The 72,089-nt window shown below is 36.4% G+C and overlaps 2 protein-coding genes across 2 annotated transcripts; both read left to right on the top strand.

The window, feature by feature from the left end:
- The first annotated feature begins 22,445 nt into the window (after positions 1-22,445).
- On the top strand, positions 22,446-31,058 carry LOC145130517 (uncharacterized). Its single transcript, XM_079065303.1, has 6 exons — positions 22,446-22,715; positions 22,947-24,170; positions 28,205-28,431; positions 28,777-29,011; positions 29,120-29,269; positions 30,966-31,058. Exons 1-6 carry the CDS (start codon positions 22,446-22,448, stop codon positions 31,056-31,058), a joined length of 2,199 nt encoding a protein of 732 aa, XP_078921429.1.
- A 22,209-nt stretch (positions 31,059-53,267) lies between these two features.
- Positions 53,268-55,512, top strand: LOC145133642 (putative inactive receptor kinase At1g48480). Its single transcript, XM_079068575.1, has 2 exons — positions 53,268-54,718; positions 54,845-55,512. The coding sequence occupies exons 1-2, from the start codon at positions 53,356-53,358 to the stop codon at positions 55,387-55,389; spliced, it is 1,908 nt and encodes a 635-aa protein (XP_078924701.1). The 5' UTR covers positions 53,268-53,355; the 3' UTR covers positions 55,390-55,512.
- The last annotated feature ends 16,577 nt before the right edge of the window (positions 55,513-72,089 follow it).

Below are 72,089 nucleotides of genomic sequence, written 5' to 3'. Positions count from 1 at the left end.
TTTAGAGACGATAAGCGTCAAAAATGACTTTTTAATAGAAGATTATTTAGAATGAATAATCTTAACCAAGTCATAGTATATGTTACAAGGGTTCCGTACATATAAAGAACGCCGAAATCCGATTTATAACGAATAAGTTATGGTTCGTCGAAGTTTTTCGGCAAAGCCGGCACGGCACCGGGAGACGTAAATAGTGAATTTATGATGGAGGACTTTTAAGCCTTAGAAATCTAAACAAAATTTATAGTATACGTTAAACCGAGAACGTACAAAAAAAGAACACCCAAATCTGACTTCGTGTGAGGAAGTTATGAATTTTCTAAGATTTGGCATAACAGTGCACGACCCGAAACTCGAATTTTAGATCGAGCAGTTTTTGGCCTACGCGGCCTAAATGAAAGTTGAAGATCTAATTAATAGGAACACAACGGTAAAAAGAAATACGAAAACGGAGTCCGTATGTAGAAGTTATGAATTTTACGCGGGCATTTAACAGTATTATCTCCTCGTACTGTTAAATTTAAGATCGGTCGAGAATTAGCCGACGAAGTCAAACTTAAAGTTGTAGATCTTATTTTTACCTACGCGTGGATATAAAGAACGTTGAAAACGGAGCTCGTATGCGAAAGTTACGGGGTTTAGAAGTCGGCAGGGTGCTGCTGCAAAAGGGGTGACGTGACACAATCTTGGCCATTGCTTTCTCCCCAAGGCTTGCCACTAGATGGTGACATGTGGCACTAATTTCAGCCATATTTCACCCTATAAATACAACCCCTTCCACTCTCATTTCTTCACACCTCCACCCTTCTCTCTCTACTCTCTCTCTCTAAACCTCCCAAAACTCCCCTAGCGCTAGAAGAAAGCCCCGGAGCGCTCGACGGCTCCAAGAAGAAGAGCTTTCAGCTTGGAAGTTCTGCCCCTCCAGAGCGCGGCTTCTAGCCAAACCCCCTCGTAGGTAAGATACGCCTACCTAATTTTTAATATAGCTTTTATTTAAATATAGTAACGTTATTAGGACCTTATAATAATTATTTGAGCTATTATTATGGGTTATATAAGTGTCGTTATAATATCTTTTTAACCACTCGCGGTACGGGGAATCCGGTTTGAAGGGCCGCCTGGGTTGTTGGATTTCAAAAGTGTTATATGCCAAAATGATCCTGCCCTCCGGTGTTTTATGTCTGGCCTCTGTCTATACATAGTGGTTGGAAAATATTGTTTAAACGCTTATATAATAATAATAATAATAAGACTAATAATTAGTCACGGTAAATATTAGACTAAAATCTAGTGGTAATAATACTAGGTTTCGTCGAAGGAAATTATTTTAAAGTAAACGAAGCGTCGTCCGAGTACCGAGTCACCACCTTATCAAGTGAGTGCATAGTCCCTTTCATCTTACACATAGATATGAAGTATTTAATATAAATTACGTGCTATGTGTGCATATTGTTTGTATACTTGCCGTTTGTGCTGGGTGAAAGATTTTTATATATGTTTTAAATGATTTAAACTGTATATGTATTTTATATCTACAAAATGTGTTGGGTAAAACATGGGTAGATGAAATAGTTGTTGTGTGACAAAAACAAAATGATGAGAGGTGATATAGACCATGAGATAAGGGTGAGAGGTAAACCATGAGAGAAGCCTTTTACTCATGTGTTGGCCCCATCATTCAGCAAAGTATGGATGACAACCACTGACTATTCTAGACAGTCCAGTGGACACTAGCAGGCTCGCAACCTGTAGGTGTTTTGAACTGTGTGCTCACCAGTTGTACTCTAAAAACCCATTGACATGTGTTGTGAGAGGAGTCTCGGAATCGATATTGTCAATAAAAGAGAATAACCCTGGCGACTATGAGACTTAGTGCCTATTGAGTAAACCATGGCATTGATGGACTTCGTGCCGATTCCTTAGGATAATCCTTAGGAATGAATGAACGATGAATAGCTGATTCTTAGGGTAGATCCTTAAGAGTAAATAAGATAATGGGGATGGGTAATTGGGTTGATTGATTGTTTGATGATTAAACATAATGATTATATTATTATGGGTTGAAAAGGACCCTATGTACTCATCAGGTTTCCTAACCTGACCCACTCATGCTTATTTGTATCACAGGTGTCGATATGAAGCTACTTTACACTGAGAGATTTAAAAGAGATGTAGATCACTAGTGTAAATGAATGTAAGTTCTGTTTATGCTTATGTTTCTGTATTGACGATGACATCCCAAGGTTTTGAAAATGAATAAAAATACATTTCTTCGGAAATGCTTTGATAATGTATTTATCATGTTTTTCTTGGAACAAATTCCGCAACATTTTTATTAAAAGAGGTACTCTGATTTTTATAAAGCATAAACAAAATCGGTCTTTTCTGACCGTGAAAATGGGGATGTCAAATTTGCCTTCAAATATTCATTTCTTGAAGTTGGAATATGTGGATTTCATTTATACGATAAAGATAACAATGTCATTGATAAGTTTGATTTAAAACAAGTTTAAGTCAAAAGTGCTTCATATAGAATTTAATTTTATTTATAAAATATTGATATTTACTTTGTAATTCTATTAAGAGATCTAGTCTCAGAAATATAAGTTAATCATTTCAGAATATGAGTATTATCGTTATGAAAAACGATCTAGTAAATAATCAAACATTTAAATAAATAATTGAGACATAAATATTAAGACATGCTAAATTTAAATCATACATTGTTCCAAAACAAACATTGATTAAATATAGAAGGTACAAAAACAACCGGTTGGAGTTGGCATCGTGAAGTTAGTGGAGGAAATTAGGTCACGCAATTAGAGGGGTTTGTCCGTCTTCTTGAGGATTTTAATTTGAATGAGCAGCGAGATAAATGGATTTATAACTTGGATTATACAAACGAGTTTACAGTAAATTCTATTAGAAAGTTTATTGATGATTATTTATTGGAGGTTGATAATGGTGCAACGAGGTGGAAGCGATTTGTATTCGAGGTATTTTATAATGGTGAGTGTTGTGGTGATTTCGGAATTCCACGGTAAGAATAACTAGGAAAAGGCCCTGTGCAACGCACGGGTCATTATTTTTAGAAAAAAAAATGGCAGAAGAATGTGGTAGACGAAAATGACAAAGCTTAAAAAAATGGGTTAAATTTAACAACGTTTTAGAAATATGTGGCGAAACTCTGAATGTTAAAAAGTTCGTGTTGATAATAGAAGATAAATAAAAAAAAGTATCAAAATAGAATAATGTTGGAAAATGAGAGACTAAACTGTAAATGCGTTGGAGCATTTTTGAGAAAATGTAAAAAACATGTGAGAAAAAACACAAATAAATCTTTTTAGAAAAAAAAATGTAGAAGAATATGACAGACGGAAATGACAAAGAATAAAGAAAATGGGTTGTAAAGAAATAAAAGTGAAAGTTTAGTAGCAAGAGTGTAAAGAAATAAAAATGAAGTGATAAAATTATAAAGTGGAAAAGTTACACCCTCTTATATATATATATATATATATATATATATATATATATATATATATATATATATATATATATATATATATATATATATCAAGGTTGTCAAGATCGGGATCCTATGTAGGATCGTTTTTGGGTTTGTAAGATCGGGATCGTAAGATCGAGATCGGGATCCCAAGATCCCACAAAATAAACTATAATTTTAACTTATAATTTTTAATCATTAAAAATATTTCAAACATTTAATTTTTCGTTCAAAAGTTATAAAAACTTCAAAATATTATTCATAAGTCACAACACAAAATGATAAATGGTAAATTGGTAAAAGTTTTTTATATAGATGTTTTTGTATATTTATGTATTTTAAATGTATAAACGTATTGTTTTACGTATTTCTATGTATTTTTTTAAGTATTTTACATATCTTTTGTGTGTTTTTATGTATTTTTTATGTATTATGTATTTATATATATTTTTGCATATTTATGTAATTTTTTAGTTTTCTTATATAGATGTTTAGGTATTTTTATGTATATTAAATGATTTTTACGTGATTAAACATTTAATATACATAATAATACCTAAACATCTATATATGAAAACTAAAAAAAATACATAACTACGTAAAAATACATATAAATACATAATACATAAAAAAAACACATAAAAACACACAAAAAAATATGTAAAATACTTAAAAAATACATATAAATACGTAAAACAATAAGTCTATACATTTAAAATACATAAATATAGAAAAACATCTATATAAAACACTTTAAAAAATACATAAATACGTAATACATAAAAAAAATATGTAAAAATACTTAAAAATAGATATAAATACGTAAAAAAATACGTTTATACATTTAAAATACATAAACATCTATATAAAAAGCTTTAAAAGGTACATAAATACGTAAAAATACATAGAATTACATATAAATACATAATACATAAAAATATACATACAAATACATAAAAAAAATATGTAAAACGGTTAAAAATACATATAAATAAGTAAAAAAAATACGTTTATATATTTAAAATACATAAAAATAAGTAAATATATACATATAAAAACATAAAAAATACACAAATACGTAAAAATAGATATAGATATGTAAAAAATATGTTTATACATTATATAAAATTTTTGACGAAATCTGCAAAAAAAGTCTCATTGTTTTCGAAAAATTAACAATTTGGTCTCATGACTTGTTGAACAGGACAAAAAAGGGCTAAAGTGAATAAATTAACCGGTTTCTTGGGTTTTTTTATTCAAAATGTGAAAATGCCAGGACTTTTTTATTCAAAAAATAAAATTTAAGACTTTATTAAAAATTTGCCAAAAATATTGGGACTTTTCTGGAGATATCTCATATATAGGAGTATATAATAAGGAACAACCAGTAGGGATGGCAAAAAAACTCGAACCCGACGGGAAACCCGAAACCCGATCATTTCGGGTCGGGTAACGGGTCGTTATCGGGTTCGGAGCAGGGAGTGGGTTATCCTCGCCCCAACCCACCCCGTCCCGATTATATATAGAAGATTATTCTTCTATATATAGAAGATTATTCTTCTAATTGGTGTGCCAATAAGAACCTTAAAGTTACATAAACTAACTATCTAGTATTCAAAACTCCGACCTTGTTATTTCGTTGAAAATTGTTTTTCCCGAGCAACTCCTTGATAGTATGGTCAATAAAAATCTAACCATTAAAAAAATCAATATAATTACTTGTTAAAAGCGTGTAACGTCAAATTTTATATAATTTGCTTAAAGTGTATATTTTGATGATTAGTATTTTTATTGAACTTACTGACTAACCAAAACATTTTTATTACTAAGAAGTAGAAAGAAAAAACTAATAAAAAGTTAGGCAAATTACGTTGGCCAAAAGAAAGAGGTTTAGGCAATATACCATTTAATGATATGTTGTAGAGTTCTGTTTGAAAATGCTTTGTAAGGTCATAATGCAATCACTCTTAAAGCAAAACTATCTTTGGCCTTCTAAAATCTCAAAGTCAAATACATGTTATACCACTGAGATCTATGTATTATATCAATGTTATACCACTAGTGAGATCTATGTATTATACGAGATTATTTTAAAAAATATTAAATATGAATGAATAAACATTTGAAAACTTGAATTTATAAGGAAAATGAGAAAATATTGAATTATTAAAATTGTTCTCTTTTAAATTTAAACAAATATTTTAGATAAATAAATAAAGGAAATAATTAGGCTTTAATTTAAAAAAAAATGAAATTAAAAGCAAAATTTGCATTAATTAAAATGATTTCCATTTTTATATAAATTTATTACAACTATTACATTTAAATATTATGTGAAATTTATTAGAGTATATGGTTTTTAAGATAAAAAAACATATTTGCCAAACTTCACACACACACACACACACACACACACACACATATATATATATATATATATATATATATATATATATATATATATATATAGAGAGAGAGAGAGAGATAGGTTCAAGTATTCTAACTAATTATTGTGCGGATGTGTAGACAATGTTATTCTATGAAAATTACTAAGAGAATAAGTTGTTTAGCAATGCGAATACGTTCAACCTTACTAAAATATCGTCATTTTCATACATTCTCGCTAATTATTATTTATTTTTGTTCTCACACATCGTTTTTCACTCATTTTCATTCTGACAGAATACGACTCAATAAACATTCTGACAACATTCTGACAGAAATGAAAATAATAATAATAAATGTATAATAACCTTATAGACGATTTAATTAGTGAGAATGTGTGTTAATGACAATAGTTATGTAAGATTGAACGTATTTATATTATCAAACAACATATTTTCTTTATCATTCTCAAAAAATAGCATTGTCCATACATCCGCACAATAATTATTTAGAAATAGAATAATCTAAGCCTATATATATATATATATATATATATATATATATATATATATATATATATATATATATATATATGTGTGTGTATGTGTGTGTGTGTGTGTGTGTGTGGAGGCAATATCCATAGAGAACTAAATTGAGGGGGAGAACCAACAAAATTATTATTTACAATGAATTTAAATACCAAATTCCACATGTGCATGTACATACGCATATCTAAAAGAATTGCAAAAAAATGAAGAAAAAAAAAATTATATGCATGTATATATGTACATGTTTTTTTTAAATGTCTATATATATATATATATATATATATATATATATATATATATATATATATATATATATATATATATATATATATATATATATGAATGTGCATAAAAAATACATTTTTTAAAAAATTATTTTTTAAAATATTAATTTCGAAATATAAGGTATATTTTCACTTATTTGAAAAAAAAATTATTGTTTTTTATTTTATAATTTTTATAATTTTTTTTTAAATCAACGAAAATATTTCTTACATTCCAAAATAAATATTTAAAAAATCATTTTTTAAAAAAATGCATTTTTAATGCATATTCATATTTTTTTGTGTATTTGCATATTTTAATAAAAAAAACATACGCATATGCAAATACATATATTTAAAAAATATTTTTAATGTCTCTATATGCACAAGATAAAGAATATATATATATATATATATATATATATATATATATATATATATATATATATATATATATATATATATATATATATATATATATGCATAAGAATAAGAAAGTATATGCATAAGGCAATTAAATACATATGATAATGCTTATGTATATGCATATGCATAAGAATAAGTATATGACATATATATATTCAGAAGTATATGCATATGCATATGAATAACTATATGCACATGTATATGAATAAGTATATGCATATGCATATACATATGCATAATAATAAGTATAAGAATATGAATAAGATATGCATAAGAATAAGTATATATGCATAAGCCATTTGAATACATATGATTATTATTATCTATATGCATTTGCATTTGCACAAAATAATATGAATATACATCAAAAATTAGTTTTTTTTGGAAAAGTTTTTTTTTAAATATTAATTTTAAAATATAAGGAATATTTTCACTGATTTGTAAAAACACTAATAAAAAAATAAAAAAAAAATAAAAAAACTAAAGTTAGCAAAAATACACCATATATTTCAAAATTAAAATTTTTTAAAAATGCATTTGTAATGCATAATCTTATTTTTTTGTGCATATGCACATTTACAACAACAATAAAAAAAACATGTCCATATATATATATATATATATATATATATATATATATATATATATATATATATATATACACATTCGCATGTGAAATTTGATACCTAAATTAATTTGTGAATAAATAGTTTGTTTGTTTCCTCACTCAAATATGGTTTTACATTGAACTTGGTTATGTATGTATGTATGTATGTATGTATGTGTGTTTGTGTGTGTATATATGTACACATACGCACGCACACACACACACATATATATATATATATATATATATATATATATATATATATATATATATATAAGGTTAATGTCATTATGAAGCAACCAACTATTCAAGTTTTGTATAGTAGACTTTGACCTATAATTTCTTTGTATGTGTTTTCCTTTATATATTGCTTTGTATTTATTTTCTTTTATATTTATGTCTACCTACTAGATAACAAAAGGGGAGATAAAATGAAGAGAATGACGTTAGATACCGAATGAAAAACTTCTATAGTTCAATTTTTGCTACATCAAAATAAGGAGATCGGAGAGTCTGAAGGCAGTCGGTGGGTTGTCGGTCATCGAAAAATGACAGATATTCAACGACTATGGTCGAAGATGGGTAGAACCGTCAGAACCATTGAAACAGTTGGCTACAACAAAGACACATATGAGATTGGCAGAGATGTGCAACGATCTAACCAAACAAAGATTACTTCTGAAAACAACATAGCAACAATGACGGAGAAAGAGTAAGGTCGACGACAGTTTTCGATGACCAAAAAACTTATTGTAAAACTTCGTTTTTTTGGGTATTTTCTATATTCACTTCCATTTATTTATTCGCATCTCAAGTATGTTTTCGATAACTGTCTCTTTAACCTCCTACATCGTCTCTATTAATTTATATATACATTCCAAAACTATTCGAAAATTTCAGTTTTATTTTGTAATTTTTTTTCTTCACCACGGGTATCGATTGCAAATTTGTCACGTATGTCCAATTAAAAATTACTATATACTTTATAAAAGGAATTCCAAAACTAAGGGTGTCCATAGACACCCTTAGTTAACACTTAGGATCACCTCTGGGATTCGGATCTGTTCTTGTGTTGTCAACATTTTTAGTATTCTCAATTTCACTTGCACACACACACGCACACACATACATATGTATATATATATATATATATATATAGAGAGAGAGAGAGAGAGAGAGAGGGAACCGGGTGTTGTCTTTCCTCTTTTATGTATAAGGTTCAAATTTTCAGATAGAATTAGAACTAATTTAAAATTTAATTAAAGAGAAAATTACAATTTTGGTCCTTGTGGTTTGGTCAGATTCACAGTTTTGGTCCAACTTATAAAAATTAAATAAGACGCAACCCTATGGTTTAAAGAAATTAGAAAGCTCGTTCCTTATCCATATAAAAAGGCTTTTTTACCCTTTATATTTGTTTTTTAATTTATTTTAATTGTTTTTTATTATTTCAATTAAAAATACAAAAAAGAAAAAACTCACCTACCACATGCTCCCCTCCTTAGTCACACCCACCCCACCTCCTACTAACTCTCCCACCCCACCTCCTACTAACTCTCCCACTCCACACTCACATTGCCATAAATCGTTCTCTCACTTTCCTGCTACCCTGACACCACCACTTGTCGGACCAATGTCGCCGACGTCGAACCACCACCATCTCTACGTCATTGGACCACGATTGTCGTCGGATCAACTTCTGTTTAGTCAAAAACCCTACTCCAGCCATATTTCTCTTCCTAGACTCAATATATCTCTATATCCCTATTTCTCTGTTGTTTCGACGGAAACCACCAACAACTTCGTCCTCATCCTCCGTTTTTTGTTTAGATCTAGCAAAATTGACAAAAGGTTTAAAATCTACAACGTAGGGGGTACATTTTCAAGGGCAATGCTAGGCTAGGGTTTTTGTGGTCGGATCCATTCTGCAAACCTTAGCTCCGACAGTAACTTTAACATATCACAAATATGATAAGTGATGAGGTGATAGTTCGCTAGTCGGCGACTACGGCAGATATTGAAGGGTCGAGGACATCTGCGCTTTTAGATTTGAGAGGGAGAGGCGTATGGTAGAAGGAGGTGGTTGGAGATGGATGTTGGATATTAAACGGTGGTGTGGTGGCTGGTGGGGAAGTTTTATTAGGTTAAGGAAGGAGATATGGGAGTAAGAGTAGGGGAGAATGAGGTGGTTGGCGGTAGATGGTGGTGGCGAACAGTGATGGTAGGCGAAGTTAAGTTGTGGATGTTCTTGAGAATGTGTAGGTGTTCTTGAGAGGGTGTTTGTATGTTCTTGATAGTGTATGTTTGTGTGTGGTTTGAAAAGAGATAAAAAGAAGAGGATTTGAGTGGTTGCAGGAATATATATATATATATATATATATATATATATATATATATATATATATATATATAAAGAGAGAGAGAGAGAGAGATAGATAGATAGATAGATAGAGAAAGAAAGAGTGTGTGTGTGTGTGATGAGGTTGTTAGGTGGGGTAGGGGTAGGGTGGTGGGTCATTAAGGTTTTATATTTATTAAAGACAAAATTGCAAAAATGGTTCCTATGGTTTCTCAATTTCTTTAGGTAAGGTCCAAAAAAAAGTTTATTACCAAAAAAGGTCCCTATTTGGTGGTTTTGTTGTAGTTTTGGTCTCTACCTCGTTATGTTTAACAGCTTTGTTGTTAACTTTTTGAAAATGACAGTTTTACTCCGAGGGACCGTTTCTACAGTTTTATATTTTTACCAAACTACAAGGATCATTTCTGCAATTTTTCTTTTTTCATTTTGTTGAATTCTTGTACATTAATTATTTTAATTAATTTCTTTATTGTTGTATTATTTCTTTTATATATTATATTTATATATTAGTAAATATTACTTTATCTGATTATTAATTTTTTTAATTAAAACCTTTTTTAATTAAAATCTTTTTTTAATTTCTTCTTTATTAGATTAATTTCTTTTTATTGGATTATCATATATTAATAAATATTATTTTTAATATATAATATTTATCTATTAATAAATATTACTTTATTGGATTATTAATTTCTTTTAATTAATTTTTTTATTGTGTTAATTCTTTTTATTGGATTATTACTTTTAGTTTATTATTTTTATATATTATAAATATAATTTTATTGGATTAATAATTTATAAGGTATAATATTAATTCTTCTTAATTTTATTGGTTCCACCACAAAGTCGTCAGAATACCAAAAAAGTGCCGCCTCCCATTATCAAAAATCAGCGAGACAACCGTCAATCACCTTCATCGACGGTTTGACGAAAACCCCACAAACTTGTTACACCCAATGTCGACAGTAGCGAACTATGACAACCTCTTCACAATCCATCGGAATCCTCCATATTTGCCACTAAGTTGACCATATTATGCTACAACCACCATCATTCGAATCACCAGGAGGTCCGATCCAAACTCTCCTGGTCAGCTCCTCCATTGGTTGCCTTCTACCACCTTGCGTCGTCATATCTTCTCGCTGAAAATCGTCGATCATCACCTACAGTCGAACATTCTCGACGAAAACTACACCGGTCGACTAGCCACACAATGTGCAACAAACCCCAGAAAACATACATCCTACAACCAACCACTCATTATCGACACCGCCATTGATGCCGACAACGTTAGATTGAGGGTTTTCAAAGCACGATAGCCACTGCAGGTGGTAACAATGTTGTAGAACTCGCTATTCGCTACTCGTTCGTCCGAGTGTCGAGCAGTGAGTACTCAGATTTGGTAATTCATATAGAAATATTTTTGGAGAAATTATATATGTTAAAATCATAAGCTAAAATCATAATTTTATTGGAATATATAACAAATTTAGATACATATGAATGCACAAAAACTAAAATACACACGATGATCTCACTTCGTAAATAATTACTGAAAATTTAATATATATATATATATATATATATATATATATATATATATATATATATATATATATATATATATATATATATATATATATATAGAACAGGGGTCGGAGACGGTCTGATGGTTGTGATGGTGACTAAGTGATGGTTGTGATGTTGTCCAAAATATGTTATCTTCCAAATTAGGAGAGGTGGGGTGTGTGAGATTTTTTCGTGTTTTTATTTAAAATAATAAAGAAAACAACTAAAAGAAAATAAAAACAATTAAAAAATAATATTTATTATAAATAAAAGTAATAAATTTAAAGTAATAATCCAATAAAAAAATCAACGCAATAAAAAAATTCAAAAAAAATAATTAAATGAAATTAATAATCCAATAAAGTAACATTTATTAATTGATAAAAATAATATATATTAATATATAATAATCCAATAAAACAGAATTAAACCAATAAAGAAGAAATTAAAAAAATTAAACAATTAATAATCAATTAAAGTAATATTTATTAGTATATAAGTATAATATATTAAAAATATTATTTATTAATATATAATAATCCAATAATAAAATAATATAACAAACAAGAAATTAACAAAGAATTAATGTACAATAATCCAACAAAATAAAAAAGAAAAACTACAGAATTGGTCATTGTAGTTTGGTGAAAAGACAAAACTGCAGAAATGGTCTCTAGGGATAAATCTGACATTTTTAAAAAATTAACAGCCAATGTGTTAAACTTAACAAGGTAGGGATCTAAACCATCAAATATAGATCTTTTTTGCTAATATTTTCTTTTTGGACCTTACACAAAAAATTAATAAACCATAGGGACCATTTTTTCAATTTTGCCATTTATTAAATATGATAAGAGTAGAAAAAAGAAAAAATAAATTAGAAATGATAAAGTAGTCTTTTGAGGGACCAATGGTGTAAAACCACAAGGATATAACCTATCAAGTTATAAAATTAGGGATCAAATCTATGAATTTATCAAACCACAAGGACCAAAACTGCAATTTACTCTAGATTAGATTTGCCTATTAAAAAAAGAAGGATAAAAATGATAAATAACAATCGTAGACCAAAACCTTTCATCATGTAATGATAACAAACCATTTATATTTATTACAAAAAGAAATTGTAACTCGTGGCATCTATTTAATCAAAAGAATACACACAATCTTGTGGGTGATTAATAAATAAATGAAAGAATATTTTTAGGACCCGCCTAGATTCAATCCAAGAAGTTACGGACATTTTCGTTAGTTGAGGAGATTTTAATTTACAATAACTGTCAAAAATTCGCAAGCTATGCTTTATTTTGAAATAAATATACCACAAGATATAAACATGCAAATATATAATAACGGAAAATTCCACTAAAATCTTAATATTTTGAGAAAATTACACGGTTGGTCCCTATGGTTTGGTGTTACTTGCATGCTTCGTCCCTGGAAACAATTTTTAACTCGGACCATCCCTATAACTTTATTTCGTTACCCGCCTAGTCCCGTAGTTAACCTTCCGTCTGATTTGGGGTTAGGAACTCCTCACGTGAGTGGCACGCTGGGGGCATTTTTGTCCTTTCAACCCTACAACGGACTTAAAACTACTTCTCCTTCCTTCTTTTCTCAATCGGTGCTTCCACTTATCCTCTTCTACTCCATTTCTTTTGCTCGTGAAGATTGAAGATCCACAAAATTGATTATGGTGAAATGCAAGTGTGGAGCTGATCATACGAACTTCAGGAACAAAGAGAAACCCTGGTAGGCCTTTTTATGCATGCCCTTTACATGTATTGAGTTATCAATTTTTTTGGTAATTTCTAGGATGAACCCTATTTGTGCTAATCGAGGCTATTGAAAACTTCAGGGACCAAGAAGTGGATTTATTTCGTGGGTAGATGAAGAAAATCATACGCATGAGGCTGAAAGCCAAAATCTTGAGCTTGAAATCCATAATGAAGAACTTCAAATCCAAAATCGTGACCTTGAAATCCAGAATGAAGAACTTGAAATCCAAAATCGGAACCTGAAAATGTTGTTAATTGTCAGTTGGATTTTGTTTTTTGGGGTAATTGTTTACAAGTTGTAGTATTAGGTATATCAGAGTGGTTTTTTGGTTGAAGATCATCTAATGCAAGGGTAATATTAGCATGTTTGTATTGCAACATTTTAATGAAAGGGTATATTTTGGTACAATTAATAGTTGCACTTTGTTGTCTTATAATGGATTACAATGGATTATTACCATCTTGTATTGCTGGAATTGGGAGAGAAAAGGGTATCTTTTGGTACATTAATAGATGCACTGCAAATGTTATCTTTTGGTACTTTTCATTTAACATATGACCAAAAACATGCCAAATGAAATAACCAAAAACATGCCAAATGAAATGACCAAAAACAAATGTCAAAGTACCAATAATTGATCCATTAGATAACATTAAAACAAAAGTATTACATAAGAGTTTAACCAAAAACAAATGTCTAAGTACCAACTGCAATTGTTTTGGTGATACTAAACACAATACAGTTTAACCAAAATACAAACATCACATGACATAATAGTTTAACCAAAATAAAAGCATCACATGACATAAGAGTTTACAATGGATCCTTCTCTTTTCCTTTCTCATTCTCTTTTCCTTTCTTCTTCTCTTTTCCTTTCTCCTTCTCTTTTCCTTTCTCCTTCTTCTTTTTTCCCTTCTTCTTCCCATATGCACCACCAACAGTTGGTAACTCCCCTTTGCAAGTCCTGGCATTGTGTCCTTTGTTGTTACATTTGGTACATGTAACAGGTTTCTATGCTCTAGAAACTGTATTCCCTTTGATCATATCCTCTTTTTCTGTAGCTGACTTCCTTCTTTTCTTTTTTGGTCTCCCTATTGGGACACGGTGTTTTGGAGGCAACAAAGTAGTTGGACAAGGTGACTTCATCCATATTCTTCTACCATTTATCGGATCCACTTTGAATGAGTACATGTTTCTCCAGGTTGATAGCCAATAACATTCATGAACAAAAGGTTTCTGGAATACCAATTGCAACATTATTTCTCCTCATGTCCCAAATTGTAGATACAACATGTTTGCATGGCATTCCAGTTATTTCCCACTTCTTGCATGAACAAGTTCGTTGATTCACATTCACTACACACTGATCTTGCCAAGGTCCACTCACTTGGTACTTCCCATTTCCACAAAACGATGGTATATACTCCTCTGCCTCATCTTTGATCTTTTGCAATAGCTTGGTAGCTGTTGGAGTCAAAGCGCATGTTGCTTTGTTAATTTCTCTGTCAACATTCACAATCCTCTTCATGATGTACTCCCGGATGAACTCTAAACAATTGATAATTGGTGCATCACGTCCTTCTATTATTTTGCTATTAAAGCACTCGCATATGTTGTTTATCACAATATCAGAATGTGCTCTCCTTAGTAATTAATAGAATACATGTAAAAATGGTTAGCAAACATTAGAATACATTTATGTTCACTAACATACGTTTTAACTGTCCAATATTTGTCAAGTTTCCACTTACTAGCTAAAAGAACCCAAGGACACTTACCTTCTTCGTTGACTACTTCTTGACCGATCCCACCACCTAGGCTTGTTATGGTTCCCTTACATACAACCCTTACTCTGTTTTTATCATTCTTCTCAAAATCCAATTCCCTTCTTGTGTCTATTGCATGTTGGTTAACCCTATCTTTAAACTCCTTTGACGAATGAAATTTCTGATATAAATAGAAAGGCTCACTGACTTGGGCGTTCTCGTTCTCATGTGCCCTTCTAATAACTTTAATCTTTTTGTTTCTTTCACCTTCTATCCCATTCCAAAAACAATCTTTTTGGGGTACAATCAATCTCAACTATACGTACCTTAGATGGGTTTGGTGACATCGAGTATGTGTGTAATTTCGTTTGCCCGTGCTCTGTATACACCTCTATTAGCTTATGTTGACCAACATATTTTACTAAATGCCTTACATCATCATCTGAAGTTAAAGAAAACAAGCTAAAATCCAAATCACAAAGTGGCCTTTGAAAATGATAGTACATCTCCACATGTAGGTTTTCATCGATATACCCAAGTTTCACCATCATGTCATCAATATCGTGAACACAGAAAGTCTCGATGTCTACTAACTCAATGTAATGTCTCTTTCCGTTTACATACTTCCTTCCAGGAAATCAGTAAACTTTCCACCATGGTTTAATAGCATGCAAAACATGGTCGGATGATCACCTATTAAGGAAATGCCCAAAAGAATTTGATTAACACTTCATTAGGGTTGTAGGATTTCACAAAGCAAATGCAAATAAAAAAGAGATTAGGGACTAGGCAGACTTACCATATTAAAGACGAACTTCTGCTTCACTGATGATCGGACCTCGTGCTTCACTTAAATTCCAAACCGGCATTGTTGATTATTTGGAAAAGCATACAAAGTTTTAGCTAGCGATTAGGGTTCTTCGTTTGAGAGAAGAAAGGGAATTCGTCTGACAGTGTGTGTTTGTGTGTGTTTTGGTTTGACGATGATCAGAATCGTAAAATCATCCGTCTTCTAAATGGCGCTAATATATTGTAGGGTTGAAAGGACAAAAATTCCCCCAGCGTGCCACTCATGTGAGGAGTTCCTAACCCCAAATCAGACGGAAAGTTAACTAAGGGACTAGGCGGGTAACGAAATAAAGTTATAGGGTGGTCCGAGTTAAAAATTCTTTCCAGGGCCGAAGCGTGCAAGTAACACCAAACCATAGGGACTAACCGTGTAATTTTCTCTAATATTTTTGTTCAATTTATGAAAAAAAAATCTCAAAATAAATTTTATTTATAGAAAAAACATAGAATATCGGTTAAAAGTTCAAAAAAATCCTTTTTCGGCCAGTTTTACAGTTTTAGCCCGTATCTAGTCTTTTTCTATTAATTTGATCTAAATATTGAGACGTTTCTGAAAATTATAATGTTTTTAACAAATAACCAAAATATTTAGATTTTTTCGAAGATTATATATATATATATATATATATATATATATATATATATATATATATAAACAAATCACTTATAAACATAACACATTTTTTATTATAAAAAAAGAAAATACAGTTATTGCTAATTTTTAAGAACAAAAAGATGGACTAAGTACCCTATATTGCTTATTGACCGTTTTAAATTATCTTTGTTTCTCATATGCATCGTTGTGGGTATCATAGTGAGATGGACTCTGTAGGTGTGTTCCTCTTATGTTGTTGTTCCTGTTAGGACATAAATTTGTGGTTTATACTCTGCTTCTCAAGGCTTTTAGAGTTCTCGGTTTATGTAACAAACCGTTATTTCAAACCTATGTAATAATGTATGTCAATTTGTAGTCTTTTTAAAAACAATAAAGAGAAATTTTAGCATATTGTGTAGATTTACATAATTGACCCTCAAAAATAAATTATTAAACAATCTCTATTGGTATGAACCAAGTGGTAGATATTGTAACAAAGTTTCCAAAAATATAAAGAACACTAAAATCCGAGTTATAACGAAGAAGTGATGACCAATCGAAGATCCGCGACACAACCGGCAAAACACTGTTCAGTGTAAAACCTGAATTTTCAATAAAATGCTTTTTAGCCATAACAATCTAAATGAAAGTTGTAGTTTATGTTAAACCGATAACTTTCATAAAAAAACGGCAAAATCTGACTTTGTATGACGAAGTTACGATTTTTCTAAGTTTAAGTATAGCAGTGTACAACTAAAAACTCGAAATAAATATCGAGTGATTTTTAGCCGACACAACCTAAACGATAATTGAAGGTCTCGTCAATAGTAGTACAACGGTAAAAAGACAGACAAAAACGGACGTCGGATGAAGAAGTTATGAATTTTTAACGGATTTCCTGTCCCGGTCTGTTAAAAATAATAATATTAAAAATAAAGTCAAAGTTAGCCGACGACGTCTAAACAAAAGTCGTAGAGTACGATTTTACCTACGCGTGCATATAAATAACGTCGAAAACGGAGCTCGTATACAAAAGTAATGATTTTCGCATGTTTTTGGCACAAAAATCGAGAAATATTGAAAACCGGACAATTTCGCATGGTGCACCTTCGGCCACGTCACCTCGCATGCGAGGCTTCCACCTGTCACCTTCTGGTTGGACCACAGTTCTCCGTGTCGCATTCTGATTGGACCGCAGCCGATGTCCATTAGGCAGCCGACACCCTCGCAGGACCTCACCCCTCGGACACACGCCCTCTTCCCATTGGACCGAAGTTCGGTCCACTCCGGAGCCAACACGACCGAGCTAGCTGTCCGAAGCGAGCTTCTTCCCTCGCCACCTATCCGAACACGCGGCAGCCTCGCACAACTTCGGATCCGAGGCTTCGGCCTATATAAGCCATGCGAGACTCTCTGGATTTTTACACTTTTTCACCCCAAATTTCACACTCTCATATATTTCACTCCCACAACCTCACCTACAACCCCTAAAGCCCCGGTATCACGTCTAAAACCCTAAGAAAGCCTCGAAGCCCCGAGATTCCCGAGAAAAACAACTTTCTCCAGTCGAAACTCTGCTCGATTTAAGCTGGTTTTTCGTCAAATAAACTCCTTTCCGGGAAACGAAACGCTGTTCCAAATCACCACCTATCAAGTGAGTTCATACCCCCGTATTTTCATAATTTCTACTGTTTTAAGGGGGGGAATACAAGCATAACACAAGAACTTTGTATTATAAAATCATGATTTCAAATCATGATAAAACGACATTAAATCATCAAAAATACTCAAAACATTAAACTCTTTTATAAATTTATATTTTTCCCCAAAATTCATATTTGTATATATATATATATATATATATATATATATATATATATATATATATATATATATATATATATATATATATATATATAAGATTTAAAAGGCTTAGGACTGATAACTCATTCTGGGTCCTTTTCCTTGTTTGGATGTGGGCTTATAGTACCGGTTATTTATCCGAGTGTCGTTTAAATTTTACTTATATATAGAATTGTGTATGTATATAAATATAAAAGTTATTTCATCAGTTCAAATACCTTTGTAACATGTTGAGCAAGGGGTTACATGCAAAACCAGTTAAATACTGATTCAGAAAGTACATATAAATTATAATAGGTATAATTTATGATACATAGAACAATAATCCATGATTCAAGTATACTAAAATACACTGTTTTACATGAAACAAGGGTTTTGATTCAAAACAAATCAAGGGTTTACAATTGTCAAATACATGTTCGGAATACAAATTTGAGAACATACTGTCAATCATTTATTTCAGAATGATTGGGTTTTCATGACTAATATACATGTAACGTTTATATGCTTTTTATGAGTCATTCAATTCAGGTTGTTTAATTCATTTAGACAACCAAGGTAAAGTCCTGACATTATAACCAGAATCTCCAGCCAGGGGATCGAAACAAGTTGTGTGTAGATCTATATCGGGATTGACAACCCCGCACTCAGGCTGCTAGCTACAGTCATGCATACACGCCAATGAGTGGCAATTGTTATCAACAGTTTAAATGCCCACAAAGTGTTTGTTTCAAGCCATCATGTCTTAGTATGGTTATAATAACTCATTAAAAAGATATTAACAATACGTTAGTGTATAATCAACTAAACGTAAGTACACCTTCAAAGTACCAGTTTACAGAATACAAACTACAATGGTTCAATACAGTTTTCAATAACGGCTGGTGAAGCCAGGCACACTCTCAGTTACCAGTTTTACAAATACAGAACATTGGTTTACAAATAGAACGGTTTTATGGGAATAAAACTACTTTTCATATACAACAGAAAATATAGGATTTTCTGGAACAATTTACATATGCAAGATACAGATACACCCTTTTGAACATAAACACTTATGCACTCACTCAACTTTATGTTGATATTCTCTTTTCAAATTACTTGTATTCTCAGGGAAATAATACACAGGTACTCCCCGAGCTTTTTGAGAAGATGTTGCTATTTTGAGTCATATCTTCTTTTGTATAACTATTTTGGTTTCAATATACAATGATTGAACACATGTAAATACTTATACTTTTTAAATACAATGGTTGTTTGTACTTTGATTACTATGATGCATGTGTTGTGATACTACAAATGAAGTCCTCCACCCTCGGACGTTTCCGCCTTCTGGTTTGGGGGTGTGACAGATTGGTATCATAGCATTGTTTATAGTGAACTCAGTATATCAATCCATAAAAGATATACAAACTATAAATACATCGGGGCTAGGAGCTCTGACTACAAGTATACGTTTTAAAGATTTAAGTATTTTTACAAGAAGTATACTAACACCCATACCTACAAGTACAGTATCACAATCATAAGAACTTAAAAGTATTTGGATGTTGAACACTATAGTCAAACCTGGGCAGTTATGTAATCATATCTGGAATTAATATAGCCTGATCAACTATATTGATTTGAGATATGACCAACATGTGTTTGGGAGTGATAGTAGTGTTGCGACATGTCTAAAACTTACCATACATATTCAGAAGAACTATAGAACAGAACACAAAGATTAAAATACTACGGAGAGTATTTTACTAACCTTACTTCTAATACAGAACCTATGGCTAAACATAATTTACCGGGGGGCGCCTACAATCCACAAAATGCAGGCCGGATCTCAGACTCAGATGAAGAACCCTTTGAAGACATTGAGTCAAGTGGTACGGATACAGAGCCACAAGTATGCAACCCTGGGGAGCGTCCCCTGAGACAAGATGAAGCAGAACCCATACCCGAGTGGGATCAATATATAAACCATTGGAGTCGGCAAGACGGTCAACGCCCTCCCTACGGAATGACACGAGGTTTCTATAACGTCTCTAGAGGAGCAACAGCCGATAGAGCTCTTCCAGTTATAGTAAACCGAATAGCCCGACAAGCCGATCAATCCAGGATTTCGTTCAATCGAATCCTCCAGGTGAATACGGTTGCGCAGGCTAACACTACAGATATCCTTCGTCTTGATGAAATGCAGGATGACACCCAGCATCATACAGAAGCACTTCAAAGGCAAGTCAATGCTGCTCAATCAGATAAGAGAATTGAGAGAGCATCAAGCTGACCAAGAAAGGCGCTGGAAAGCACAAGACGAAGCGAAACCCAGCAACCGTCATAGCAACCGCCGCAAGTAGTGTTCGCACTACTTCTACTTTCTACTTTCTATATCGAATGTATATACTACTTTTCACGATATGTACAAAATCGGTATCAATAAAACAATAAGCACTTTACTTCAACAAGAGTTATTACAATTCTCATAAACATTCTATTCCAAAGTTTTGGTTTACAGATATGTTCTAGTGTTATTTTTCATGTTTTTCGATACGACCGCGAAAATTTTATTTTCGGTAGGTCGGTTTGATGTCGACACTTCCTCAGTATTGTGGTATATTATAGACCTGCTTTAAGGTCAAGTGTTCCAGATTACATATACTTAATATACCAATACAGTCGACATGTATTTTCATACTCTTTGAAAAATAACCACTCAAATTCATATCATCCTCTTGCAAGTAGTTTTTGCAATAGATTTCTATTTCCAATCCTTTACAAGATTCATGTTGAATTAAGTGTTTCGTTCAGAGATATCAAATTCATATTCATTCTTGATATCTTACCATCTTTTATCTTTTAACTGGTATAGAAAAGATGCCTCCTCGTAGAAATTCGAGACGTGACAATGAAGCATCGACGCCACCCCCACCACCACCTCCTCAATTCGACGATGCTATGTTTCAAGCAGCGGTCACGGCGGCTGTAGCGGCTGCCATGTCTCATATCAATGCTCCTGGTGCTAGTGGGTCGGGAGCTGGTGCACATCCTTCTAACCATGGCGAGGGTCATGAGCACTCGCGAGAGTGCACTTATAAAGACTTCTCGAATGCTAAACCCAGGACCTTTAATGGAACTGGAGTAGTGATGGTTTTAAGGCAATGGATCGAGAAGACAGAAGCAATCTTTGAAATTTGCTCCTGTCCGGAGGGTAGCAAAGTTAAATTTGATGCCTATACTTTTTCAGATAGGGCCCTAACATGGTGGAACGGCCATGTTAAGTCACTAACTTTGGTAGTGGCTAATACCATGAGCTGGAAGAACTTAAAAGCCATGCTAATGCGGGAATACTGTCCGCACGGTGAAATTCAAAAACTTGAGCAGGAGTTATGGGGTCTTATCATGGCTGGTGCAGACATAACCACTTACACGAATCGGTTCTGTGACTTGGCGATTATGTGTCCTGAAATGGTTGCTCTGGAGAGCAAAAAGATCGAAAGGTATATTTGGGGACTGTCGCCCCAGATACAGGCAAGTGTCATTGCCTCTAGGCCTGTTACCTTTGACAGTGCCAAGGAATTGGCACAGTCACTTATTGACCACGGAAATCGTCAAAATTCTGTGGTTACTGCTCCAGAACAACCTAAGGAAAAAGGTCTCATTCGGTTCAACAAGAAAGTACACAAACCAAATTACCAATGGGTACCCAAAGTCCTTTCTTCCAAATCATCAATTTGTCCAAAAAGTCCTACAAATTCTTTGAAATCATTATTTGATAAATAAGATATGGTATGGGAAAGAGTATCCAAAGTTAATAGTAATGGTCAACCCAGTTTCAAGATGGTTTGGGTTCCAAAACTAATTAATCCCGCAACTTTTGCAGGAACAACTATGGAGGAATATCATCAGAACTTGGTATGTTGATAGTGGTTGTTCCAAGCACATGACAGGAGTCATATCTCAACTGCACAACATTCAAAACATTAATGGTGGTTATGTGTTCTTTTCGGGAGGAGGAAAGGGAAAGATCACTCAAATGGGGACCGTTACAAATGGTGTGTTGAATTTTGAAAACATCAACGTCGTTCTTGAATTGAAACATAGTTTGTTGAGTGTCTCTCAAATCTACGATAGAGACTTTTCAACTCATTTCACCAAGAAGGAGTGCTTAATTCGAAAGCCTGGTATCGTCATACCAGAAGAATGGATCTTGGTGAGATCAGAACGTCAAAACAATGCCTATATCATTGACATGAATCACAACATCCCAGAGAATGTTACTTGCCTGTTCTAAAAGACTTCTGAACAGAATTCTATACTCTGGCATCGTCGCCTCGGTCACGCAAATGCAAAGAATCTAAATCGTCTTGCCAAAAATGATCTTGTTCGAGGGTTGCCTATCAAAGATTTTGTAACCTTCGAGAAGTGTGTGGCATGTGCATAGGGAAAGCATCATCGAAAACCGCACAAGCCCAAACTGGTCAACTCAATCGACACACTTCTTCAATTGCTTCACATAGGTCTCTTTGGACCAGTCAATGTTCTTAGCATCAACAAAAGCTCGTATTGTCTGGTTATAATAGATGATTACTCACGTTTTACCTGGGTATTCTTTCTGAAGAATAAGAGTGAGAGTGCAGAGTTGATCAAGAGGTTCATCGTCCTGATTGAGAATCAGACCAATGAGAAGGTGAAAGGCATTCAGTGCGATAATGGGATAGAATTCAAGAATGCTATTATGGATCATTTTTGTGTTGAAAAGGGGGTGCAATATCAATACAGTGCTACTCGCACACCACAACAAAACGGTGTTGCTGAGAGAAAGAATAGAACCCTAATCGACTCTGTTAGAACAATGCTTTGTGACTCAAAATTACCGGTGTTCTTCTGGGATGAGGCTATCAATACGACATGTTATGTTCAGAACCGGATCCTAATCAACAAACATCACATGAAGACTCTGTATGAAATCCTCTATGGTCACAAACCAACTGTTGCTCATTTCCGCACTTTTGGATGCCTATGCACTCTTCTTCATCTCGAAGCCACTCTAAAGTTCAATTCAAAGGTTGACAACTGCTACTTCGTCGGGTATGCTGGACGCACTGCTTATCGGGTCTACAATAAAGCTACCAAGCAGATTGTGGAGTCCTTTGATGTCCGTTGGCCAGAAGAAAATGAGACAGATGCTCGAGTTGGCCCTGATTGGTTATTTGATTATGCTGAATTGTTTAAACCATTTTATGTGTTTTCTGATAATGTTTCAGGTGCCCATCCAAACTCGTGTGGATCAAGTAGGGACAATGAAGAAGAAGTGATCATTGCTAAACCTATCAAGCCATTGATACTACAGGATGAAACTACAAGCTTGAATGATGGCACTCCGGATCCCCTACCAGTAGATGATGACACACCTACTAAATCTCCGAAAAAGGCTGACGATTCACTGGTTCTGGAAGAAAAAAGTGTCACCTCTACTGGAAATGTCATCTCTGACTCTGCAGAAACTTTTGATTATACTTTTATGGATTTTCTCTTTCCTGAGAGAATTCCTGGTGAGTATGTGACGAATACTTCATACGACTTCCGATCATCGGATAGAAGTGATTCAGCCACAGACAAGGTAGAGAACATCACGAATCTTCTATTTGTAGTGACAAAGAACATGGTTTGGCATGCGGAATTAAAGTTTGCACAATGAACATGGTGATTTGGGTGTTCAAGAGATGTATTGATTGTATATGGTGTTACACAAAAAGGATCTAGATCTAGACTACATAAATAACACACACTTACACACTCACTTTTACATCTCTCAAGCACACCTCTACAAGTGGTATGAACCCACTATTTATAGAGGTGTTTACATGTCTCTCTCTCACTCTCTATCTCTCATGGGTCAAAAGGCTAATGCACCACATGCAAGTGGGTTTTACAAAAGTCAAACAATTACAAAGTCAATCATGAATAACTTTGTACCCCAACATTCTCCCCCTCAAAGTTAGGAATGAATGACCCACTTCAAATCTTCCAAAATCGAGCAACTACACGACCCGAGCCTCAAGCGTGACACATGTCGAAACGAACTTCAATCTTCAATTCTTCCATGATTCTTCAATTTGGGCTCTAGGATGTGAAACCATACAAACCGAGCAGCAACGAATGATTAACTCCAAATAATCACCCAAAAGTTGCGCATAAAAACACACCCCAAAAATCTTCAATAAAACCAAACCCATTTCGAATACACCACTTCCGAACTTCCAATTTCATCATTTCGTAAGCTTCAAAAATTAAGGTCACTTCGGTCATCAAATCCGCGTAATATGAAAAATTCAAGTTCGAATTTCCATATAAATTTCTCCCCCTTTTTATAATCGAAATTTGATTATAAAACCTTCATGGAAAGAGAACGTGCTCTATTCGGAATTTTTCATGTCAAAACTCCCCCTTAACATGTGGCATTAACTTTGTGCTTTAATCCGGAAAACCCAAAAAATATTTAATTTTTAGCTTCGTTCACGGATCGCCTTTGACAAAATTTCTCAAAAATGGGTAGAATTTGTCAATTTCAAAATTCTACAGTGACCCGGTGCGCCCAAAACAGCAAAATATGCAAAACTCTCCCCCTTTTCCAAAGCTGGGTAGAAAACGTCAATTTGCACAAACTGCAGGGGCTTGAAATGCATTTTCTTCAATTTTCAGCAAAAACAATCCTTTTTCGAATTTGGGTATGAACCGCCAAACATTCGAAGCCTCAGGGACTATTTTCGAAAATTCTGCCATTATGCACCAAACATACGAAGAGTCCCCAAAATATACGAAGCTCCAAAAAAAATTTCGAATTTGGGTGAAAAGTGTAAAACATTCGAAACTTGCTTTAATTTTCGAAGTGTCAAAAATTCGAAGGTTCAGGGGCTGAATTCGAAAATTTTGCTTTTTGATTAAAACATACGAATCTTTCCAATTCATACGAACTATCCTCGGGTGAAAAGTGACAAACATACGAAGTGTCAAGGGCCATATACCAAAATTCGTTTTTCCTTCTTTTTCAATTCATAAGATGCCTTTCCAGTGAACAGTAACCCTTCGTACAAATCAAAAACCCCTTTCGTCCATTCGTTCACAATCAACCTTCGTTCAAACACATGAAATTTTTCACAGCATCTTCTTCACTTCGTTAGTTCAGTTCGCGAATCATCAACAATCAAACGAAAATTTTTCTCCAACCCTTCGTTCGAAAATTTATCTGCCCATATGAACGAAAATCTTTTAAGCTTTCTTCTTCCCTTCGTACGAAATTGAATCAAAATTTCCCAGTTCATCGATTTCGTTCCTTCTCATATTGACATCAAAATCAATACTTCGTTTTTCAGTAACAAACATCCAAAAACTCAGACGACTATTCAAGATTCGTACCCAAATCGAAAATCAATGCATTGACCAAGGTCTGTTCGTCCCCAAATCGAAAATCAATGCATTGACCAAAACCAAATTCGATTCCTAAATTGTCGATTTCCAGGAATCAACTCAAAACAAACTGATTTGAACACTCAAAACTTATAACGAAACCAACCATCACCGTCTTCAAAATCAAAATCATGTAGAGCCATGGACATCAAAACAAACAACTCCAACCCAGACGTTCGCTTTTACAAGTGACGACCAACACACAATTCGAACATACAGTCCATCTTCTTTTATTTCAATTAATCCAATTGATTATCACATCTAAGAACTCAAGAACACTGCGATGTCGAGTACATTCGACCAATATCGACCATATCAACATCAAAAGCATATTACAGTCTTTCTTAAATCTATCGAATCATCACTTTCCTTCCGAAAACACAAAGAGCAAACTCATCTACCCTCGAACATTGAATGATCGACATACAGATTTCTGATGTTGATTCAATTTTGACTTTTTCTTTTATTTGACTTTTCGATTTCAATCGCCGACAAGTACAAAAACCAATTTTCTCAACTCAATTTACAGATCAAACACTGAATACCAAACAGTTTTCATCTGTTCTTCATACGTTCGTCAATTGTTCTTGAGTGTTCATCGAAATCAAAGAAACAATTGATGATTTCTCAAAATCGAGATCATCATCGGTTCCTAATAGAGTAACTCATGTAAAATTGATTCACTAGATCTGATTAACAAATACTTCAAATTGATTAACAGGAACATTGAATCGAGAATGAAATTCAAGAGAAAAACGATTAGGAACTGAGATATGAATATCCGATGGTACAACTTGTAAAGCGTATAACGATGATGAACAATGAACGTCAACCAATTAGAACTAAACACATTTGATGACTTTTGGGCTTAAACAAAAATATCGGATTGAAAATACTTGTGGGCTTAATTCATCCATGAATAGTTACAGATTCGAGAATTGGATAAAAAACAAGTTGAGTTTTGGTCTTAAAATTGATTAACGAACAATAAACCATAGATGATTGTTTTGGGGCTAAAACTTGAATCAAACGAACATTAGCAATTTGAGAATCCAATCGAACAAAAGAATAGGATTGGATCGGGACTTGATCAACGAAAAATTTATTGGATCATAACAAACGGGTTTTTCAAAAAAAAAATTGATCCAACGAATCAAAATGATCAAAAATCAAGAAAGCAACGCACGAATCAATGAAATTAAGAGAGATCATAGAGAGAGACTCACCAAAAATGCTCCAATTATGACAAATGTTGCCAAACCAAGAATCGTTCTTCAAAAATCACGTTGATCTTGAAGACCCGCTCTGATACCAATTGTAGTGACAAAGAACATGGTTTGGCATGCGGAATTAAAGTTTGCACAATGAACATGGTGATTTGGGTGTTCAAGAGATGTATTGATTGTATATGGTGTTACATAAAAAGGATCTAGATCTAGACTACATAAATAACACACACTTACACACTCACTTTTACATCTCTCAAGCACACCTCTATAAGTGGTATGAACCCACCTTATATAGAGGTGTTTACATGTCTCTCTCTCACTCTCTATCTCTCATGTCACAAGGCTAAAGCACCACATGCAAGTGGGTCTACAAAAGTCAACCCATTTACAAAGTCATACATGGATAACTTTGTACCCAACACTATTCTCTTCACAAGTGGTGGATCATGAGATTTCTTCAAGGGTTCAGCGCGACCATCCCATCAAAAATATTATAGGTTCCCTGGCGTATGGAGTCAAAACCAGAAGCCAGAGCGGATATGTTAACGAATGTCTATATTCATGCTTCATATCCCAAATCAAGCCAAAGAACGTTGAGATGGATCTTAATGAACCAAGTTGGGTGGATTCCATGCATGAAGAGATGAATCAATTTGAGAAGTTGAAGGTTTGGTAACTGGTAGAACTTCCTGAAGGAAAGAAGTCTCTTGACACAAGATGGGTTTTTCGCAACAAGCAAGATGATAGTGGGGTGATTATGTGAAACAAGTCGTGTTTCGTTGTTCGTGGTTTCAGAGAAGGTCTTGATTACACAGATGTATATGCTTCCGAAGCTCGACCGGAAGCAATTTGTATCTTCTTAGCATACGCCTCCTACATGGGTTTCACTGTATATCAGATGAATGTCAAAATTCCATTCTTGTACGGAGAAGTAAAAGTGGAAATCTACGTTGATCAACCACCAGGTTTTGTCAACTCAAAATTTCCAAATCATGTGTACAAGCTGGACAAGGCACTTTACGTTCTTCATCAAGCCCCTCGAGCTTGGTATGCCACTTTGACTGAGCATCTATTAACTCATGGGTACACAAGAGGCACGATTGATCAGACGATGTTCATCAAAAGAGTGAAGAAAGACCTCATTTTTGTTCAAATCTACATGGATGATATCATTTTTGGGTCAAAAAATGATGAACTATGCAAAGATTTTGAAAAGGTCATGAAGATGAGGTTTGAGATGAGTTCTCTAGGCGAAATGACGATGTTTCTAGGATTGCAAGTGCGTCAGGATTTTTCGGGCATTCTACTGCATCAAGGCAAATATGTTGATGACATTTTAGTGAAATTCGGGTTCAAGGATGCTAAAATTGCTTCTACTACCATGGCTGAATGACCTCTGTTGACATCAGATCCGAATGGAGAATCAGTTGATCAAACTCTATATTGATCCATGATTGGTTCTCTGATGTATCTGATCGCTAGCAAACTAGATATACTCTTTGTAGTCTATCAATGCGCACGTCATCAGGCTAATCCTAAACTTTCTCATTTAATTGCTGTCAAACAAATTTTTAGGTACCTTAAAGGGAGACCTAAATTGGATCTCCGGTATCCTAAAAATCATGAATTTGATCTTTATGCTTTTGCTGACAGCAACTATGGCGGTTGTGACATTGATAGGAAATCTAGAAGTACTGGATGTCAATTCTTGGGAGACAGACTGATCTCGTGGCAGTGTAAGAAACAACAAACTGCGTCCACTTCTACAGTTGAGGCTGAATACATTGTTGCATCTGCTTGCTGTTCTCAGGTCATCTGGATGCAATATCAACTGCAGGATTATAATTTGAATTTTCTTAACACTCCTATCTTCTGTGATAATGATGTTGCTATTCAAATTGTTAAATATCCAATTCAGCATTCTAAAACCAAGCACATAGGTATTAAAGTTCATTTTATACGAGATTGTTTTGAGCGTAAACTTGTTCATTTGGAACAAATCCACACTGATAATAAAATGGCTGATTTGTTTACAAAACCTTTTGGAAAAGCTCGTTTTGATGTGCTTGTGAGTTTTCTTAAAATGATTCGTTTTGAAGACTGACAAGATTTTTTTTTATACATTTTTTATTTTTTTTTTTGTTTTCTTTAAATTTGTTCATATTTTTTCTTTCTCCTCTATGCACAAATTTAGGGGAGAATTAAAACCATACAAAAATCATAAAATTCAAAAATTCCAAAAATATTTTTATTTCTGTTTTATTTCTTTTTCAGAAAAATCAAAAATCCAAAAATATTGTATTGTTTTTTAGCGTATTTTAAATTTTGCTTATTCCTAGTTATTTTTATTTTTAAAATTTCTTTGTCTTGAAACGTGGATGAGCAAGGAGAATAGACCTGGAAAGGAATTGACGGACATTACACCTCACACTACTTTCACAAGGAATTGACGGCTTGCGGATCTAAACTGTTTAAGTTTCTTGATCTCGTTGTTACAAATTGTTGTGGATGTCCGAGCTTAATTGTCTTGGTTAATCCAACGCAGCCGAAAGGCACGCACTCACTTTCAATAAGCGAGAGAAGATGGGAACTTCTTATGTTCAAGTCGGTTTTGGCAGTATCTTCCTAAGAACTGTTATATTTAAGGAATTGAAGGCATGAAATTGTACAAATTGCCATGTCATACCCTGTTAAGATAGGTGTCGCCCTTTATAGGCTGACCATGTTCATTCAACGAGCAATGGTTGGGAGTTACGTCTCCATGTCAGTCTTGTCAATTCATGTAACCTACGAACTGCCATGACACCAAGTAAATTCATCCAACCGGGAAATAGATATCGCGTAACATCCCGCACAGGGTCTTGACATTCTTTTTTTCATGCAAAACTGCGGAGACTCAAATGTATTCTCGGATACATTCTCCACAGGTAAGGAATTAACGATATTGACACCAGGGCGATGCACCTCGCAAGGCACAATTATAGCTGAATGTCCCTCCAAGGGCCTTGACCTCGTGTCATGCTAAACTGTGGAAATATGTCTTTGGATACATTTTTTGCAGGAATGGTTTTGTGAGTTATTCCTCATTAACTCTTACTGGCACTAGAATGGTACACTCAGCTGAGATTCAGAAACCATTAAATGTCTAGCCAAGGGCCAAGTTAACTTGTTAACTTGAAAAACTGTATTGAGATCTTTTATCGAGGATATACAGGGGCTAACATCAAAAATAGCAACGAGTAGTTCTCCTATACTCAACAAATCGCAATGCGTTCCTCCATGTTCACACTGATACTGCGAGTAGTCTTCATCTGAGCCAAGGTTGGGTCCTTGAACAACTGTGGTGAGAAGGGTCTTTATGACCCTGTGATCCACAGGGATTTTTAGTCATGGTTACTTTTCAAGACGCATATGTGATCGATGAAAAATATTCATTCGAAGGAACAATAAGTGAAAATTATTTTTTAACACACAACCTTTCAACCCTAGAAGCAAGGTGAAGCTGTATTTGAAGTTATGTGACGAATTGCATTGCAACCTCCTCAATCAATTTGCTACTATCTATTAACTTGTTGAAGTGATCAAGAAGCATCGAACTCTATGTAATTATCAAAGAAGAAATTTTAAAGCTGAACGTGCTGATCTTGAAGAACCAATACAAGAAGCTTATACGCCCATTGTGTATTAAAAGTCAAATTTTGAAGGAAGTCCAACTACTAAAGATGAAATTATTCAGGTAGAAGATTCATATGTACATCTTGTAGTCAAGTGATGAAGAGATCGAGGAAAGAGATGAAAGTCAAGATCAAGGAAGACTGGAGAGGAAAGGAAGCTATAAACCAAAGGGAGATTGTTAGGACATAAATTTGTGGTTTATACTTTGCTTCTCAATACTTTTAGAGTTCTCGGTTTAGGACCGCAATCACTATGATCTCGGTGGTACTTGGACCAAAATCACCATGTGATTTCGGTGGGCTTAATAATGTTTTCAGTTGGGCTGGGCTTTAGTAATTAGGTATTAGTATATAATGTGTTATTTTCATCCGTGAATAGAGTCATTCAATGAGAGAATAAGTCATTCGGTTTTATCGGAGAGAGATTTAGAGAGCATTAACAGTTAGAGAGAAATCGTTTGATCTTATGTACCCGACTATTAATCAATATCAGTGTGCATTGAAGATTCGTGTTTGTGTTCTTGATTCGTATTTATTGTTTTGTGTTTATCATTTAATTAGGATCTCACACTAATATTGTGTTTTAAATTGATACCTAGATCGGGGTTTTACAGTTCCTCTAATGTTCTTTTTAACTAACACCCAACCTCCATACATTACCTGGTAACAACCATCGGCTAACACACATTCATCAAGAGTGAAAACTGAACTTTAAATGATACTTAAATACTTAATCCCTCTTTCACTTATTTCCATTAAATCTTTCAATCAATGTTCACTTTTCACTCCCGATAGATATGTGTTAGATGATGGTTGTTACCAGATAAGGTATGGAGGTTGGGTGGTAGTTAGGTTAAAGACTATAGTACGAACACAAAACCAACATCAGAGGAAAACTTACAGAGTTGTAACATTCCAAAATTCACAACAAATTTTTAACTTTTCAAAAATAACCCAAAACCATAACTGTTTACAAAATCATTGTTTCAAAAGTTTATCTCCACAATCAAAGTATCCCAAAATCCAAATAACATGAAACTGAAGGATGTGCACGGTCACACATTCGCCTTGCCACGATCATCATAAGTACCTAAAACAATAAACTAAAATTGTAAGCCAAAGCTTAGTGAGTTCCCCCAAAGTACTAACACACAACATATAAGCAACAGGTATCGGGTCCACAACCTCTCGGTTAGATTACCCCCAGCCCACAACCTCTCGGTTGGAATGTCCCTGCCCACAACCTTTCGGTTGGAATTCCCAATATATAATGGGTCCACAACCTCCTGGTTCAATTACCCCTGGCCCACAACCTTTCGATCGGATTGCCCGGTATATTGACTGTCAGCAGAAAGCAATAGTCTCAACCACATCTACTATGTCGACATGTACATAAAAAAATAACACATATCTAGCAACAAATAATCATATAACCATTCAACAGACTAATAGATAGATCTACAAAGCACTACTGTATAACAATATTCCATATACCAAGATACAAAACTAATGGGCCGACATTGGTGCCTTCGACCCACAACAACAGTGAGGAAAACTCACCTCTCAGTTTGAACAAATAGTTGAATAGGTCTCTGCTCCGAATCTCAGCTCTACCCATCACCTATTCATCAAATAGTGACCATTCTCAAATACCACTCCAAATATTCAAAATGCCCTTAGGTCAAACTTGGTCAAAGTCAAAGTCAACTACAACAGGTCGTCGTGTCGTGGCTATCCTTGGCCATGTCATGGCTACTAAATAACAATACAGTCGAGTCTTAGTCCAACCGCCACATCGTGGGGATCTTGGCCATGTCGTGGACACTGGTCTCCCAATCAGCTTAATGGATTAAGTTGATTTCCTTGATCTTAATAGCTCCAAAGCCCAAATCTGGTCCATTCTAAGGTCCAAGTGGATAAAGTTTCTAACTTTACCCCTTTAGACTCTGTAAGGGATACATATCCCCATTTCTAGACCTAAAAAGGCAAGCACAAAGCTTGGCTTATCCCATTAAGTACTTTCTCTTGAAGACAACTAGATCCCCATTTCCAGAACATTTCTAGCATCAAATAACAACATAAAAATCCTTACTTTCTAGATATGCATGTCCAATGCATGTCTTGGACTCTATTTGGTCAAAATGAGGGTTTTTGGCCAAATCTTCCATGCATGATGCTAAAACACAATTTTATTCCATATCCAAAACATCTAAGGTCTAAAATGACCTGGAGATTCATAAAGTTGCAAACTTTATGAGATCTCACCACCCAATAATCATGGATATGAAGATTAAGGCATAGAAACCTAGATCTATGCATTTTAAACGAAAAAGCTTGGAACTTGGGGACTTACAAGAGTCCAGAAGATGTACAAGAAGATGATGAGAAGAGTTGATTGTTGAATCCAGGCCTAGAAGTCACCTACTTCTTCTTATATCCCCAAAAATCAACACAAAAGTCTTAGAGAGAAAAATGGAGGTTAGGGTTTGATTGGAGGCTGAGAAAGTGTGATGGAGGCTGAGGGTGAGCAACCCTAGCCCTCACATTCCCTTAAATATGGCGCAAACACCGAAAATTAGGGTTTCTCATTAAACAACTGTCACGCCGTGGTGGCCATTTAAAACCCGCAATACAACGACCATTGCCACATCGCATGATTCCTTCACCACAACGTGACACTGCCCAATATTTAAAAAAATAATAATAAATTAAAGTAACTCCAAGACTCCGAATGTTACAATTCTCGCCTACTTGAACCAGACTTCATCCTCGAAGTCCGCTACTGTAAACAACTCTGGGTAATGCTCCCTCATCTCTGCCTTGGATTCCCAGGTCCACTCAGAACTCTTCCGATGCTGCCACTGGACCTTAATCGAAGATACCACCTTGTTGCGCAAGGCCTTCATCTTCCGATATAAAATCGCCATTAGTCTCTCAATGTAATTCAGATGATCATCAACCTGAACATCATCCAAAGGAATAATCATTAAATCATCAGCCACACACTTCCGTAGCTGTGAAACATGGAAGGTGTTGTGAATCTGTCTGACCTCCTTAGGAAAATCCAATGTATAAGCTACATTGCCAACCTTGGCAATCACCCGAAATGGCCCAATATACCGGGGCACCAACTTTTCCGTCTTCCTGAAGCGTATTACACCATTCTAGGGTGATACATTTAGCAAAACCATGTCACCGACCTGAAACTCCAACTCAGATCGACGCTTGTCGGCATAAATCTTCTTCCGACTCTAAGCTGACTGCAACCTCTGTCTAATCTGCTGAATAAGCTATGTCTTCTGAAGGACTACCTCATTCCTTCCCATGACCATATGACCAATCTTTCCCCCAACATACTGGTGTATGACACTTCCTCCCATAGAGGAGCTCGAAAAGCGGTGCACCGATACTAGAGTGATAGTTGTTGTTGCAAGAATACTCAGCCAAGGGAAGGTAGGAGTCCCAACTCCCACCAAAATATATTAAACAGGCTCTCAACATGTCCTCGAGTATTTGAATGGTCCGATCACTCTGACCGTCAGTCTGCGGATGATAAGCAGTGCTAAGATGCAACCTCGTACCCAGTTCCTCATGGAACTTCTGCCAAAAACGAGATGTGAACCGAACATCTCGATCATATACAATGGAGACTGCAATACCATGTCGAGCAACAATCTTTCGCACATACAAACCGGCCAATTTCTCGGCCGAAGAACTCTCTCGAATGGCAAGAAAGTCAGTGCTCTTGCTCAAACGGTCCACGGTAACCCATATCGCGTCGAATCCCTTAGCCATCCGAGGTAACTTGGTGATGAAATCCATAGTGATATGTTCCCATTTCTACATGGGAACCTCCAATGGCTGCATCTGCCATGCGGCCTCTGGTTCTCATCATTGACCATCCGACAGGTTATGCACCTCTCAACATACCAGGTTGTCTCCCTCTTCATACACGACCACTAATAAATAAGCCTCAAATACTGATACATCTTGGTGGCTACAGGGTGTATAGAGAACATGTACTTGTGCGCCTCCTCCAGTATTGTCTGTCTGATACCACTAAAGTCAGGCACCCAAACCCGTCCATACATGTGACATCCCCATTTTCATGGCCAGAAAAGACCAGTTTATTCTTATTTTAAAATCATAGTTTTAATTTACAAATACGGAATTTGTCCCATTAAATATTCCCGAGGGAATGTTTTTTATTGATTTATTAAAAACTTGGGATGTCATCGTCGATACAAGAAGCATAAGCATAAATGAAGACTTACAACATCTATTTATACTAATGCCCTATGTCTCCTTGAATCTCTTATCGGATACATATATCACCATATATGTAATTACCTATGATACGATCGACTGAATGGTTAGGCTGGGAATCCTGGTGAGTACATAGGGTTTTTAGCCCACAATAATATAATTTATCTCTTTTATAATTCACACCAAACAATTAACCCAATTACCCATTCCTGTTACTCTCTCTCTCTCTCTCTCTCTCTCTCTCTCTCTTTCTCTCTCTCTCTCTCTCTCTCTCTCTCTCTTTATCTCTCTATCTATCTAACCTATAGGATTTCTCTCAGGTGTTCCACTGGACTGTCTAGAATAGTGTGTGGTCATCATCAATACTCTGCTTGATGACTGATCTCTTTCGGGCTTGATCTCTTTTCCCTAACTCTGGCATGATCTCTCACCACTATTCTATCGTTGGTATGGTTTCTCACCACTATCTCTTTTCCCTCATGGTCTCTCACAAATATCCCTCCTCTTATAGGCCCTAACTAATATCTCATTTCTCTTATCACTTTCTACCCGGCCTACCTAATACATTATGAGTAAGGTAAAAATACATATATTATATTTTAGGAAAAATGATTATCTCATATAACACATATATCAGGAACTCAGATAATAAGCACATATAGCATTAAGGCAAATTAAATACTTGATATCTATGTGTAAGATAAAGTAACTATGCACTCACTTGACAGAGGTAGGTGACTCAAAGTTAAGATAGCGCTTCGCTTTAACACCCTAGATATTTCCTTGATGTGACTTTATTATGATCAATACAGAGGTTTAGCCTAATGATCCCGGTGACTTAACTATAGTCTAGATCCTTACTAATCCTACAGTCTATATCAAGATCTAACAAGCAAGGATCAGACAGGCAGGACAGTTGGGAGACAGGATCATTTCGGCATATAGCTTTTCTGAAATCCAACAACCAAGCCAATATGACCATTCTAGACACCTCTCTCGTAAGTACATCAATCAGTATATGACTTGTAATCACTGATAAATTTTAATTATAGGTTCATAAATACGACTATGACTATAATTATAAATTACGAGAGAGCAGAGTAAGTGTAGCTCACTTACAGAGTACTATATACGAGAATCGGGATCTAAACGGGAAGAATACTGACTCATGGCCTTCCTACTTGAAGATTACATCAAACTGAACACACAAGAGTGTCGCAGGGCTTCACCGCAAGCTAGAACGAAGGAAAAATAGGTTTACAGGAGGGATAATCGAGAGAGAGTGGCTATAAGAGTGTGTGGAATGAATGAGGGAATGTTGGTTATTTATATGGCCAAAAACACATATGCACGCGGACCCTAAGGGTTGCACGTAGCGCACTTCAAACACGTCGATGCATCGGTTAGATGACATGTGTCACTCATCGGCCGGAGCAGCGTGGCCGACTTCGCGCTCAAGCTACGCGTGTCGCGCTGCGCGTGCCGATTTTCAGAATTTAGAAATTGTGTATCTCCTTCATGCGAACTCCATTTTCAACGTTCTTTATATCCACAGAAGGCTCTCGAAAAGATCTATAACTTTCCTTTAGACTCTGTCAGCTAGTTTTGACTTCATTTTATTTACACGGGCTTAGCCTATTAAAGCCCGTATAAATCGCATATCTCTCACATCCTGCGTCCGTTTTCGATGGTTTTATATTTTTGGAATCCTATTAACAAGACCTTAAATCCTCGTTTAGATTGTTTTGGCTAAAATTCAACCGATCTAAAACTCGATTTTTGTGGGTACACTGCTACACTGAAATCTTACAAAAATCATAACTTCTTCTATTGAAGTCAGATTTGGACGTTCCCTGTATGCACAAATTAGATTTTCCTAATACTATGACTTTCATTTAGATCACTAGGGCTAATAAGTAACCTATCTCCTACTCACTATTTACGACATATACTATAACTCAACTAAGATTATTTATCCTAAACAATCTCTTATTTAAAAGTCATAATTATGGCTTATAATAACTTTATTACCTAGCCCAAATTTATAGGTGTTACAATTTTCTCCCCCTTAGGATGATTACGTTCTCCGATTTCTTGACTCTTGTCTCTAAGAGTCCAATGCCTACTCTTGAAGGTACCTTCCTTCATGTTCTAATGTGGTACTACCACATCTTTGTAGGTAGCTTTCCTAGCTTCCGGCTACTTTATCTTGACGACTGTGATTTGTCTATCGATCGCATCGATCCTTTACTACTTTAATATTTGACTAAAGTTGGATATTATGTCGAACGTTCCTCATAGATTAGTCGGACTTGATTTGATATGACCACTAGGTTCGGAACATGAATCATCACTGAAACAAAGGTAATGATGGAAATGAACAAAACAAGTCAACTACCAGATTTTAGCAACCTTGTGAATTTCCTTGATTCAAGTGCAAGTCCTATGCTTCCGGTAGTATAGGCCTCTACTGCTTTCACACCTACTCATAATTGTCTCAAGTATTGTATCGCAGTCCACTAAGTTTTGGGAAAAACGAATTCGCACAAAAAACACATAACATAATTTAGGAAATTATATTATTTCTTGAAAACGATTACAACATTTATTTGAGTTTTCCATATTCATTAGCCTATATAGGATAATCCTAATTATTTATCTCCCTCCCCCAAGTACTCTAAATAAGCAGCTCCAAACTCTCGCCCTCTTGTTGCTTCATCAAGTCCCACAAAATATGCCCTCCCTCTTGCCTTTAGTGGGGCATTCGGCCTTGCAGTTCCCTCCTTCTTCGGGTAGTCTTGCTTGATTTGTCCTTCTTCACCACACTTGAAGCAGACTTCCTTCTTGGCCATGCATTCATTAGCATAGTGACCATTTTTCCCACACCTGTAACAGGTCACTCCTTCAATGCATTCTCCAAAGTGCTTCTTTTTGCACTTGTTGCACCACCTTGCCGTGTCACTTCCAGGATTCTGATCTTTAGACTTTGAGGACTTACCCATCTTATTGGGTCTTGAGGATCCCTCCAACTTCCTTTTCTCTCCAACCTCCACCTTTTCCAGACGCTTCTCTCTAATCTGGGTCTCTACGTTCTTAGCTGCTCTGTCAGCTTCCTTCAGAGTGGTTTCCATCTTCACCGTTTGACCAAAGTCCGTTGGTAACGCATTAGAAAATCTCTCAATCTTGGAGAGTTCAGTGGGCACCAAGTAGGGAAATAGCTTCATTTTCTCTGTGAATGCAATGACGTACTTAGTGACGCTCAATTTTCCCTTCTTCAAGTTTTGTAACTCGTTCTTCATCTCCAATAGATCTATTTATGAGTAGTACTGCCTCTTTAACTGCTCCAAAAATTTCTCCCACGAAATCTTGATAGCCTCACCTTTGGGCATCATATCAGCCAATAGCTTCCACCAACTCAACACCCCAGTCTTTAGTTGCCTGACAACAAAGATTGTCTTCTGTCTATCGCTGCAGTTGCAACTATCAAACACCATCTACATATAACACATATATCAGGAACTCAGATAATAAGCACATATAGCATTAAGGCATATTAAATACTTGATATCTATGTGTAAGATAAAGTAACTATGCACTCACTTGACAGAGGTAGGTGACTCAAAGTTAAGATAGCGCTTCGCTTTAACACCCTAGATATTTCCTTGATGTGACTTTATTATGATCAATACAGAGGTTTAGTCTAATGATCCCGGTGACTTAACTATAGTCTAGATCCTTACTAATCCTACAGTCTATATCAAGATCTAACAAGCAAGGATCAGACAGGCATGACAGTTGGGAGACAGGATCATTTCGGCATATAGCTTTTCTGAAATCCAACAACCAAGCCAATATGACCATTCTAGACACCTCTCTCGTAAGTACATCAATCAGTATATGACTTGTAATCACTGATAAATTTTAATTATAGGTTCATAAATACGACTATGACTATAATTATAAATTACGAGAGAGCAGAGTAAGTGTAGCTCACTTACAGAGTACTATATACGAGAATCGGGATCTAAACGGGAAGAATACTGACTCATGGCCTTCCTACTTGAAGATTACATCAAACTGAACACACAAGAGTGTCGCAGGGCTTCACCGCAAGCTAGAACGAAGGAAAAATAGGTTTACAGGAGGGATAATCGAGAGAGAGTGGCTATAAGAGTGTGTGGAATGAATGAGGGAATGTTGGTTATTTATATGGCCAAAAACACATATGCACGCGGACCCTAAGGGTTGCACGTAGCGCACTTCAAACACGTCGATGCATCGGTTAGATGACATGTGTCACTCATCGGCCGGAGCAGCGTGGCCGACTTCGCGCTCAAGCTACGCGTGTCGCGCTGCGCGTGCCGATTTTCAGAATTTAGAAATTGTGTATCTCCTTCATGCGAACTCCATTTTCAACGTTCTTTATATCCACAGAAGGCTCTCGAAAAGATCTATAACTTTCCTTTAGACTCTGTCAGCTAGTTTTGACTTCATTTTATTTACACGGGCTTAGCCTATTAAAGCCCGTATAAATCGCATATCTCTCACATCCTGCGTCCGTTTTCGATGGTTTTATATTTTTGGAATCCTATTAACAAGACCTTAAATCCTCGTTTAGATTGTTTTGGCTAAAATTCAACCGATCTAAAACTCGATTTTTGTGGGTACACTGCTACACTGAAATCTTACAAAAATCATAACTTCTTCTATTGAAGTCAGATTTGGACGTTCCCTGTATGCACAAATTAGATTTTCCTAATACTATGACTTTCATTTAGATCACTAGGGCTAATAAGTAACCTATCTCCTACTCACTATTTACGACATATACTATAACTCAACTAAGATTATTTATCCTAAACAATCTCTTATTTAAAAGTCATAATTATGGCTTATAATAACTTTATTACCTAGCCCAAATTTATAGGTGTTACAATTTTCTCCCCCTTAGGATGATTACGTTCTCCGATTTCTTGACTCTTGTCTCTAAGAGTCCAATGCCTACTCTTGAAGGTACCTTCCTTCATGTTCTAATGTGGTACTACCACATCTTTGTAGGTAGCTTTCCTAGCTTCCGGCTACTTTATCTTGACGACTGTGATTTGTCTATCGATCGCATCGATCCTTTACTACTTTAATATTTGACTAAAGTTGGATATTATGTCGAACGTTCCTCATAGATTAGTCGGACTTGATTTGATATGACCACTAGGTTCGGAACATGAATCATCACTGAAACAAAGGTAATGATGGAAATGAACAAAACAAGTCAACTACCAGATTTTAGCAACCTTGTGAATTTCCTTGATTCAAGTGCAAGTCCTATGCTTCTGGTAGTATAGGCCTCTACTGCTTTCACACCTACTCATAATTGTCTCAAGTATTGTATAGCAGTCCACTAAGTTTTGGGAAAAACGAATTCGCACAAAAAACACATAACATAATTTAGGAAATTATATTATTTCTTGAAAACGATTACAACATTTATTTGAGTTTTCCATATTCATTAGCCTATATAGGATAATCCTAATTATTTATCTCCCTCCCCCAAGTACTCTAAATAAGCAGCTCCAAACTCTCGCCCTCTTGTTGCTTCATCAAGTCCCACAAAATATGCCCTCCCTCTTGCCTTTAGTGGGGCATTCGGCCTTGCAGTTCCCTCCTTCTTCGGGTAGTCTTGCTTGATTTGTCCTTCTTCACCACACTTGAAGCAGACTTCCTTCTTGGCCATGCATTCATTAGCATAGTGACCATTTTTCCCACACCTGTAACAGGTCACTCCTTCAATGCATTCTCCAAAGTGCTTCTTTTTGCACTTGTTGCACCACCTTGCCGTGTCACTTCCAGGATTCTGATCTTTAGACTTTGAGGACTTACCCATCTTATTGGGTCTTGAGGATCCCTCCAACTTCCTTTTCTCTCCAACCTCCACCTTTTCCAGACGCTTCTCTCTAATCTGGGTCTCTACGTTCTTAGCTGCTCTGTCAGCTTCCTTCAGAGTGGTTTCCATCTTCACCGTTTGACCAAAGTCCGTTGGTAACGCATTAGAAAATCTCTCAATCTTGGAGAGTTCAGTGGGCACCAAGTAGGGAAATAGCTTCATTTTCTCTGTGAATGCAATGACGTACTTAGTGACGCTCAATTTTCCCTTCTTCAAGTTTTGTAACTCGTTCTTCATCTCCAATAGATCTATTTATGAGTAGTACTGCCTCTTTAACTGCTCCAAAAATTTCTCCCACGAAATCTTGATAGCCTCACCTTTGGGCATCATATCAGCCAATAGCTTCCACCAACTCAACACCCCAGTCTTTAGTTGCCTGACAATAAAGATTGTCTTCTGTCTATCGCTGCAGTTGCAACTATCAAACACCATCTACATCTCACAGATCTAATCCATAACCTCTATTGATGGTTTGGCACTCATGAAGTCCTTATACTTATGACCGTCCTTTCCACCTCCTCCATTAGGGTGGTTTCTCCCTACTACCTGGGGTTTAACACGACTAACAGTTCTACTTTAGTTTCCTTATTCCGATGGATCCTCTTCAAGATCACGATGTATAACTAGTGCAGTAGGCTCTCTCCCATTCTCCTTGATCAGTTGCCTCATCTCCTCTCTTTGCTCGGCTAACAAAGCCCTAAACATTTCCATTGTTACAGGTTCAACTATTGGCACTGCTTCAGGCACACACTCAACTGCTCTGGGTTCAGGCTGACGACTCTTGTTATCGTTTCCTAGTTGACTACGTGTCCTCACCATGACATTCTATACACCGAAGCAGGCATTCAGTGCATAGTAACGAGAATATAGATAGGGAAGAGAGTCGTATAAACCTCCTTATTACTTCGAAAAGCTATATGCCAGTTCTAATACCGCAATTAAACATTTAGAAATCTGAACACATAAAATTTCCAGATCCGATCGGCAATAGACCATAGATCCAAACATCCTACAGCATCTAAAGGCATCCTATAGCATCCTAAGGCAAATTATAGCTATAACATGTATAAATCATTTAGCACATAGAAGCAAATTAGGCATCTGTCCTAAAGTAAGCTAGTGCTCGTGTCTATTCAGGTGTACTGCCTAAAATATACTAGACACTATACTCAAGATCATTGCTTAACATTCTAAGTTTAAGTGTAGAAATAAATACTTACTCCTAGTTCGCTTAAACTAATGCTCTGATACCAACTCTGACAACCCCATTTCACGACCAGAAAAGACCAGTTTATGCTTATTTTAAAATCAAAGTTTTAATTTACAAATGTGGAATTTGTCCCATTAAATACTCCCAAAGGAATGTTTTTCACTGATTTATTAAAAACTCGGGATGCCATCGTCAATAAAAGAAGCATAAGCATAAACGAAGACTTACAACATCTTTTTATACTAATGCCCTATGTCTCCTTGAATCTCTTATCGGATACATATATCATAATATATGTAATTACCTGTGATACAGTCAACTGAGTGGGTCAGGCTGGGAATCCTGGTGAGTACATAGGGTTTTCAGCCCACAATAATATAATTTATCTCTTTTATAATTCACACCAAACAAATAATCCAGTTACCCATTGTCGTTACTCTCTCTCTCTCTCTCTCTCTCTATATATATATATATATATATATATATATATATATATATATATATATATATATATATATATATATATATATATATGTATCCTATAGGATTTCTCTCAAGTGTTCTACCCTAAGGATTACTGACAATTCTACTTACGGGATTAGCATTTTATGTCAAAATGGAAGAATAGAGTACTCAAATGAATTCCACAATCCATACTCTCGGTTTATGTGATTTCATTAACACTTACAGATTGTAAGTATGCTAGCGTTCCACTAGACTGTCTAGAATAGTCTATGGTCATTATTAATACTCTGCTTGATGACTGATCTCTTTCGGGCATGATCTCTTTACCCTAAATCTGGCATGATCTCTCACCACTATTCTATCTTTGGTATGGTTTCTCATCATTATCTCTTTTCTCTCACGGTCTCTCACCAATATCCCTCCTCTTATAGGCACTAACTAATATCTCATTTCTCTTATCTCTTTCTACCCGTCCTGCCCAATACATTATGAATAAGGTAAAAATACATATATGATATTTGAGGAAAAATCATTATCTCATATAAAACGGATATCTGGAACTCAGATAATAAGTACATATAGCATTAAGGCAAATTTAATACTTGATATATATGTGTAAGATAAAAGTAACTATGCACTCACTTGACAAAGGTAGGTGACTCAAAGTTAAGATAGCGTTTCGCTTTAACACCCTAGATATTTCCTTGACGTGACTTAAGTATGATCAATACAGAGTTTTAGTCTAATGATCCTATTGACTTAACTATAGTCTAGATCCTCACTAATCCCACTGTCTACATCAAGATCTAACAAGCAAGGATCAGACAGGCAGGACAGTTGGGAGGCAAGATCATTCCGGCATATAACTTTCCTGAAATCCAACAAGCAAGCCAACATGACCATTCTGGACACCTCTCTCGTAAGTACGTCAATCAGTATATGACTTGTAATCACTAATAAATCTTAATTATAGGTTCATAACAACGACTATGACTATAATTATAAATTACTAGAGAGCGGAGTAAGTGTAGCTCACTTACAGAGTACTATAGACGAGATTCAGGATCTAAACTGGCAGAATACTGACTCAGGGCCTTCCTACTTGAAGATTACATCAAGCTGAACACACAAGAGTATCGCAGCGCTTTGCCGTAGGTTAGAATGAAGGAAAAATGGGTTTACAAGAGGGATAATCAAGAGAGAGTGGTTGTAAGAGTGTGTGGAATGAATGTGGGACTGTTGGTTATTTATAGGGCCAAAAACGCATATGTGTGCCGACCCTAAGGGGTGTGCGCCGCACACTTCAAACACGTCGATCCATCGGTTAGCTAACACGTGTCACTCCTCGGCTGGAGCCGCGTGGCTGACTTCACGTGTCGCGTTGCTCGTTTCGATTTTCAAAATTTTGAAATTGTGTATCTCCTTTATACGAGCTCCATTTTTTATGTTCTTTATATCCACAGAAAGCTCTCGACGAGATCTACAACTTTCCTTTAGAATCATTCGGCTAGTTTTGACTTCATTTTATTTACACATGCTTACCTGTTAAATCCCGTATAAAATGCATATCTCTCACATCCGGCATCCGTTTTCGATGGTTTTTATATTTTTGAAAAATCCTATTAACGATACCTTCAATTCTCGTTTAAATTGTTTTGGCCAAAAATCAACCGATCTAAAACTCGATTTTTGTGCCCACACTGCTACGCTGAAATCTTAGAAAAATCATAATTCCTCTATTGAAGTCAGATTTGGACGTTCCATGTATGCATAAATTCTATTTTCCTAATTCTATGACTTTCGTTCAGATCACTAGGGCTATTAAGTAACCTATCTCCGACTCACTATTTACAACATATACTATAACTCGGTTAAGATTATTTATCCTAAAAAATCTCTTATTTAAAAGTCATATTATGGCTTATAATAACTTTATTGCCTAGCCCAAATTTACGGGTGTTACAATACCGGGTCAATAACCCATGGATGTCAGTAGCGAACCTGTCAACCTCACCCCTGAGTCTCTCCGGTTTCCAATTCTCCTTCTTGACTCCCTCAGCCTGAGCCTCCCTAATCAGATCAAGAAGCGAACAATCAATCGATATTCTCATACATAGACTCCCATCAGCAGAATTAGCCGTCTTGCGGCTCAAAGCATCAGCGACCACATTCGCTTTCCCGGGGTGATATAGAATTTCGCAGTCATAATCCTTGACCACGTCAAGCCACCAACACTGTCTCATATTAAGGTTCAGTTGATCCATGAGATATCTAAAACTCTTGTGATCCATGCAATAAGTACACCAGACCCCATACAAGTAATGCTGCCAAATCTTGAGAGCAAACACTACTGCTCCCAACTCCAAATCATGAGTCGGATAACAGACCTCATGCGACTTAGCTGCCGAGAAGCATAAGCAATAACTCTCCCACGCTGCATAAGCATCGCTCTCAGACCAGTGATGGAGGCATCACAAAATACCACAAAATCCTCAACACCCTCCGGGAGGGTCAACAAATGCAGCATGCTGCTTAGGTCCCCATCAGAAATCCACGCCCTTCCTCGTCAGACGAGTGAGGGGTACTGCAATATTGTAGAAATCATGAATAAATATCTAATAATACTCTACTAATCCCAAGAAACTCCTGAAATCAGAAGGAGACTTCGGGACATCCTACTGCATAATCACCTCGATCTTGGCTGGATCGACCAAAATACCATCCTGGTTTACAAGATGCCCCAAGAATTGGACCTCTCGTAACCAAAACTCACACTTCGAGAACTTGGCATACAACTGTTCTCGCCTCAAAACCCCTAGAATCTCCCGAAGGTGCTCCTCATACTGCTCCCTAGTCTTGGAATACACCAATATATCATCAATGAAAACAATAACTGATCGATCGAACATTAGCCTGCACACTCGATTCATCAAATCCATAAATTACGCAGACGCATTGGTGAGCCCAAACAGTATCACCACGAACTCGTAATGACCATAACGAGTCTGAAACACGTTCTTCTCCATGTCCTCCCCTCTAACCCTCACCCGATGATACCCTGACCTCCTGAAGCTGAGAGGACAACTCATGTATCTCAGGCAGTGCCAATCAGTATGGTGCTCTGGCAATCGGAGCCACACCTGGAACTAAATCAATCTGGAACTCAACCTGCCTCTCGGGAGGCACACCGGCTAACTCCTACAGAAACATATCAGCAAACTCTCTTACAATCGGCACATCTGAAACCGAAGTCTGCTTCCCAACCCGAGTATCAACCACATAGGCAAGAACCCATACAACCATGTTGAATATATTGTCGATCCTTGGCAGCAGAACAAAATAATGACCCGATCATGGTACCCCCTCCATGGAATCAGTTCTCCCCCACCAGGGGTTCGAACCACCACCTGTTGACCCTCAAAGTCTATCATAGCACCAAACCCGCTCAACCAATCCATCCCCACTTTCACACACACATCCCCCATGGGGATATGAATCAAATCAATCAGATAAGGCACCCTAAAAATCTCTAGGACACCACCTTGATAAACCCTGGATGCAGAAACCCCGTGCTTGATGGCGATAGAAACCCGCAATGGATACTCTAACTCCCCAAGAGGCATATCAAATCCCCTACTGAACATCTGAGATACAAAAGACCGACTCACACCAGAGTCAAAAAGCACAAGATCAAGCAAAGAGTTCACTAAGAAGGTACCTTATAGAATCATAAACATAAGCATAACATAAAATACTAGACCGAATATAAATAGAAACATACTAGTAATGATGTCTGGTGTTGCCCGGGTCTCCTCTGCAGTGAGCTGGAAAGCATGACCTCGAGCCCTCGGGGGCTCCTCCCTACCCTGGTGTCCATCGGTGATCCTCAGAGTGGCTGGCGCTGGAGCCTACGACGGCCTAGAAGCAAGCAAAGGGAACTCGACCTTCATATGGTCCACCTCAAATCAGTAGGCTTGAACCACTTTGCCTCAGACTGTGACTACACAAGGGCCTGCCTCGCTCCCTCACCTGGAGCTCTATCTCAATATCCCGCCTCCTCGCGGCCTTCTGCAACTCAATGAGTGTAACATAGGGTTAGATGGACACAAACTGGCGAATATCCATCTTGAGCATACTCAAGTACCTGGTCATCTGAGTCTGCTCAGAAGCAGCAAACTCAGGGCAGAAAAGAGTCCTCTTAGTAAACATCTTGGTGATCTTAGTCACCGTCTCTGTCCCCTGCCTCAGATCCAGATACTCATGAGCCATCCTCTCCCCCTCCACCAAAAGGGCATACCTCATGCAGAACATCTCAGAAAACTACTCCCAAGTAATGACATCTCTCTGCTCAGAAGTGTGGGCACTAGTCATCAATCTCCAACAATCCTTTGTGCCAGACCAGAGAAGGTTCAGGCCACACTTGACCTTTTGGTCAACAAGGAAAGAGCATGTGAAGAAACAGCCCTCCACGTCAGACAACCACCTCATTGCCACAATCGGGTCCTGAACTCCATCAAACTATGGGGGCTTCGTATTGTCGAAGTCCCGATACTGGAAGGCTCTCCCCCACCCCCCACCAATCCTCGTAGCAGCAACAACTGCGGTAGCGGTAGCAGCGACAACCTTAGAAAAAGCAGTGTATCGATCATCAAAGAGATCAATAATAGCGGTCTTGATAGACCCAAACATCTCCAGCATAGATCTCCGGATAGCAGCAGCCACCTCAGTGGTGATGACCTCTCGAATCTGGTTATCAGTCATCCCTGGCCTATCCTGGCCGCTCGCTCCCAATCCAGAACCTAATCCCCTCGTGAACACCATACTGAAAATAAACCAGAATATATCAAAATTTTCACAATTCATAATGTCACAACTATCTCAAACAGACGAACTCTCGGTGTTTGTGACTTCCTTGCAATGCGTACGGGTCTTGTGCTTTCAGTAGTACGGGCTCATACTACCTTCCACACCTACCCATATTTGTCCCACTCACAACCACCCAACACAATACAACAACCAGAATACGCATACATCCTATCCTCACTCTCATGAGGGTGGCTAAACATTTCTCATTTGACCGGCTGCTCACACATATAATCATCCACGATAATTCCACCAACCCTATAGCCCTTGCATATACTAATCATACATAACACTGGATCTTATAGACAGAGAATACTTGATTCTACCCTATGATGTGAATTATGAACATTGGTTTGGCATGCGGAATTAAAGAACACACAAAGAACACGGTGATTTTGGTGTTTAAGAGATGCATTCGATTATGAAAGGTGTTACAAAAAAGGATCTAGATCTAAATCTACATAATTAACACACACTAACACTCTCAATGTTGCATATCTCAAGCACACCTCTACAAGTGGTATGAACCCACCTTATATAGAGGTGTTTACATCTCTTTCTCTCTCTCTATCTATCTATCTATCTATTTATCTCTATCTATCTATTTATCTATATATCTCTCATGTCACAAGGCTACTTTACCACATGCAAGTGGGTCTACAAAAGTCAAACCATTTACAAAGTCATACATGGATAACTTTGTACCCAACACCCTAATCCCAATACCAGACATGGAACAGGAAATAAGGCCAAACCAAACATTCTCATGCTATAAAATCTTAGTTATGTACAATTGTGATGCATACACTAAGCAACTACAGTAATGATGTCAATTAGATACAAGAAGTACCCCTAGGCTATCAGGCATCATATATCTGGAAGTTTTATCATGCAATTCCTGAAGATCCCTAGCCTATCGCTATCATGTTGTTCTATCATAAACATCATATGAAATAACAGTGTGGTAATTTGGGGTATACTTTTTGGCTTCAGCTGATCGTACACATCACATCCTTGATTGGTCACTTTTGAAACAATTTTTGAAAACCATTTTAAAACTTTTGCAGTTCCTTAATTTGAGTCTGGATTCACATGAATGCTCCTCCAATTCTCTCAAACCAAGGCTCTGATACCAACTTGTAACATTCCAAAATTCACAACAAATTTTAACTTTTCAAAAATAACCCAAAACCGTAATTGTTTACAAAATCATTGTTTCCAAAGTGTATTTCCACAATCAGAGTATCCCAAAATCCAAATAACATGAAACCAAAGGATGTGCATGATCATGCCTTCGCTTTGCCACGGTCATCTGAAGTACCTGAAACAATAAAGTGAAATTGTAAGTCAAATCTTAGTGAGTTCCCCCAAAGTATCAACACACAACATATAAGCAACATGTATCGGGTCCACAACCTCTCGGTTAGATTACCCCAGCCCACAACCTCTCGGTTGGAATGTCCCGACCCACAAAGTTTTAAGTTGGAATGCCCAATACATAACGGGTCCACAACCTCCTGGTTGGATTACCCCTGGCCCATAACCTTTCGGTTGGATTGCCCAGTATATTAACTGTAGCACAAAGCAGTAGTCTCAACCCCATCTACTATGTCGACATATACATAACAAATAACACATATAACCAGTCAACAAACTAACAAATAGATCTACAGATCACTATCGTATAGCAACATTCCATATACCAGGATACATAACTAATGGGCCGGCGTTGGTGCCTTCGACCCACAAGAACAGTGAGGAATACTCACCTCTCAGTCTGAAATAAAAGTTGAATAGGTATTTGCTTTGAATCTCAGCTCTACCCATTACCTATTTATCAAATATTGACCATTCTCAAATACCACTCAAAATACCCAAAATGTCCTTATATCAAACTTGGTCAAAGTCAACGGTCAAATTCAAAGTCAACTACAACAAGTCATCACGTTGTAGCTACTAAATGACAATACAGTCGAGTCTTAGCCCAACCTCCACGTCGTGGGGACCTTGGCCACACCGTGGACACTAGGCTCCCAAAGAGCTTAATGGATTAAGTCGATTTCCTTGTTCTTAAGAGCTCTAAAGCCCAGATCTGGTCCATTCTAAGCTCCAAGTAGATAAAGTTTCTAACTTTACCCCGTTATACTCTCTAAGGGATAGAGATCCCCATTTCTAGACCTAAAAAAAGGCAAGCACAAACCTTGGCTTATCCCATTAAGTACTTTCTCTTGAAGACAACTAGATCCCCATTTCCAGAACATTTCTAGCATCAAATAACAACATAAAAATCCTTACTTTCAATACATGCATGCCCAATGCATGTCTTGGACTCTATTAGGTCAAAATGAGGGTTTTTGGCCAAATCTTCCATGCATAATGCTAAAGCTCAATGTTATTCGAGATCCAAAACATCTAAGGTCCAAAATAACCTGGAGATTCATAAAGTTGCAAATTTGTGAGATCTCACCACCCAATAATCAAGGACATGAAGATTAAGGCATAGAAACCTAGATCTATGCACTTTAAACGAAAAAAGCTTGGAATTTGAGGACTTACAAGAGTCCAGAAGATGCACAAGAAGATGGTCAGAAGAGTTGCTTGCTGAATCCAGGCCTAGAAGTCACCTCATTCTTCTTAAATCCCCAAAAATCAACACAAAAGTCTTAAAGAGCAAAAATGGAGATTAGGTTTTTCTTGGAGGCTGAGAGAGTGTGATGGAGGCTGAGGGTGAGCAACCCTAGCCCTCACATTCCCTTAAATACGGCGCAAACCCCGAAAATTAGGGTTTCTCATTAAACAGCTGTCACGTCATGGTCGTAGGCTGCCACGCTGTAGCGGCCATTTAAAACCCGTGATACAACGACCATTGCCACATCGCAGGATTCCTTCACTGCGATGTGACACTACCCAATATTCAAAAAATATAATAAATTAAAGTACCTATAAGAATCCGAATGTTACAAGAGTGCATCTCTCCATGATACTCACAACGAGGCATCAAGGAACGTAGAGAGTTTGAAGTGGTCAGCAAGCAGTATGGACTACTTAGTCCACGTTTCAATTCCTAGAAATTAGCAACAACTGTATTTTCTTTGTTTATAATAAAGAATATGTTTTATATTTATAAATGATTTGTTGATAATAATCTACATTAATTCAAGTCAAATGTTGAAAAAAAAGTCTCAATACTTTGATTATTCGTTTAAAATAGGTTAATTTTCAAAAAAATCTTAATATTTTGACCAAATTAACAAAAAAAGACTGGATACCTGCTAAATCTGTGTAACCATCCAAAAAGGGTTTTTCTGAAGTTTTAGACGGTATTATAAGCTTTTTTGTAAATAAAATTTAGTTTGAGAATTTTTTAAAAACCAAACTAAAATATTGAAATTTTACTGGAGTTTTCCAAATATAAAATGGCAAACACATTTTTAATGTAATGTGTAATTGTGTATAGATATCCGCAAATCATTATTGTTTTAAGCCTTTTCTATGATGCATATATATCGCAACTGCACAAACATAAAATGTTGAAAACAACAATAAAAGCCCTTATTTAGGGCACTATAACTCAACTAATAATTATGCAAATAAGTTAATTCATGAGCCTAAATTGAAGCAAAAATAGAGAAGAATAAGCACGAAAAACAATTCAGCTAATTCGGAGCTTGTATGAGGGAGTTATGGTTGTTTAAACATAGTAAAAATAACTAAGTCAGTTCGGTATCAATAAAAACCCGTACGCACAACACCGCGTATCGATAGTACCGAATACCATTTTCCTTGTTTTGTTGGTATACCGACCTAAATCAGTATAATCGGTACCAGTTCGGTTTGGTATTTTTGGGTTTTTTCGTTCACCCCTATTGTAGACTCACTCTTATAGTCCAACAACCTTACTCCTTTAATCCCACTCTTCTGCATTCCGCCAGCCCACTCATGTAGTCCACCTTTCCTTTAGGAACCTTCCATATGTATAATGTCAGACTTATCCTTCTTCCTAATGCATATGTCATACTTAAGCTTATTTCCAATGTGAAGTGACAAGCTTATGCTTCTTCCTAAGGTAGAAAGGTACTTTCCTCCCATAGATATATCTCTTAACACACAAGATAAGGGATACCAAGTAAGTTCTAATATATGCGACACATACACATAGTTGGTTTCCTTATGCTCGGAGAAACCGACCCCATGAACACTTCATATCGGTCTAACTTGATCATCAAATGTCGCTCCCTGGACACAATTCCTGGGGCGTTCCTAATGATCATGTTGATGAGTACATGTATCGAATCGGGATTTGGCACCAAAGAGCTTGGGATTCGTGCTTACCTTCTTGATGACAAAAATATCGGTGAGTGTTACAAGTATCTAATCAGGCCCACTAATGGCACCAAAGAGCCAGAGATCCATGCTCATCTTCCCGGTGATAAAAAATGTCGTTAACATCAAATAATAACTATTATAGTTAAAATATGACATGCTTAATTTTTGCGAAATACTTACTTGACCGGTTGTCATTTTGCTAAAAAAGTTTCAGATACCGATGAAAATAATCCACTTCAGTAAGAGTTATAAGAAACTATTAATAATGTTTTAAAATATCAACGGAATTAACTTACTTTTATTCCAAAACCAGGTAACTCCCCCTAACAACCTTCGACTATAAAAGAAGTTAAAATCAAGACTCTATAATAATCAAGATATTGTAATTTTGTAAAAATTAAAGACATTTTAAAATCTATCTCAAAATATTTCTTTATTTGAAACAAAATTACACAATTGATCTTCATGGTTTGGCAAAAGAGATTGATTTAGTACAACTATCAACACTCCTACGTGCTTACTCATGTGGTTTCTTATTTTTGCGCGGATCGTTTAAATAACATTGTTAATAATGAATAATTAAGTATATGTAAAATGATATTTTTACCCTCCATATTAATTTTATTATCTTGTTTTTTTATTAAAGGCCGAACCCACCTTACCCCCTTTCCTAGGGATGAGCATATGAATCGGAAAATCAGACCGGACCGGAAGAAAACCGGAACCGGCCCCAGACCGGACCGGATTAATCTATAAGCGGACCGGTTTCCGGTTTCATGTTTTTGCAAATTTCGGGTTTCGGGTAAAACTGGACCGAACCCGTGGTCCAAGGGAAAAACCGGACCGGACCGGTCAAAGAAACTTTTGATTTTTGTTCAAAGTAATATCCAACCGGTAAAAGGGCTGCATCGTTTTTTTTTAATCTTCGACGTTCCTTACGTAAACAACAACAAAAAATCAATATATCTTCCTTCTTCTTTGGTGGTAATCGAAGGCAATAAATGCTATTTTCATATTTTGTGTAAAAGCTATTTTTATATTTTGCAAGCATTGCGTTAATTACACTTTGGTCAAAAGAGTATTTCGCTTAAAAATAAAAATTAGCAATACCCATCTAAAAGATTGGCGATTATTCTATTTACATATAGATTATTCTATTGCATATAGATATAAAAAAAATATATTATCATATGTCTTTTCCTGATTTGGTTTAGCCGACGAATGAGTTATGACTTATGACTCTAATTCTTTGAATTAGTACTTAATTACGGAAAGTGCTTAAGATACCATTTGAATATTTCCTATGCACTTATACCAAAAGGAGGCGTTTAGAAAGTCTCGTTTTCAAACGAGAACCAATCAACGCTGCAGTCAATAGTCAACGCATAAATCTCTTCTTCTTCTTCTTCATGCAGCGTTTTCTCTACGGAGAACCAACTTCAACTAGAAATAACCTCCATAGATTCTCACAAAAAAACAGAAAAAAAGGTCTTCCTTCTTCAATGATGGAATTTTTTAATCTTCTTGCAGCAATCTTCTTCTGTTTTCTTTGTTTTCAATCGGATATTTCCTTCTCCGACATCATCGCCGACAGATTGGCACTCACCAGATTCCGCTCCGCCGTACGCGGCAACACACTCCGGTGGAACATTTCCAACCCGTCCCCGTGTTTATGGCAAGGAGTCACATGCGACAACTCCAGCAACCGTGTCACCGCCCTTCGCCTCCCAGGTTCCCGGCTCTCTGGACAGATCCCACTCAACTCCATTGGGAGCTTAACCCAACTTCAGGCACTCAGCCTCCGTGGAAACCTCCTCTCCGGAGAAATCCCGCAAGACCTGGAGTTTTGCTCTGAGCTCGATATGCTTAACCTGCAAAACAACCGATTTTCCGGCGAAATTCCGGTGACCCTTTTTAGGCTCTCTAATCTAACCCGATTAGACATCTCGGGCAACAATTTTTCTGGAGAAATATCGCCCAATTTCAGCAATTTAACAAGATTGACACTTCTTTTTCTACAAAACAACCAATTCACAGGACAAATTCCGGACATCAACACTTCCTTAACACAATTCAACGTCTCTATGAATAGACTCAACGGTAGTATCCCCACCCGCCTAGCCAATTTTCCGATCGAATCATTCACAGGCAACGATTTATGCGGCAGTCCTCTAGGTTCTTGCTCAAATGAAGGCAAAAGCAACAAAGTTTCCGGCGGAGCAATCGCCGGAATCGTAATCGGATCAATTCTGGGGTCAATTTTGATCATCGCAGTGATTTTCTATCTGTGTAGAAACTTTATCAGATCAAGAAGTTCAACGCGAGCTGTTCAAGATGCAGCGTCAACAGTACCACCATCACCGGTGAAGCCACCGGAATACGCCGCCCGGAGTCCTGATCATATCATGGTCGGTGAAAACACCGGGTCAGATGAAGGGTATTCAAGTCGTGTAGAAAATAAGGATGAATTAGTGTTCTTTGGACATGGTGGTTTCTTTCTGGATGATCTATTGAGAGCTTCGGCAGAGGTGTTGGGGAAAGGAACTATAGGTACAACTTATAAAGCATACTTAGACCATAGTGGTGAAGTGATTGTGAAGAGGCTCAAGAATGTGTGTGTTTCTAAAAGGGAGTTCACCAAGAGAATTGTGTGCATTGGAGAGTTGTACCATGAGAATCTTTTGCCTGTTAGAGGTTACTATTTTGGGAAAGAAGAAAAACTTCTTGTTTTTGACCCGAAGCCCATGGGAAGCTTGTCTTCATATTTAAATGGTAAGTATTCACTTTCTTGTTACCAATTTAGTTCACATTGTACTTTGCACCTATATTTTATGGATGAATAGGGGTATTTTACAATTTTTGAAATAGTGAATGATTAAAGATTTTTTATAATTTCAGGAAATGAAGAGGCAAGATCTCTATTGACATTTGAGGTTAGAAGTAGGATTGCTTTTCAAGTTGCTAGTGGTCTTGAACACCTCCATTCTCACAATCTTCAACATGGCAACATCAAATCAAACAACATTCTACTTACCGAAGAGTTTCAAGCTTTGGTATCTGAATCAGGGTTGATCCAACTTGTGTCACCTCCGACCACGGGTTTATTTGGATATCGTGCACCTGAGTTGATTGACACGCGTATAGCATCCAAAGATGCAGATGTTTATAGTTTTGGGATACTGATTCTTGAATTGCTAACGGGTAAGGATCCTACCATTTTGTTGAATGAGGAAGGGATTGATCTTCCCACATGGGTCCAATCCGTGGACGAAGGAAAGTGGAAGAGTGATGTTATCGATTTGAATTTGGGAAATGATTCAAGCAATGAGGAGAAGATTATGAAATTATTGCATCTTGGCATTCGTTGTGCTTCTAAGGTACTACGTAGGCGAGGTTCTATGACGGAAGTTGCACAACAAATCAAGAAAATATGCGTGATTTGAAGGTTTTTATGAACTTTTGAATCTTGATGTAAATTAGTAAATGAGAAAAGAAAACAATTGATATTTTTTGTGGATTGAATGTAAAGAAGAAATTTTGATTGATCCAAACTTGCATTAATTTCATTATATATTCATAACTGTGGTGCACAATTTGTGAATCTTAGTGGCTATGAAATTAATTGCTCTAATTGCAAAATTATCCACGCGAATTATAAGTATTGGTATTTTTGGGTATTTTTGTCTTGGTTGTGTCTTTTTATTTAGTTTAGTTTTTCATTTTCTTACTTGGTTTTTAGGCTTTTTAGCTTTTATATTGTGACTAAAGCTAAAACAATAATTGATAAAAATGGACAATATGTGAAGAAAATGAAAACAGCAATGAAAAACATAGCATTTATTATTAAAATAAATCAGAAAACATAAAAATAAATAAAATAATAAGTAAATATTGTTGAGATTTTACACAAGAACATTTTTACAATCGAAAAGAAAGAAATGTTTAAGGATGGTCAGTTCTTAGGCTAAATTGTATGGGAAGTGTTACATGCAAAGAATCTGATGTGGAAGAAGTTTTTTACCGGTGAAAATCACCCCGGATCCTAGTGTCCTAGTAGATGTGGAGTGGTGTGATGGTGGTCATGGAAAGGGTGTCTCTTTCATTCTTTTTTTTCACCATTTTTTTTTCTCTCTCTCTCCTCTTGGTACTTTACTAGGTTAGGGGAGTGGAGTCGAGTGCACCGAGCTCCACCTCAGCCAAACATCATTTTCTTCATTGTAATGCCAAGTAAAGGGAATGGAAGAAATAAAGAAGAAGAAGGTTGTCGAGGTAGGGAGAAGAAAGAGGGAAGAAGGCAAAGAAGAGAAGAAGAAGGCAAAGAAGAGAGAGCTCGACAAAACTTCACCGAGTTTGGCCACCGAACTCGGCATGCCGAGTTGGTGGCCCCCGAGTCCAATTCAGCTTTTGCCGAGGAGTGCCGAGACCACTCCACCAAGCCTTAGTGAACACTATTTTTATAATTTTATGAAATTGTGATGGAATGGTTTGATGATAAAGTGATTATCTTTTTACTTGTAAGGATACCGAATAGCCTTAATCCAGACACTGATTCAAAAGTTTTAATATCATGACACTTGAGTTGGTGTTCCCCATGATACCTCTAATTCATAGGCCTTTTTCCGAGCCAATGTAGTATGTCCTAACTAAATAAACGAGTTAAATAACAAAAACATTACTCTATAGAATAAAAAGTAAAGCGTCTATGAACAATAATGTCTTCTATTTTTGGAGTTTTGCCACAAAAGTTTCAGAGTTTGGCAGATTTAGTCTCTACAGTTTTTTAATTTATAGAAAAGTCACCTGAAATTTTTTTTTACAAAAACAATCCATATGTCTAATGTTTTTGTATGTTGGCCAGTTTGAACCATGTGTACAAAATAAATTACAAAAATGTCCCTGTAAGATCCTTGTATATTTTTTTATATAAACGATCCATATGTTTAAAAAAATTACAAAAACATCCCTATAATTTACAGAAAATTTCATTTTGTAATTTTTTTTGTACCACGCCTTTTGAACATCGTATGTTACGTTTTGAATATCCTATGTTATCTAAAATACAATACGGATGAACCCGTCTGCGTCTCCTACAACGCGGGGATTGGCAACTTCTAGTTGATAAGATTTTATAACTAAGACAAAATAATAGAAAGATGACAAAAAGAAAATTATATGGAATAAATCTTATTTAAAAAATAGATAGCAAAAGTATGTGTTAGTATTTTTTTGTTTAAAAGAAAAGAATTTGTAAAAGAAATTATTAGAAAAAAACATACAAGATAAAATGTAAACATAAAGTTTTATAAACATCTTTATCTCTATTATGATTTAATAAAGAAATTGGCATAAAACCCATTTATTTATTGGTTTTATTCTAAAAACATTTTTATACTTTATATTTAAAAATATTTTTCCATATTTGGGTTTTAACCGGTTACCACGACTTGAGTCGATAACCTCATCTTACATGGTTGGTGATTTGACATGTTACACTACACTCTTCCATGTTTCCAACCGATAGACATTAAGAATGTATGATTCTAGTGATCGCACATTAACTTTATGCATTAATTACCTCAAATTTCTTAGGTAAAATATTTAATGGGGAGTGGTAACACTTAACCCAATCAAAAAGTGTTTACAACTCAGTGCCACTACAAGCTCACTACCAAACCACTAGCTCTTAGAAATGGTTACCACTAGCCATTTGAAAACTAAATTTATTTTCTTTTTTCTTTTTTGGTTTTCAACGGATTAAAAGAAAAAGAACAGCTCATATATTTGACCGTTGAAAGTCTGCTTCCTTCCCATTGGTTGTCTTAGTCCGTCTTCATGGTCACTCCACAGCCAAGCCACCGGACACCGGGGCGATGTTCATGCGTGACTTGGCTGTCCACCTAGGCATTCACGTGTCTTCTTCCCAACCATTCTGGATAGCCTTATGAAAGTAGAGTTTAAGAATTAACGAAGTGTTTCATCAGCGTATATCATTCTTGCAAGAAAATCTTTGGTTTGTTACATAAATTTGTTCATTTTGGAAATAAAAAGTTACGAAAAGAAATTATTCCGACATGATACGTTATTTTCAAACACTTTTAGTGCGTTTGTGCATTAATTGTAGGTGTTGGTGATAGCTTCATTAGATGATGATTTCCACGATGCATTTGTTACATTAAATGTGGTATTTATTGGATAAACAAAGGGGACTTGGAGCTATATATCATATACATGGATCGCATGGATCACGAACTATAAGAAGAACATGGATCACAAACTATAGAAGAGTTCTTTACAACAGTAGATAAGTGTAAGGGCATCTTTCTGAATATTTTATGTAGACATGATAACTTACACAATAACTTTGAGAATATAACGATGTTTGGGGTCAGGTTTATCATTGTCATGATTGTTATAGTGGATATGAGATGATGAGATATTGTAACATCTTATTTTCAGGGCTAAATAATTATGTTTTAATTAAATAAATAATAAAATAATAAATAAAATCATATTAATAGTTGACTTTGAGATATGTTGGAATTAAAATAATATTTAGACTCATTTAGTAATGAAGGGTCAAATTTGACAAATTGAGAAAAGTTGGTTTAACTAGATAGTTGACTAATTAGGTGAAGAGGACCAAGTTATCATAAATTATAATGGAGAATGTCATTTTTTTAATATATCATCAAGTTAAGTGTAAAATGGTGTAAGTTTGAAAAGTTAGGAAATTTGGTGGTCAAATTTGGGAACTATAGAACTTAAAAGATCCATGGATCATGAGTTCTCTCTTATTTCACAAACATCACATTTTTAGAGCTTTAGAAGGAAGCTACAAATAATTTTTTAGCTTTGAAGTAGAAACTAGGTTTAAGGTGCAAGAGCAAGTTCTTTCTCAAGAGATAACTTTGTATTGGAGCATTGGAAGGTAAGAATCCTCTCATGTAGCCTTAATTTTTGAGGTACCATTTGCTCAAATCTCACCTTTAATGGTGGATTAGGGGTAATTTATTCCATAACTTCATTAACACGTTTGTACCAAAACAAATATGACTTGTAGTTTATGTTCTAGACATTATTATGATCATGGATTATGGAACTGATGGTGAATTATTGCCTAAATGCAAATTGGATGCTTAAACTTATTAAATGTGAGGATCTAGGGTTTTTAGACATGGAATTGATCATTTCATGTCTTGTCTTGTAATCATGGACTATAAGATACACTTTTGAGTGAACATATGATCATGGATTTTGGTTTGATTCATTAGGATATGGTCATAATCTTAAACAAAAGAAAGCTCCATGAATCCAAAGTGATTAAGTAGAATATTAGGATGTTTGGACATTTTGTGAAACTACGGAATTGGGATAGATTAATTCATAGTTATAATAAAGACCTACAACCACTTAGAACGGATTACAAGCTTGAAATATATACTATATCTGGTTAAAATAAAACCAAGATGGAATTGATGTTCTTACTTTGGCAAAATATGGATATTTGTGCAAAAAAAGGTCCATGACCCCTCCAGATGATGATTTTGGTAAAATTAAACACTTGAACATGCTTTAATGAAACTTAATGAATTAATTGAAGATACTTGTGAAGTCCATAATACATAATAGACATGATATTTTCCCTAAAAGTAAGTACAAGATGGTAAAAAAGGACCAACAACATCTAGGCGAAAGTACATTTATGAAATGAGAAAATTAGGGTGCACATGGGCCATGTGCCTTCCAAGGCTAAATCCATATGGCTTGTGTGGTGCTAAAAAATCCTACACTTCACCTTTCACATATCTTTTGTGTTTTAGGTCGAATTTGGTTTCGATCACCTCCTTTAGTCATTATATGATGAATATAAGTTACAAAAAAGTTTTATGACTTATGAAGTGGTGTGACCTTTTACGGGGATTTTTATCTTTTAGTGACATATTTTGAATTTAATAGGTGATGATTGAAGAGATTTAAGGCTTAGAAGATGGAGTGGTGCTTAGCTAATATTTTAAGGTGAGTTTACCGGTAGCATATGTCCCTTATACTTACTTTCATGATTTATTTATGTTTTGATTTCTTATGTGATGGTTTTTATTTGATGTCATATCTTAATATTGTAACACCTGTTCCAGGTATTAATGTAATTTGACTCGACGAGTTGGGAGCCCCGACTCGTCGAGTGGAGGCTATCAAGAGGACGCAAAAGTTAGGTCCTACTCGACGAGTCGGAAGGCCCGACTCGACGAGTAGGAGCTGTAAAGAGAAACCCTAATTTTTAGGGTTTGCACCCTATATAATCTCCTTAAGGACCTTGAGGTTGACCTTCCATCAGCCTCCAAACCCTAAAACGTCTGTGCTAAACCCTAATCCCCATTCTCTTCCATTTTGTGAGCTAAGAGTGATTTGTGGAGCTTAACAAGAAGGAGATAGTGAGAAGAAGGAGGAGATCCAGCAGACCAAGCCCTCACTCTTGAGCTTGATCATCTTGTGGACTGTTGTAAGTCTTCAAGACTTGATTTTTATCTTAGAAAATGGCTAGATCTTGAGTTTACTCTTCATTTCCCATCATTCTTGTTGATTGCATGCATGGGTTCATAAAGTTTTCAAATTTATAAATCTCCAGGGAAATATAGTCCCAAGGTGGGCTAGATCTAGTTTTTGGTCATGCAAGGATGCCATGCAAGGGTTTTAAGTGTATTTTCCCCTTTTTGGACATTTTGATTTGAGGACATGCATTGGACATGTATGTCAATAAAGCCTCCATCTTTGGAACGTTTTGAGGACTAGAAACTCTTCTGGAATGGAGGAATTCCAGATCACTAAAGTCTTGGACCAAATGGCTAAGCTTTGGAGCTTTCCAACCTTTGTTAAGGGACCTAGAGAATTCGGAGTGGTTCTGGAAGGTAAAGTTGGAAACTTTATCCTTCTAGATACCTTAGGGTTTCAGATCTAAGCCCTGGAGTCCCTGCATTCGATGGATTATCATAATAAGCAAACAGGGAGGGGGACTCGACGAGTTGCCCTGGCAACTCGACGAGTCGGATCGGGTTTCCCCGTCGATTGGATATCAAGTGAACTCGTCGAGTTGATGAACCAACTCGGCGAGTTGGCTAGGGTTTGTTCAGGTATTCTGGACTCTGCAGGAACTTGACGAGTTGCTAGATGCACTCGACGATTTGAGGTCAACATGGAATGTTGACCTTGACTCTGACCAGGGTTGACCAGGGTGGACTTTGAGGGTAATTATGGGATTATGACAAGTTAATCACTTAATGATTATAGGCAGTTGAGTTGGAGCAGCACGTGGGACATATCTGATTCTAGCTTGTCAGTTCAACATCCAAGAGGTGAGTCTTCTCACCATACGAATGGGTCTAAGGCACCAAGGTCGGTCCATTTTATGTTATGTGGATTGTTGATTGATTATGCGTTATGTTAGTATGATATTTTCATGGAAGACCACGTGGGGGGTTCCTGTGGCATGTGGTATAAGACGTTGGAGGGTTTCCATGGCATCCTAGTATATCTGCATGTATAGTTTGCATTATGTCTTGTTTGGTAGTGAAGACCTTGTGGGGGTTCCCAAGGCAGGAATACCTTATGGGGGTTCCCAAGGCAGGAAGACCATGTGGGGGTTCCCATGGCAGAAAGTTAAGACCACGTGGGGGTTCCCGTGGCACTAGGTGTAAGACCCTGGAGGGTTTCCATGGCTTCCATATATGTTGTATACATGGCTTATGTGATATGTGTAGCTTTTATAGCTAATATGATATGTGTTATGTGGACTGTGTGTGGGGTATGCTCTGGGGGACTCACTAAACATTGGCTTACAAATTGTGGATTTGTTTCAGCTATATTTGAGCCCAAGGGCAAGGGCAATGCTTGATGGCGCGGCATGCACTCTCTCAGGCATTTTATGGGACACTCTGATGTTTTGAAATAAAATTGTAAATGATATCGGTTTTGAAAACATTTGTATTTGGATTTCGTGGTTGATGGAAATGTGTTTTGACTAATCAAAAATGAAAAAAAAATTCTTTTGAAAATTGGGGTTATTACAAATATTTTCCTAAATTTGTGTGTATTAGGTTCTTATGTGCAGGCTACAAATTTGACTTTGCTCTCCTCTGGGCAGGCACAAATTTCAAATATTGATTCCGTCTTCTCGAAGCACCGATTCAGAGCAATGACGCCACCGCTTCCATTGAAGGGCTTGGGCTTGCAGTTTGCAAAGTCTTTGTAAGTGCATTCTCTTGGTTGCCCTTGGTTTTCGCTTTGATTGCAGTTGTTATTCCCATTTCCGCCTCCGTTGATGTTACTGCTGATTTGGGCGACTGCAGCTTGGAACATTGCAGAGTCCATTTGTGGGGAAGGTGGCGGTGGTGGTGCTGCTGATGTGTTGTTCTTGCGCATGTTATATCTTCGGGGTGACATTTTCTGCCACAAGGTGGAATGACGATAAGTTTTTGATATGAGTTATGGTTCGGATATTACTGTAACGGAACACCTTGTTTGTATTGGATCTAGTTGTTATTGAGAGTTGTTTGTATTTTATAATTGAAATTTTACTATACCCAATAAAAATGAAAAGAAAAGACATAGCAGATAACAACATCCAATAAAATGAGATACATATCCGTTTCATTGAAGATAAGGTACTAGTACATAAATTTGGGGAAATTGACCTTTAAGGAGGTCTATAGTACATCAAAAGATAAAAATTTGGCAACATAACGACCCTCCGAATAGTATAATCACTTAGACGTAAGGTCGGTCCTACATACAGGAAAAAGGGTAGCACCAACACATACCCATAAACCTAGTCTATAACAAATTGTGAGTAGGATGAATCCTACTCACGACGGGTAGTCCCCTGCGGTCCCGGAGATGAAGTCGAGGCGCCTTGTAGCTCTGCTAGCCGACGCTCGGCTGCGATCACTCTCTCCTCGAGAGTTGAGTGCCTCACCTGATACTCCCTCACCTCTGCTCGAGCGGTGGTAAGGAACTCAATGAGTCTGTCCATGGGATAGTAGTCCCTCTCCCGGTCTCGAGTTCGTGCGTCAGTGACTTCCGCAGCAGCTCCCAACTCCATAACTCGGTTCGCCGTCGCTCTAGTCTAATCACCAAGGTCTGTGATTCGCTGAATCATGGCTGGGAGGGCTCTGTCAACCCGTCCTCCGTGGCTGAGGTTATAGTAACCTTGTTGCATACCGAAAGGTGAACGTTGGCGCTGGTGGCGGATCCACCTCTCTAGATCTTCCGCCCAACGGGGCGTAGGTCCCTGGTAGCCAAGTCGGTTAGTGGGAACCCTAGCTACATAAGGAGAGTTGATAACCTCCGATTCCGCATCAGACTCTTCTTCTGGTTCTTCCTCTTCATCCTCTTCTTCCTCTAGCTCCTCTTCAAACTCTTCTTCTTCGGGCTCCTCCTCCATGATCTCCTCGGGATCCTCTTCGGGATCCTACTCGACCCATCCTCCATTTCCCTGGTTAGGGAAATAAGGGTCTCCTGGTGCATGGAATCCTGCCATGATGTCCGTACAAGAATGTGAGAAATGCATGAAAAGTTCTAGTGTATGTATCCTAAAATACTCCTATAGTATTTTAATTGTTTATGTTTGATTCTATAGTTCTTGATTTTTTGTAAGTGTTAGACTCATTGTTCACCACGACCATTCCCCAACATACGTTAGTCACACCTCGGATAATTATAGTTGATCAGGCTATATTTATTCAAGGTCTAATTACATATCCCAAGGCTTACCCGTAGTTTTCAACTCATCATACTACTTTTATTATGTTCTCGTTATGATACTGCCCTAACTTGTATGTATTTATACTTAACTTATTATGATATTTTTAAAAGTAGATTTGTAGTCAGAGTGTTTTAACCCCATTGTATTTATAGTTGTATATCTTGTATGGTTTGATATACTAGTTCACTATAAACAATGCTCTAATACCAATCTGTCACACCCCCGAACCGGAACGGCGGAAACGTCCGGGGACGGATGATGTCATTGTACAGTATCATAACAATTGAATATGAATGAAACAAGCATCACAACCAATATAGTGAATGTAGAGATATTACATTGTGTTTAAAATTGTTGTTTACATAACATCAAAAATACGTGACAAAAGTAAGTGACGCATTGTGATGTCGTCCCATTTCCCAAAAGGTAGTCGCTTGAAGTTACCTGTTATTGATTCCATGAGAATACAAGTGGTTTGAAAAATGTCAACAACTAAGTTGGTGAGTTCATAAGCATTTTGTATGAAAAGGATTTGTAACTGTTTCGCATAAAATAGTTTCGTATACTTCCAGAAAGTCCAATATTTTCTTTAAAAATGAGATGTAAGTCTTATACCCAAGACTAAAAATCTATGTATTTCCTTTGTATCTTTTCCTTGTAAAATGACAATGTATGTTTCCAGAAAATCCAATATTTTCTTAAATATGAACTGTAGTCTTAAAACCCTAAGACCAGAAATGTAAGTGATGTTGTACTGAAGAATAGTAAGTAGTTTTATCTTTTTGTAAAACTGATAAAGTGAAAGTTACCCCGTAAATCAAATGTTTTGTTAATCCCTATGTGAGTTATTATAACCATGCTTAATATAACTGATATGCATGAACGACGTTCTTCAGGCGTCGGAAGTGGTAGACATTTGTCACCCTAGACTTTCCGGTCTAACTGTAGCGAACAACTTAGGTGTGGGGTTGTCAATCCCGTATAGATCTATACACAACTATCTTGCTCTCCCTCCAGGAGACTCTAGTTATAATGCATGACTTAAAGTGTACACTAGGTAGGTACGGTGAAGAGAATGTCTCACAAGAGCATCAACATATTTACGTGAACTATGACTCCTTTTTCTTGTAAAATAAAATAATTATACCATTGAATAATTACATGGTTCTTCTGAAATGAAAGTGTGGTTTTGTGATTCCCAAGCTATACCAATTATAGTTTGTCTTGTATGTTTTGTTTAGATTATTTATATAATCTTTTATATAAATATAAAGTTGTAATCTTGTCTAGTGTCAATATATGTTACCAAAACATACTATCTTTAGGTTGTAACCCACCAAAATAGTAAATAGCTATAATATAACCATTTTTTCTAGGAAAGCTATCTTTTAGTAAAAATTACTAAAACCTTGTAGTTTTACAACTCATATTTCCCTAATGATATTTGTATCATATAATGAGTTATGTTTTTTTGTTAACTTTGCATACCAAAAACTAATATGTCACAATTATTGTAAAAAAATAGTGATAACTACATATTATGCAAGCAATATCCCATATTTTAACATAAAGAATGGAACATGCAAATATCCATAAGACAAACAATTTTTGACTTGTATTCCCCCCCCCCCCCCCCCCGCCCCTTAAAAGCATGAAAAACTCGAAAAAATGGGGGTATGAACCCACCTTGAGTGGTTTTTGTGTGGGTTGGTTGAAGTGGTGAGATAAAGATTTTGAGCCTAACACTTGGATGGTGTTTGATGAGCTTCTCAAAAATGTTAGTATCCTAAGGTTTAACACATAATAATGTGTGTAAGGATGATGAAACTAACAAAAACATGTATAAAAATACTAGAGTATCATGAAATCCTTACCAAAAATCCGAAAATCACTTGAAGAAAAGGGAGTCCTTGGAGACCCTAGCTCGTTTTTTAGAGGAAGAGATGAGAGAATTTGAAAGAAAATGATTTTGGATGTGGGAGAAAGCCTCTTCGGCCGAGGGTTTTAAAGGGAGGAGAAGATGCTTTTTCTTGTTATTTGTTAAACATTTCCATGTCTTACATGGAGACTTGGGGGGTATTTGCATGCTTAGTATGGAGGTATGGGGGTTAAAAGGATGTAAAGTTGGGAGGTCAAGTCACTAGGTCAAACCTCGGTCTTCCCACCCATCCACGATTCTTAAACCGAGGATAGGTTCTCGGACTTTGAAGCCACCGAGATCAGGAGGGATTTCGGTCCTAGGGTGGCCGAGAACAGGGAGTTTTCGGTCCAGCCTTGCAGCCTCGCATGGGTTTTCGGTCCGAGGGAGGGGGTTCTCGGTTGCGAGTCTTCTCGGCCCAAGCTTGAGTGTTTCAACTACAAATTGAGATTTTGAACTTCTTAATCCAAGCTTAAAGCATCCTTCATACAAATTGAAATTTCTTGAAATTTTTGATCTATCTCATTAAAATTTTCAAATGTTTATTACAACAAGATTGTGATGTGGTTTTATACCATCTATAGAGGCACCTTGCTTGATCAAAATTTCCTGGTTGTCACATCATCCCCCGTTAAAGGGAATTTAGTCCCGAAATTAGTTTAGAGTAGGCACTCATGTACTGGGGAAGAGATGTGGGTACTTTTGTTTCATTTGATCTTCGCGTTCCCATGTGAACTCGGGCCCTCATCTGGCGTTCCATCGGACCTTCACAATGGGGATGCGACTTTGTTTCGTTCTTTTGACTTCCCTATCCATGATTTCAACGGGTTCCTCTATGAAGTGTAGATTCTCGTTTTCCTCGATATCGTCGAGTAGGACCACGAGAGTTTCATCTGATAGGCACTTCTTTAGGTTGGACACATGGAAGACAGGACGTACAGTGCTAAGCTCCTGTGGTAGTCGAAGCTTGTAGGCCACCGAACAGATCCTAGCAAGGACCTCGATTGGCCCGATATACCTTGGGTTTAGCTTTCCACGTTTACCAAAGCGTATCATTCCCTTCCAAGGCGAGACCTATAAAAGCACATGGTCACCGACCTGGAACTCCAAGGGTTTGCCCCGCTTATCTACATAGCTCTTTTGTCGATCCCGATATGCTTTAAGCGCTCACGGATTTGGACGATTTTCTCTGTGGTTTCCCGTATGATTTCCGGGCCTATGAGCGTGTTATCAGGTACTTGTCCCTTTGCAAGCTGCGTGTCACCCACTTCGGACTAGCACAAGGGTGATCTGCACTTGCGTTCATAAAGGCCTTCGAATGGAGCAACCCCAATGCAGGTGTGATAGCTGTTATTGTAGGAGAATTCAACAAGTGGCAAGTGGGCATCCCAGTCTTTACCAAAGTCTATCACACACTCCCTCAACATATCTTCCAGTGTCTGTATGGTCCTCTCGCTCTGCCCGTCAGTCTGAGGATGATAGGCGGTGCTCATATCAAGTTGGGTTCCCAAAGACTTCTGTAAGGACTGCTAGAACCGTGAAGTGAATCTACTATCTCTGTCGGAGATAATAGATATTGGCAGACCATGCAGTCGCACTATTTCTTTAATGTACGTCCTTGTCAGCTTCTCCATCTTGTAGGTCTCCTTTATTGGTAGGAAGTGTGCGGATTTTGTTAACCTGTCAACAATCACCCAAATGGTGTCAAGCCCACCCGCTTGTTGGATAAGGTGTCTAAGTCCATAACTATTCCTGGTATGTACTTGACCCGACCCGGCATGGTCCATTTGGGTTGCATGGCATCATGCATTTGGATAGACTAAATGAGAGAAATAACACTTGTGGTTTATTAATATATTAATATATTATAAGTTCTAATATATTAATAATATTATTTAATTAGTATTGATCAAGAATTAATCTAGGATTAATTAAGTGATCAAAAGGAGACTAATTAAATATATGAGTTGATTATGTAAATCATCCATAACTTGTATAGTGGGCTAAAGGCTCCATGGGTTATCAAGTTGGGCTAAGGTCCATAGGATGCTCTATGGATGCTCCATGGGAGTTACAAACCCATGGGTCATGGAAATGAAGAGCCATGTTACATTAGGGTTTACATGGTGTAACCCTAAATGTAACACACTATATAAAGAACTTAACAACCACAAAAAACGTGTACACTAGAAAGAAAGAGGGCTAGGCCGATTTTCGAAGTGTTCTACATTCTCTCAAAGTCATTCCAAAGCACTTGGTGTTGTGTGAAACATTTGAGGCATCACACTTGGGGTGCTAGGCTCTCAAGGTTTTCAAGGAATCAAATCAACTACAAGGTATGTAATTCTAGCCATCTTTTATGTTTAAAGTTCCCATGTATGCTAGATAGGTTTATGAACCTTGGATAAAGTATTTTGCATGTATTTTAGACAAACATAGATCCAAGGTTTTATAGGGTTGCATGTACACTTAGGAGTGTTAGAATGCTCAAAACCCATCAGTGGTATCAGAGCCTAGGCTTGTTTGTTTGATACTTTATGCAAAATTGTGAAAAATCGTTTTTATGCATTCTGCAGCATGAACTCGCCGAGTCCATGGGGGGACTCGACGAGTCCATGACCAAACTCATCCTACTCGTCGAGTAGGTTCTAGCACTCGACGAGTAGGAGCCCCTGAGTGTAGTTTTTCGAGTTTTGCTGCTGGAAATGAACTAGAAACATTACCCTAAACTGTTTTGGTGTTTTAAAACTTGTTTTAGATGGTGTAATGGTTGTTCTAATCCATTTACAATGGCTAATATCAAAATTACATGATTATATGTGTTCATATGTTCTTGGAAATTTTGATAGGACTATTCATATTCTTATGAGTTCTTGATAGATCATAGGAATTACTTGTTTACACTACAAGAAAAAGACCCTTTTACGACGTGCAAACCATGACACTCCTTGATTTATGTTACGCAAAAGCGTGTGACATTAAAAAAGTGTCATTTTTTCAAAAAATTTAAGGATTTAGGTCACGCATTATTGCGTGCCCTTAAATTAGTGTCTAAATAAAAAAACACAGAGGGCACCTATAGTAAAATGCGTGTCGTCTAAGGATGTCGCTTTATAAATTTTAATGGAACGCGCATTTTCCAACCTTTAATAGCTAAGCGGGAACAAAATCCCCAAAAATTAGAAAACCCGGCCTTGTTCTCATCTTCCTTCGTTTCTACTTTTCTCTTTTCCATGGTTTGGCTTAATGAAGCTCTTTGAATTCCATGAGTTATCGCTATGAAGTATGGAATGCAAAGCTTGATTCTCGTTTGTTTTTGATTTCCCATAGATAAATTAAAACACACAGATGAAGAACCCTAACATGCGTCTTCCTTCGTAGTAGGTAGCGGGAGGTCTTTTATTTTCTTCTAAAATCCCGATTCTCTCATTTTTCTATCGACTTAGTACGTGCTAGTGTTTTTGGTGGTGATCAACGGGTACGAGACATAATAGAACAACTGAAGAGGCTATTACAAAGGGTTGAAATTGTATGGAATCGTTTGGAGATGATGGAGTTTAGCTTTCACCTTCGTCAAATCTTAAGGCGGAACAAGACTATTGAGATTGAGGGTTTTTTGCTCCAAAAAATAGACCTTACAAAATCATTACGATTGAGGGCTCTATGACGAAGAACTAGGGATTCTAAGCCCGACAAGGTTTCCTCCTCTCCTTGAATTCACGTTTTCAAAACCTAAAAGGCAATTTAGGTTTCTATCTCCTATTTTAGAGTTATCTTATTAAATCGTCTTATTCCTTCACCCAACTTGGCTATGGATTCCCGGTATGGCATCACAACCCTACGACATGGTTACTCTCGAGCCTACAAGGGTCGTTGAAACCCTCAAGAATCTCACCACAAGGTTTCATGACTACAGAGTGGTTGATGTGGTGAACTTGTTACCCACTGCCAATGATGGAACCATCAGGCCTTTATATATACAGGTGAGTAATTAAATCTTAGTATAGTCATCAGTAAACACTTTTTCTCAGAATTAGGCTGTTTGTAAATCTTTTGAATCTTCTAAACACAATTGATGTTTTATTTCTCTACGCTCCTACAACTCTGGCTACTGCTTGTTATTTTTGGTTGCTTTGTTACTACATAAGACAGCAACCTGGTAATCTTTGAATAATTAATCACTGCCTGTTTAGGGATACTTTTTGGTGAACACCAACTGTTTGATAAAATGCCCCAATGAGCAACTCTTGTGTTTTAATGCTATATTATATATTTTGAGCAAGGAACTACACATGTTTTTATTAAATCTGAAGTGTAATGTACAATAGCAATAACATTGAGGTAGTTACATGTATTGTTCTTTTGTGTGTTATTGTGAGGCATGAATTAAGCTCTGAAGAATCACCTGTTCAGATGTGATCATTGACAATGCGGAAAGATAAAAGGATATATAACCTTGAAAATGAGTTATAACCTTGCAGTGGATGCTTGAAAAAGACAAGGTCAAAACTGATATGATACACAAATTACGTGTAGCATCTAACAAGTCCTTCAACTTCACCTTTTGCTTTGGAGTTCTATCACCACTGCAAACAAGTGAAGTATGTTTCTATCTCTTGAAATTTGCCCTAATTTATAAAACAAAAATAAGGTTGTAAATCTTAATGACGAACTATAGCAATTACACAACGAAGCTCTTCAGCTTGTCCAAATGAGCTAATGATTCCACTCGCTTGACGTGTTAGTCCTTTAGAAGGCTGAGTTGGCTCGTCATTTTTCTTATGGTCATATGTTGATCTTTTTTCTTTATCAGATAGAATACTGAAAGCTTCATAAATATATTTAAGCATGCCATTATATCTCTTTTAGTCAAGTTGACTAGGATGACCAGTATCTTATAATTTACTTCATTCTTCAAGTGAATATTATTTGTTTGGCTTACAATCCATGAGGTTAAGCACTCTGCACAACAGCAAATAAACCGGGACTTGATTCTAGTTGTTCTCTAGATTTGAATTTTGTCTACTATCTTTTAAGTGAAATATTTCTCTAAATAATTTTCATATTTCTTTTGCCTCCCTTGACCCTTTCCAGTTTCATTAGTCTAAGTTTATGATGCCATTTCTCTTTCTAATTAGCTACTTTTTTATAATGGTTATGTGTTGACGATTGATATGTGGAGGTATCATAAATCATAATGGTTATGCATGCCACACATGTTTCTTATAAGTATAATAAGATACACCCATAAACTAAGAATGCTTCTTTTAACTAAGCAAAGTCTGACACTTGAGTTAACTTGCTTTTGCATGACCATAGTGATTTATTTCTCTTTTATCAGCTCCAAATATCGTTAATCTGCATTGGAACTTTAGATGTTGATTTTTGCAGACAAAAATTTGTATACCATAAGAAGCAGAGCAGCTCCATTTTGTTTCATCATCGAGTATGCTGTTACAATCCTTGGTGCTGAAACTGATCTATTTTATTTGTTATCAACTTATTAACATCTTGGAGTCAGGGAGTTTCTTTTTACAGTTAAATATTTCTTTATTCCCATTTGGCAATTGGCAAAATGGTCATTTTCACAAGTTTAACATATAGGCTTTGCGACCCAGATACCAAACCCATTATATTTATGACACCATATGTATGTATATATTTTGGTACTCATTTCATGATTTCATAACGTTTTTGGTCCATAAATCGTCAACTTGAGCAACAGATTCTCTTTCAAAAAAAAAACTTTAGCAACAGATATGTTAAATTTCTGAACATGACCATTTTGCCCCCGTATTCTTCATCTCTTTCATTTCCATGTTCAACAAGTAAGCCTAACGAAATTTAGATCTTTCCTTAAAAAAATTGCGTCTTATATCTGATATGTTTAAAAGATATTGTTGTTCACAATAAGTAATTTCTGAACATGACCATTTTGCCCCCGTTTATTTTGTTTTCAGCAGCAACATACACATCTAGAACTGTTACAAGTTGGGAAATTCCATCAATATCTGGATACAAAGTTTAGGCCTTTAAAGCAAATTTCTTGGCCCCCATTATGTCCTTTCTAGAGAAATTTGATTCAACAATTTCTTTATCCCTTGTAGCTTCATCTATATTGCACTCCATTATTCCTTTAAGAAATAGATTAGGACAATTGCACAGGGGTTCACTTGTTATTTCAGGTGACGGTTTTCATCTTACATATGTAATTTCATCTTGTTATTTCAGGTGATGGTTTTCATAAGAAATGGTATTTCACTAATAATCAGCCTCCTTCTAAAATAGAAAAAGGTTGTCCCCAACTACCTTGTCCCTCCTGCATACAGGTAATGGTCTAGACATAACAAACAGATAATTAAAAAGTACAAAAGACAAAACTACCTTTCATATATGCTGGAACTAGCATCAAGGATAAATGGAAATAAATCATTTAATAATAAACATGTCAAAATATCTTTATTTAT

The sequence above is a fragment of the Lactuca virosa genome, chromosome 8, assembly GCF_052849685.1.
Source record: "Lactuca virosa cultivar CGN04683 chromosome 8, Lactuca_virosa_CGN04683_v6, whole genome shotgun sequence".
Lineage (NCBI taxonomy): Eukaryota > Viridiplantae > Streptophyta > Magnoliopsida > Asterales > Asteraceae > Lactuca > Lactuca virosa.
This window is presented reverse-complemented; position numbering and strand designations above follow the sequence as displayed.

Bases quoted from the DNA above. Each gene is read 5' to 3' on its own strand.
- LOC145130517 (XM_079065303.1), top strand. From the start codon at position 22,446: ATGACAGGAGTCATATCTCAACTGCACAACATTCAAAACATTAATGGT. The intron at 24,171-28,204 runs GTTTGGCATGCG...CATGTGTACAAG, and splicing joins TTGTAGTGACAAAGAACATG to CTGGACAAGGCACTTTACGT. The intron at 29,012-29,119 runs GTCATCTGGATG...TATCCAATTCAG, and splicing joins CATCTGCTTGCTGTTCTCAG to CATTCTAAAACCAAGCACAT.
- LOC145133642 (XM_079068575.1), top strand. From the start codon at position 53,356: ATGCAGCGTTTTCTCTACGGAGAACCAACTTCAACTAGAAATAACCTC. The intron at 54,719-54,844 runs GTAAGTATTCAC...TTATAATTTCAG, and splicing joins CTTGTCTTCATATTTAAATG to GAAATGAAGAGGCAAGATCT.